This window comes from Cheilinus undulatus, linkage group 6, assembly GCF_018320785.1.
Source record: "Cheilinus undulatus linkage group 6, ASM1832078v1, whole genome shotgun sequence".
Taxonomy (NCBI): Eukaryota; Metazoa; Chordata; class Actinopteri; order Labriformes; family Labridae; genus Cheilinus; species Cheilinus undulatus.
Window position 1 is genome coordinate 5,037,927 of NC_054870.1, and position 51,591 is coordinate 5,089,517.

Genomic DNA, 51,591 nt, shown 5'->3' on the forward strand with positions numbered 1-51,591 from the left:
AAGCATATAGTGTCTTTAATAAGCTGCTGAACGTTGGCTCCACAATATAAGAAACTTAGCAAATAAGCTTAAGAAAATTAGCTTAGCACTCTAAAGATTAACCTGACAGATTTCCCTGTGGACTGCGGTGTGTTAACAGTGATTTTATCCCCTGATGTGCTCGTTAGATAATCGAGGCCGTCCTAATGTGAGATAGCATTGGTTCTGGAGTGATAGCCAATCAGAAAGCAAGCTGACCAAAGAAGGAAGCACAAGCACAGCCACAAGGATAAGGCGCAAATGTCAGATGGGGGGCAGGAAGTGAAGAACACCAGCTAGAAATGAATGGGAACGGTGGAAATGTGGTAGGATAAAGCCCTAATGCAGTGGTTCTCAACCGGTCTAGCATCAGGCCCCACCACCACCAAATCCTTAAAGGCAGATCATGACCCAATGTTTTGCAATCATATCAAAATGCTTTTAATGGAAAAATGGTGCAGCATGGATAAGAAATGGAACAAAAGATGTAATGAAACTTAAGGGCAGAGACATAACATTCAAAATGAAAGCACATCACAGGCTTTTTAAAACCGTTTTTCCAGGCACACTTTGACGACCTGCTAAAAATGGCTCTGCGACCCACCTTTGGGCCCCGATCCACCAGTAGAGAATCAATGCTCTAATGCAGTGGTTCTCAACCTTGTGGTCGGGACCCCCTTGGGGGTCGTGGGACACTGAGAGGGGGTCTCCAGATGTTTTAAAATAACAAAGAATATATTTTTAGATTATGCTGTTGCCACTTTAACCCATTTTTGGTTAATTTTTTGCCACTCTTATCTAATTTTAGCCACTTTTAACCCATTTATGTTGTTTATTTCACCACCTTTTCACCATTTTTAGCCATTATAAACCAATTTTAGCAATTTTTAACCCATCTAAATTATGTTTTTAAAAAAGGTTTTTCATCTAAAGAAGCCTAAATGAATAAATAAAGATATTTGTTTTCTTTTATAAGAGTGTTTATTTTTCAGGTCAAATATGAAATATGGTTTTCACAGCTTAACTTCACAATGGACCATGGTTTTGCTGTCCTCCATGGGTCCCTAGTTTGGCTGGGTCCCAGAAACCTCCCCCTTTTTCCCTCCTTCTGGACAGCCTTGTCTCCACATGACTGTTCTTGAATGTTCCTGGCTGTTTAACCACCCTCAGGTACAGTGGGGGTCTCCAGTCTCTGCCACCTGTATTTTGGGGGTCGCAGGCTGAAAAAGTTAAGAACCCCTGGTCTAATGGACCTGCATTCTGCTGTTATCATCAGAAAATTTCTACATCCACTGGCTATTAGCCCTACACAAACTACTTTTACCATGGGTTAGCTGATTAACCTGGTGTGGAGGTGATCAATATCACTTAACAACTTAGTTCTGCGGACCGACATGTTCAGCCTGATGAAGGGAGACATCTGAGTATTTTAGTACTGAGTTAAGAGGCTAGCTGAGCCCCCTTCACATGCAGAAAACTCCTCATTTTGTCACAAAAATGCTTGTTATTGAAACGGTGATGTACTATCAACTGAATAAACCTTGTGGGGTAAAAGACATGAACAATGTGTCATTAATGAATGAGTATCTTCTACTGAAACAGCTCTTAAATATGAGGTAGTTCTTGTCTGAATGCCATTTTATCTTTCCTCCATTTTTTGTTTTAATTGTTTTACACAATTAAAAATACAAGCTGATACCAAATGAAGAGCTGTTTGGAAGACAGAGGACCAACTCTTATTTCTGAGCTGAGCTAAATGATGAAACAGAGATGAACTTACAATCTTAGTGAGCAGGACTGGATGGACATTGGCCTTGGAAACAGCAGCAATGTGTCACGGCTTTTGAGACTTAAAAATAGCTCAATATTGATTTTTTTTCTGCAGTATTGACAGTTTTCACGATCAGAAAGTTTTCCACTGTGTCGTGACATCATCTGCAAAAAAGCTCAGGGACAAAACTGTTTAATCTTTGGTTATATGTCCTCGTGTGTGAAATCTCTCACACTTTCAAAATTGGTCTAGGTGTTTTCTTATTTTAGAGTTATTCTGGTCTACAGACCAGAGCCTGCATCAGGTTTGCAGCACACAACTAAAGCCTTCAAGCAGAATGTTAATCCAGTGAGGCTCAAAGAGTTAACAGGTGAAAAACACTTAAGAAAGCATTTTATTCAGGTTTCCAAGAGGGGAGTAAGAAATACAGAGACTTGACTTATTGCAAACTGCAACTCTACAGTATGGCTAGTAGCCATTCCATTGCAACATGCTGCATCGCAGCATTAGAAGTTATTCCTCGTAAGAATCGTTTTAAATAACTCCCATTAACTGGGCAAAGGCAAAAACACATGCATAGTTTTTATTTTGCACATGCTTATGATTGAACAGCCACAGACTGGACCGGTTCTACTGCTCTCCTGTTGGAGCCTGTTTTAACCCCAGGACTGTAAGCTTATACGACTCTTGGACTTAAGGCCACTATTCTCCTGGGACTTTAATCGTTGTCTTCCTTGTTGAAGGTTTCAGCATTTCCTCTGCTGATGAACTTGATGCACTGGCGGTAGCAGATTACAAGTCGTGTTTGCAGCAGTTTGAAAGCCATGGACATGATGGCCATGCCAACGATGATGAAGAGGGAGGTGACCATGAAGTAGTTTGGGTGATTTGGTATGATGTCTCCAAAACCGATGGTCGTGAGCGTGATGAAACAGAAGTAGAAGGGGTCGAAGCCTTTGAATTCAGTTTCCCACCGTGGAAGAATCAGGCCAAAAAATAAAATGTAGGCAAACACGATGACAAGAATCAGGACAAAGGGTACATCCAGCGACTCCATCCCGTCCCCTAACCCCGTGAAGTCCCATATGGTGAATCCTTTGCGTGGTGGTGGGAGTCGGTCCAGTTCAGGGCAGGAGAGGGTCCTGAGCAGAGGGCCCTTTCTGAGTAGATTCTCCCTGGCCAGAAGCTTCTCAAAGATCTCTTTGTTGTTCTGGAGCTGGATGGACTTCTGACGTAAGTCCGCCTGGCTGTGCAGCACCTGTCGGATGTCAAGAGGCTCCCGGACAACAACATCATGGCTGAAAACAAAGGTACCGTCTTCCAGGGTCCGGCAGCTCGAATCCCTCGCCTTCCTTTGAGCTTTCCATGGTGACCATGTACGGGTGCGGAGGTTTTTGAAGAAGGAGTGAATGTGGATGTAGGCTCTAGTCATCAGCATGGCCAGGAAGTCACCCACATCGAGGATGACCAGGAGCATGAGAGGAATGCCAACCGTGGCATACAAGACACACACCACCTTACCAAGGAGGGTAACTGGATAGATCTCCCCATAACCTGAAAAAACGGCAAAGACAATCAACATTTTAGTGACGATATCCTGATAAAGAAACCATACATTCAGTCAGATTACAGGTTATGTTCAATGATATGAAACTGTGGAACTATTGGCTCTAGTTTAAGCTTGCAGAAAGAGAATGATTAAGTACTAAATCTGGAGAATACTGACCAATGACACCCTAAATAGAGCCGAATAATTTGGGAGAAGTATCTGATTGAAATGTTTCCCAATATCTCAATTTAGATTGTATTTGCCATGTTTTTTAAAGGTCTTTGTCTCAAATATTTCTCAACAAACACTGGAAATAAATCACTCTACATGTTAGCCAGCACTTCATAAGATCAACTACTCCCTCCTGTACACCAGGCCGTTATGTCAGGATAAGAAAAGATGATTTAATATGAATTTAATATTTGTGGTTATCCCTCTTACGTCTGTGCACTCACTAGTGTGTTCTTGATATGTTTTTATTAATATCTGTGTCATTTTAGGTCTTAGAAATGTGGTTCAAACACTTTGTTGAATGGGAGAATCATATCTTTTACTTCCGCCCTCACCTGCCGTCCCACGTGATTCACAGCCGGAGTTACAAGGCCAACAAAAGAGCAAAGGGGACATGTCATCACCTCTCAGAGCATCACTGGGTAAATGCTTTGTCAATCAACTTGCGCATACTTGATTGGTTGAATCCTTCTTTTGCCGACCTATTGACACTCAGGAATCCCTAAAGGCTCTTCCTATCACAGGTTTGAATAAGAAGTAAGGTGAGAGACCAGAGCTAGAGGAGAGAATTGGACCTGTTGATCTCTGATGATGGCGAAGCGTTTGAATGTTCCAGAAGCCCTGGGATAAATACTGAGAAACAGTGATGAAGATGGCACCAAGGTTATCATAGTTTTGGATTTTTCATTAGCTTTTATTTCTATTTCATTTTCTCTTTCCATGTTCAATTTCGGTTTAGTTTTTACTAGTTTTGACTGCTGGTTTGTTTCTGGACTATCGCCTTCAATCTGAGGGCTTGTTTTCCCTCAAACGGGGCACGGTCACATTGGAAAGCAGGAGATGACACTGCAATGCTCTTATCCATAGAAGGCCTCACAGCTGCTAGCTATCTGCACAGGCGTGGCCATATCCAAGCATCAGCAAATAAACATTGCTGCAGCAGTGACAGGGTTACACTCCTTGAGTCACAAAGAGATTGAGTTTTTCTTATGAACATCAAAGAACTGAATACAAATCTAAGGTTTCTGTAGGAGACCCTGTCTCACCGGTCACGTCTGCATCTATAGCTCCCTTGTTGTGTCACTCTCCTCTCCTGTTCTTGGAAGTATGGTGAATATACCATAGCTGCAATGTTGGTATTTAACAGTAATCCCAGTGCTCTCGTTTTTATCTGATTTCAAAACTGCTGCAGTTTTTTGTTGTAAAAAAAAAAAACATCACAATATCTATATAAATAATATTAATGACATTATTATGACTATTTTGTTGGTTTATTCATCAGTTCATGTAGGGTATTTGCAGTTTGTGTATGTCTTTGTTTAATTTTATCCAAGTTCATCCAATTTTTTTTTTAAATCTTCAATCCTATCTATTATTTTTTTGTCTGTTTTTAATTTTATTATTCATTTTGTTTATCATTATTGATATTATTATCACGGTTATATTTCTCTGCATAGAACCCCCATACTAATGACATAACACTCTACCACAACAGTTTTCCTTCTGAAAACCTTTGCTATAGGCCTCCAGTAGTCTGTATTGCTGTCTTAACCAGTGGTTCTCAACCTTGGGTTTGGGACCCCATTTGCGGTCACAAGACACTCAAAAGAGATGTCTTAAAAAAAACTGACAACATTTTTCAGTGACAGAATTGCCACTTCACACCAATTTTGTCACATTTTTTAATCCTTTTCATCATTTTCCCCCAACAAATTTTAACAAATTTTTGCCATTAACACCTATTTAGTCAGTTTTAAACTCTTTCCACCACTTTTTTCCTGCATGTTTTTGCCACTTCTAAACAATTCTTGCCTCTTAAGCTTCTGTTGCCTCTGTTGACCAATTATTGCCACTATTAACCCCCTTTTTTTACCGTTTTTACACCCACTGTTTCCCATTTTAACCACTTTTCACCATTTGATATGCCAAATTTTGCAAGTTTTGCCAATTTCTGCCAATATCGGTTTATTTTTTTCTTTCTCAGTGAACCCTTTTTTCGCAGTTATGTCAATTTTTTTATCCCATTTCACTAAATTTCCACAAATTTGTGCCAATTTAAAGCCATTTGGCTGCACTTTAATTCCCTTTTACAACTATTTATGCCATTTTTCGCCACTTCAATGCATTTTTGCCATTTTTATCTAATTTATGCCATGTCTAACCCATTTCTGCTATTTTTAAAATCCAACTTCACCACCTTTTCCACCATTTTTTGCCATTATTAACCCATTTTAGCAATTTTTAAATCATTTTAATTCATTTTTCAACAAAAGGCTTTTACATTTTTAAGAAAGCTGTTTACTACACAAATGATTAAAAAAGATTTGTTTTCTTTGATAAGAGTGGTTATTTTTTCAGGTTAAATAGAAAATATGGGTACCACAGCTTAACTTTACTATGGACCATGGTTTTGCTGAACTCCATGGGCCCCCATTTTGGCTGGGCCCCAGAAAGCTCTCCCCTTTGTCCCCCTTTATGGACAGACTTGTCTGCACATGACTGTTCTTGAATGTTCCTGGCTGAGTTCAACCACCTTCAGGTACAGTGGGGGTCTCCGGTCTCTGGCCCCTTTATTTTGGGGTCGCGGGCTGAAAAGGTTGAGAGCCCCTGGTCCTAACAATGGTTTCCTTGAATTTTTTATATTAATTTTTTTTTTTTATCATTACTTGTTTCTTCATTATTATATACAAGTTTTTAATCATTATATTCTAATATTATGAATACATATCTATTAATATGTATTCATTATATTCTAATATTATGAATACATATTAATAGATATACAATTTTAATATATTTTATTTTTTTCTTTACCTCCCCCTCTTCATCTCTCACTGAATAAAAAGAAAAAAAGAAAAAAACACCACAAGCATCTGCACAAATAAAGCACAGACACCAGAAACCAGGGTTCGAGTATTTATCATGTCATGAATAACCAGTTCCTCTGTGTCCATATCCTGAATTTGATCAAAACCACCAAAAGATTCAAGACATGGATACTGAAGTCCACTCCCATCCTGGTGTTTGCTCAAAGACTAAATGAAGTTTCAGACTACCATGACAAATCAGACGACAGTGTGCCTCTACCCTCTAAATCCTCTAAGAAGCTTTTTGTGGTGACATAAAGAGCATCCTTCTCTGAGAGTGCCCTCTCTGCATGGAGTTGTGGGCTTCCTGTTGCTGCTAAGCCATTAGCCATTAGCTGGCTTCCTTTAACCACTTATCTGTATGTGTCTGAACGGAGCTGATGTCACTCTAAAGGGTTCTTACACATCAGATCTCTTCAAGAAGCAAGCTCTGGATAGTTGACTAAGAGGATGATAGCCGAGTAGTTCACGATCTAATGATGAAACTTCAATTCATAACCATACAGTTTTGACATCTTCCTGAAGTTGACTCTTGTTTTGTGTGAATGAGGAGATGAGCCGTCAGCGTGTCCCCTCTCTGCAGCATGAAGCGCAGTTCTCATCCTGACCACACCCCAGACTTAGATAGCTGAAAGGTTGAATCTAGATTGACATAAATATACAGCACCTATAAAAAGTATTCACCATTTTGGATGTTTAACATTTGCATTTATTTTATGAATCAATCATGTTCATTATATTTTGGCTTTTTGACCAAAAAAAAGGAAAAGTGAAAACACAATTCTACAAAGTAATGTTAATTGAATAAAAATTTGTAATGTAAAATACGTGACTGCATAAATATTCACCACCTTTAAAGTGACTGACCTAATTTAACACAGATCCACCCTATCGGTTTAGTTTAGCTTAGTTTATTTATCAAGGGACAGTGTGCAATGACACTGATCATTCATACTAAGTAAAAAATGAAAACATGGTTGCACCAGATTTAGCGACTCGCTAATTTCCATCTGTTGTCCCACAAAAAACTGACACAAAACATACATAAAGGTACCAATAACAAGGGTAGATACCTGACAGGACCACAACTGACGAGACACAGTACAATAAAATACACTAGTGATCATTATAGAGAACAATAGATAAGTCCTACTATGTGCAAAATGTATAAAGTTAGGAAAGTAGTCTAAAATTTTCACATATGTATTTTAAAGACTAAGCCCTAACACACTAGATAAATAAAACCATAAACAGACTCTGTTCTACGTGATTTATAAAGGGCAGAGCATTATCATAAAATGACCATGGTACAATATTATCAATATAGAAATACAGGAAGGCAATTGATATGTCATGACCATTACACATCAGCAACATTAACCCTTTACCTACTGAGCCGGCGCTGTGTTCTATATGTCTGGAGTATTATTCCCATAACTCTGTCAAAGTTTGTCTGATCAGAAAAATTCCAACGGTGTTGGAAAGCTGAGAATTGTGGGCATGCGCACATATATGGTTCATTACAGTACTTGCAACCATATGACATGGGCATTCATAGCAAAACACCAGAAGTATCGCGAGACCGCTACACGGATTCGCAACACTGTAACTCCTCAAAAGTTTGCTCAATCTAAAAAATTCAAATGCTGACAGAGAGCTGAGAATCTGTGCTTTCCGGCAATATATGATGTGTGGTATGTATATTATGGTAATGTCAAACAGCACAGTGAAAACGGCAGCTTTGGCAGAAGACAAGTGAAAAAAGGAGAGTGAAGGAAGAGAGTAAAAGGAGAGCGAGCGAGAGTGGTGTTTTGTTTTCAAAAGATAGCGTTAGATAGTGGCATTTGTGCGTGTCTGTCATGTGCAATAACAATATGTTACTTGAGAATGTTGAGAATGCATTTTTCCACCTGTATTTGCACTAATTGTCACCTATGTATACAGTTATCTTTTGCACTGTGTTATGAACACCCAGAGTCCTAGACTCAAAAAAATGACTGGTGATTGTTCTAAACATGTATAGGTTCACATTTCAAATGTCAAATCAAAACTTCATGAGCAATAACAAAATTTCTTCTCGTAAAAGCCATGAAAAACAAATCTGTTTTTATGTTTTTCTTCTTTTAAACTGCTGACAATTCCATATAATGTTTAATAATCATTAACTAGATTTTGAAAAGTCAAGTTCAAGTACTCCTGGGAAAAGGGACCAAAGCTCTCAGACTTAGGGCATTTCCTGACTATTTTACAGTCATAATAACAAAATATGTCCAAATCACCATTTTTAGACTCAGTAGGTAAAGGGTTAAGTAGTGCCTAAAATGCAACACTAAAGTAAAAGAGTAACCAAAATCCATCAGTAGCATCATGAGCTACCAAGCTTTAGAAGCTACATTATAAATCAACCAAGATGCAAAAGCAGAAATATAAAGATATGGAAAGGCAATAGATATGTCCTGACCAATACACAACAGTAGCATTAAATAATGCCTAAAATATGACAGTAAAATGAAAGAGTAACCCAAATTCTTCAGTTGCATTATGAGCTATTTAAATTTGGGAGCTACATTACAAAATGAACAAGATACATTGGTGATAGCAGTCTTGCAGTTAGTGAAATGGGGATCACCTGAGTGCAGTGAATGTGTCTCAAGTGACTTTAGTATAAAGACACCTGTGTCTGGAAGGTCCAGTCACTGGTTAATCAGCATTCCTGGCTACCATTACACCATGAAGGCAAGGCTAGCCAAGGAAAGTTTATTTGGCAATTCAAAGTGCTTCACACAGGACATTAAAATACAATGACAAATGGAAAAAGAAGACAAAAGAACACTCCAAGCAACTCAGAGAAAATGTTACTGAAAGTATAAGCCAGGGGATGGACACAAAAACATTTCCAAGGCACTGAACATCCCCCAGAGTTCAGTTAACTCCATCATCATGTGTAAATCTGCCTAGATCAGACCATCCTCACAGACTGGGTGGGCGTGCAAGAAGGAGACTAGTGAGAGAGGCCACCAAGACACCTATGACTACTCTGAAGGAGTTCCAAGCTTCAGCAGCTGAGATGGGAGAGACTCTGCAGACAACAACTGTTGGCCGGGTTCTTCACCCGTCAAACCTTTATGGGAGGGTGGCAAAGAGAAAACTCAGATAAGATCTGGACTAGAGTTCATTAAAAGGTATGTGGGGAAAAGTTCTTTGGTCTGATGAGACCAAAATGAAGCTTTTTGGCCATCAGACAAGACGCCAAACAAACACAGCATCACCACTGTGTAGCATGGTGGTGGCAGCATCATGCTGTGGGGATGCTTCTCAGCAGTCGACCCTGGATTGTTTTTCGGTAGAGGGTAAAATGAATGCAGCTAAATCCTGGAGGACAATTGTTTTCAGCCTGCTAGAGAACTACTAATTAGGAGAAGATTTGTTTTCCAGGAGAGCAATGAGCCGAAGCACTGAGCCAAAGCTACACAGAAATGGTTTAAAGACGACAAGGTGAATGTTCTGGAGTGGCTGAGTCAAAGCCCAGACCTGAATCCAGTAGAGGATCTGTGGCTGGACTTGAAAAGGGCTGTAAACACCTGATCCTGGGACAACTTGACAGAACTTTAACAGTTTTAGCAAGAAGAATGGAGTAAAATCTCAGAGTCCAGATGTTTGAGCCTGACTGAGACCTATCCACACAGACTCAGAGCTGTGACTGCAGCCAAATGTGACTCTGCTTAACACTGACTTGAAGGTGGTGAATATTCACTTATTTTACATTATATACTTTTTAATAGAAATTACTTTGACAAAATAATTTTTCACTTTGGCATTTAAGAGTTTTTAAGTTTTGTTTTAATTTGATATTTTCCCATAGCACCTACCTTTAGCACAGCCTTTCACTTCATTACTGGTACTGGTACTTCCTTACTGGTTTATTAGTGGTACTATTAATGCCTTATTGGTGACTGTGAAACAGCGTTGGAGTGGCTCTAGACCAGCGGAGTAAAGAGGCATCTGTTAAACTGTTGTCCAGTATTTTTACCATTAACTTTACTGACAGGTGAACTAATATTTGTGCTGTACTGATGTGATTGTTTTTAACTGAAAGTGAAACGACCAAACGGGTGGAAGGATTAGTAAAGGGTCTGAATTAAACCAAAGCTTACACAGACAGTGGTTCATGTGGACAGGATGGCCTGGGATGGAGTTCATCTTCTGGCCTGATTCACACGAACATTAAAACCACATTCTAGATCAGCTCCTGGATGGCTAGGTAGACTAGACACAGCACTTTCAGCTCTACAGGCCGTGTCTTTGGATTAATCCAGCAGCCATGAGCCGGTCATCATTCAGATATTCTGACCATCCAGGAACAGCTGCTGCTGGATAATGAGACTCAGCAGTGATAGAGGGAGGGGCCGTCCTAATCTTGTTTAGGTTATTGGCTGATTACTTTGCTATTCAGTATGAAATGTCAGAGGCTTTTCTTAGATACAAGTGTTGGAGGGGCTGCATGAAAAAAGGGTGGGGACCACTGCTCTACATGGTACTACTAAATCTGATTATACTTCTAAAACTGTTTACTGTTGAGCATGAAAGTCCCCATTTTACAAAGCTCACGTTGCTAAAGCTAACTTATCAACATTGGACTATGTCAGTGGTTCTCAAAGTGGGGGGTGGGACCCCTTTTGGGGTCCCAAGGGGGTCCCCAGATGCCTTCCAAAGACTAAATAATATTTTTTAATGGTTTCAAATTGTATATTTTACCCATTTTATACAAAAAATGCAACATTTTTTTCCAGGCAGTTATCAATGCTATGTAGAAAATTTTCTGCCGGCCTTGATTCTTTTTTGGAGTCTCCAGTTTGAAACATTTGGTGTTTTCCAAACAAAAACAGGAATATAAATCCTCATGTTTTGCTCTATTGTTATCAACTTTGGACCTGAACTAGGTTAGCCTTCATGCTTTGGTCATGTTAAGGTTTTCCAGCTCTTATTTCTTATTTCCCAGCTACAAACATCTACAGGCCTTTGTTTCACCGTACAAATTCGGTGTTTTTCTTGTATAACTCAATACCAGTTTAGGACAGTTTAGAAAGAAACTTCAGTGTGTTATCTTTCTAGAGACACCTTGTTTGTACTTGTACTCCAAACAATCTAAACACCACGGTCTTTGATAGCGAGTCTTTGACTCATTTCACCCAGAATGCTAAGGGTTAATCCTGGATTAGACCTCTGATCTTTTTCTCTGTTTCATTTACGAATTGTTGCACAGTTTGTTTACAATGTGCTTATTTCATGAATGTAACTGCCAGACTTTGGTTATGAAGAAAGTTGAGTTAAAAAAATCTCAAACTGGAAATACGTTGTACCGGCATATCTGAAATAGCTGGCGTCTCAGATGAAGGGTCTCTGAGGGTGGCTGACAGAGATCTGCAGGTCTGCAGCCTCACTTGATCAGACTTGATGTCTGGTTGTCTTTCTAGTCTAGATTTTAGGAACCATGCTAAAGTCACCAACTCTGTCTGTGTTGTAAACAAACACCACTGACGCTGCACACCTCCTCCGCTCACCACCTCACGGTGTGGTGGAGATTTAATTCCTCCTCTCTCCTGTCTGTGGCTCTACATTCAGACCAGAATAACTTAGAAAAAGCCTTTACGTGTGAAGAAAGCCTTAAACAGAAAAAGAAGCTAAACAGGAACTTCTGTGAAGTGTTGATGTCACATGGGGGGTCATTGGACATCAGAGTCATTTTGTTCATGCACTCCTTTCAATTTCTGAATGTATAAAAGCATTAAAGTATGCATTTGTTAGAAAAAACACTTTATGGACTATAAACATTTGAGATTTTAAATGCAATATAATAAAATAATGTAATATATGTGTAATATAGTGTGATATAATAAAATATAATATAATATTTTATAATAAAATATAATATAATGTGATATAATATAATATAATATAATGTAATATATTATAATGTAATATAATAGAATGTAATATAATATAATATAATATAATAATATAATATGATATAATATAATATAATATAATATAATGTAATAATATTATAGAATGTAATATAATATAATGTAATATAATATAATATAATATAATACAATATAATTGATATAATATAATATAATGTACTATAATATAATATAATATAATTATATAAAATAATATAATATAATGTAATGTAATATAATGTAATTAATATAATATAATATAATATAATAATATAATGTAATATAATATAATATAATATAGTAATATAATGTAATAATATTGTATAATACAATATAATATAATGTAATATAATATAATATAATACAATATAATGTGATATAATATAATATAATGTACTATAATATAATATAATATAATAATATAATATAATATAATATAATGTAATTAATATAATATAATATAATATAATACAATATAATCATGAGGTTGACTCACCCACTGTAGTGAAGACTGTGCAGCAGAAGAACATGGAGCCAAAAAAGTGCCATCTCTCTGGTCTCTGGAGCCAAATGGACTTAAAATCCTTTTGCATTTTAGTCTCCACTTCAGTTACTATGTCTTGGTTTGTGTAGGAGGCATTTTCTGTGGATTAAAAATGTGTTATTAGACATTTGATCTTTGCTCCAAGAAGTGAAACTTTATGCTTTTTGTCCACTTGTTTTCTACAGCTGATCTTCAGCTTTAAATCTGCATTTCAAGGCTGCACTGGGAGAGAAATGTAAATCTGATAATTCAGTATAAATCTGAGTCTCTACACCATGCTGGAAACACATGAAGGGCATTTATATATAGAATGAAATTTGTTTCAAAAAGATTTAAGCAAAACTTTTTCAGTATCAAACAAAAAATAGCATTTGAGAACAAAAATGTGATCCAAGCAACAAAAAAGTTCACATCCAGAGTACAATTTCAAAATTGCAAACAAATAATTAGTCTTCACATTTTGAACATCTCTCTTTTTGTTTACAGTTCAATTTTTTTCTCTCTGGCTGATGAGACTTTTTCTCTCTCTTCTCTGTTTTGCGTTTGCGCTCCGTGTTCCTCGAGTTTTTGTTTGCACAAATGTTACATGTGGGCGGGCTTTTCTGGGGCGTATCCCTATTGGCCAGCGAGTTTTTGAGCGATGGCTCTGTCACTCCAGATGCTCCAGAAGTTGTTGTTCGGCTCACGTCTGGGAAATTAAAGTAAACTAGAGGACTATCATTTTTGCATCAATTTGACTGAATCATTGATGCTTTATTTAAAGGGATACTTCAACATTTTGGCAAATGAATGTGCAGGTCACAACTTGTCCACGAGAGCGTTTTGGAGTTGTTGGATTGTGTATTTGATGAGTTTGATGAGGGAAAGCCGGAATACCGTCTGTTTACAGTGAGTTGGCACAGCACCCGAACTCAGCAGCGACCGATATAAAAACAGCTTGCACCGACAACTGAAGGTAACAAACCTATTACTAAGACTACAGGAATTATGGCAATGGACAAACTTGCCAAAATGTTGAAGTATCCCTTCAATCTAACTATTGATTAAACAGGTTTATTTGTCAGTGCAGCAGTAGATGTTGTATTGTTTCGTACACATACGTGTTTTATCGATGTTTCCGGCCACTTCAGGCGTCGTCTTCGCTCATTACGTAAATAATGCTGACATCACCAGTTTGTCCATTAGCTCAGTGGTAACAAAGATGTCTGTCACTCTGGAAACCGGGGTTCGCCTCCCTGTTGTTATTATAAATATTGATGTCCCTATGGTATCTTTTTAAAAAATAATTTTCTGGAATAAAAAACACTATGAACCCCTCTCTGTGTCCTCACTGTGCTGCTATTTTACAGCCTAAACAACAAAATTTAGTGTAATATTAGGCTGTTAGGTAATATATATTCTGTGATGACGTGTGATGTACCCTTGCACTCAGGCCTGGATATGTTGGACAGTGTGAGTGCAGACGGGGAGGGGGGGTCAAATGGCTTTAACACAGTACGAGCACAGATTGCCTAGTGTGAGCACGGTCTAGTCTGACGCTCATGTGCCCAGTACACACACCTGGTCATCAGCCTGGTAAAGGGGCTCAGACTGTCAGCTAAAGCACAAACTCTCAGGAATTCACTAGTTATTTAACAGTTTTTTATTCCAGAAAATTATTTCTAAAAAAGATACCATACGGACATCAATATTTATTTTAAAAAAGGGGGATGTGAACCCTGGTTTCCTGAGTGACAGACATCTATGTTAATGGACAAGTTGGTGATGTCAACATTATTTACGTACAAAGTGAAGACAACACCTGAAGTGGCCGGAAAAATCGATAAAACACATATGTGTATAAAACAATACAACATCTACTACTGCACTGACAAATAAACCTGTTTAATCAATGAACAACAGCTTCTGGAGCATCTGGAGTGACTGAGCCATCACTCAAAAACTCACTGGCCAATAGGGATACGTCCCAGAAAAGCCCGCCCACATGTGACATTTGTGTCAAAATGCAAGCAAAAACTTGAGGAACCCAAACAAAGGATCGCGGAGCGCAAACGCAAAACAGAGAAGCGAGAGCAAAAGTCTCATCAGTGAGAGAGAAAAAAATTGAACTGTAAACAAAAAGAGAGATGTTCAAAATGTAAAGACTAATGATTTGTTTGCAATTTTGAAATTGTACTCTGGATGTGAACTTTTTTTTGCTTGGATCACATTTTTTTGTTCTCAAATGCTATTTTTTGTTTGATACTGAAAAAGTTTTGTTTGAATCTTTTTGAAACAAATCTCATTCCATATTTATAACGGGACCGTTTGGATAATCCTACTCTATTTTGATGCTCTTTAGTGCTCTTTGGGCCCTTATTTACACCAAAAACATCACATTTGTGCACAGCTGATAGTCATCTGTGATGAAACATTCGGGCTAATGATCAGCATGGTATGAATTTTTATTACCACTGTGTTAACAGACCTACTTCCTGCAATATAAATGTGCAGAAAGGCTACAGTTTGTAAAGTATAGCAAAGTTTATGGACTTATAACTCAGTTTGATCAAGTAATGTTACATTCAGCTTTACTTTGATACCATAAAATAATGATGAGAACATATTTATGGTGGAAACAGGAGATTTAAAAATGTATTGAGCGCTCAGGTTTCCTGCTGATCTTATGCTGTTTATTTTTTTGAAGAGAAGGAATACTGTTCGCATTGGATTGTGGGTAATTCCTGTGAGCTGAGGATACATAAGTGCATCCTTGGAAATTCTCTGTCTGAAGGACTAAGTCCTCGGAAAGTTTTTGAGGATCCTCAACATCGGAATATTCCTCGACTGCAGTCGGCATAGTTACGTAGTGAATCGGCCGTAGGACGATCCTTCCTTGGCTTTGAGAAACAGCATTTATCAACATGAGTGAAGTTACCCACTCAGTTAGAGAAGTCCTGTCTGTGTGGAGGAACATTAACATTAACATGCCACTGAAAATGTTGGAGGAGGAAATCCTGGTTTTATTCATTGTCACTCTAAGTCATAAAAATTAAAATATGTAATTGATTAAAATAAAAGCTATGAGAAAAGTAAGTTAATCTAAAATAAACGTCAACCAAAACTGACTTACTATCTTAAAATAGCTAAGAACCTGCTCCTTAAATACTGTTTTTCACTGAGTATTACTTGAGTATCTTAAGTTACTTACATGCAAATGCACAACATTAAAAAAGCTTCAGTAAAACACTAGAATAACTAGCTTACTGGGGTTTAAAAAGTTCTTTTACTTAGATTTTTTTGAGGTTATTGGTTTGCATGACTTTTTAAGAGTAAGGTTCACTGATCAGGTTTGAAAGTGTGGTAAGGTCTGCACTCTTTGCCTCACACTATCTGCTGATCTCTCCTCCTCTTTGTCTTTTTTCTCTGGTTATCAGCCGATGGCAGCTGTGAGCTCTGTATGACGGCTTTGTGTCAACATGTGAGTTCATCTTCTGTATATAAGCACCTACAATCATGATGAAAAACCTACATAATGTCATTAATCAGCTTATTCCAAGTTACTGACGACTGTTTCTGAACAATGAAGCTCCTCTCCTGGCACATATTTAACAACTGACACCAAAATGTACTGTAGAGGCAGAGCCACTCTAATTTTAATGCTGCAGCTATTTGACACATAAAGGTGTAAACTACATTTTTTTTATTAAAATAGTCTTTCAATTCATGACCTGGCAATGAGGATGGGTTCTTTTAAACCCTCCAAAGCGTCCTTGTCATGGTTTTGTAGTGTGCCAGTGTTACTATGGAAACAAAAACATGGAATATCTGCAGATATCATCAACATAGATCAAAGTATGTACCAGAAAGTAAGCCTATTGAATATGGATTATCAGGAGGCAAAGGTGATTCTAGACCAGTGGTCAACTGGTGAGTCGGGACCCAACATTGGGTTGTAGGGCTATTTTTATGGTGTACCATCGCTGTCAAGAGTCTGTATGCATAACTTCAACACTTTGTATCCATGTTTGAAAACTTTGTGCGTAAATAAATGCTTCGTACCCAAAGAAATGGTTTTGTATATATGAGTCAGCAAATTACGAGTGTTTTTATGTGAGTATGAATCTAAAAGCTACGACTTCAAGAAGTCACAAATACGAATCTAAATTTCCAAGCATACAAACTCGAGTCCTCGGGTAGGAGGCGAAAAGCGTTCAAATGACATCACCAGAGTCACAGGCAGGTCGTAGGGAAACTAATCGAGCCCAGATTCCGCCAAACGCACATGCGCAATGGTGGCTGACGACAGGGACGCTGCTGCTGCTGCTAGCTCCGACTCGGCATCACAGGTAAAGTAAATAACGTGATATTTTACTGGCATTTTCAGTATTATTTTGATAACACTTCATAATAATATAGATTTTTTTAAACACATACAAGCTGCAGGGCACCCCTGGAAAAGAGACCTTGGTCTCAGTGGGTTCCCCTGCTAAAAAAAAGGATAAATAAATAAATAAAAAAGTTGTAGCATCAGCCCATGAGGTCACAAGCTAAAGTTTTCTCATATGTAAAACGAGCGGTCAAGCCCTCGGTGTGAAAGCGGGAGGTTCGTAACGTCACCCAGCCCCTGCCGCTTAACGCCAAACACTATATGCAAGAAAAACATTCAGCCTTGCCAGGAATAAAATATATTGCCACCGTATGTAAAGCATTTTCAGACAGTAATGTCGACAGTTGAGCCTCATTTTAAAGTTTTGCTTTAGCTGCATGCTGTATAAAGATGCCCATTATTTTGTGTAGTACTTAACATGTAATGCATAACATGTAAAGTGTCATCAAAATAATACTGAAAATGTCAGTAAAATATCACGTTATTTACTTTACCTGTGATGCTGAGTCGGAGCTAGCAGCAGCGTCCCCGTTGTCAGTCATCATTGCGCATGTGCGATCTGCGGAATCGGGGCTCAATTAGTCTCCCTACGACCTGCCTGTGACCCTGGTGACCTCATTTGAACGCTTTTTGCCTTGTACCTGAGGACACGAGTTCGTATGCTTAGAAATTTAGATTCGTATTCGTGACTTCTTGAAGTCGTAGCTTTTAGATTCATACTGATATAAAAACACTCATAATTTGCTGACTCATATATACAAAACCATTTCTTTGGGTACAAAGCATTTACTTACGCACAAAGTTTTCAAACACGGATACAAAGTATTGAAGTTATGCATACTGACTTTTGACAGCGATGGTATACCATATATTTTCAGTGGGTCACAAACTGGTTCCTGAAGAAAAAAAAAAAAAAAAAAAAAAGTAAAAATACCTGACATGTGGCCCTATAATTTATTTTGCTTTGTTTGCTGGACAAGAATTTTATTCAGGTTGATTTCTTGAGATCTTGACTTAACTATCCTGTTATCTTGGATGGAAACATCTTCAAGAAATTTGGTTTTTCTATAATAATGTCCTATTAATTTTTCTGAGGATTTAGAAAGGGCCAACATTTACATTATGAAATGTTTGAATGCTTGTCACCCTGTCTTTTTGGTCAGTCATGTATGTTTTTTCAATTAAGGTTCATACTGCAACATTTTTCATTTTATCAGTGAGAAAACTCACAAATATAGGTCACAGTTCACATTGCGAAGCGGTGGTGGGTCCTATGAGTGGACCAGCTGAGAACTACTGATCTAGACCATTTCTATGAGAGCTGGAGGACCCCTAGGTTTTACCTCAGCAGCCCTAAAATGACCACAACATGAGAAATAGTCCCAGTAGATGTTAGAGAATTTGACAGAAACGTTGTAAATATATTGTTCTTATATTTTAGCTAGGAAAACTCCACATTCTTAGCAATATTTCTATGAAAGTAGAGAAAAAAAATAATTCCTTCAATGATAAATGGAAGAAAACCCCAGAAATTGATGTTGCAAAAAAGAAAAAAATAGTATGACTGTTTATTGACAGACTTGTCTTGGAAGTGTCGGAGAAATTACTAGCACAGGACTGCATGGTTGTAATCCAGACACAGTGCCACAAGTCTTGCTACCATAATGCTGCTGACGCAGCAGTCTAAGGGGGGTAGCATTAAGGTCTGGGGTCTCACTGATGGGTACACTTCTGGTCTGGTAGGAGATCCTGTCTGTCATTGAATGAGTGTTTTAGCAGAAGGACTGAACACTTTTTATGAACTCTAAATGTCTGTGCGTCCTCACGGATCTGTCCTAAACCCCCCTGCCCTCACATAGTCTGGACTTTGGTGGCGTCTTACCGCTGCGGTTCTGGACCTGCTTGACGATCTCTTCCAGGAACTCGTGGTACTCATGCTTGGTGGTGGACGGAACCCTTCCTTCGATGTGCATGAACATGAGCGCACCGAGCGCTGCGTACCCGACCAGAGACAGACTCAGGACCAGGTGAGGGAAAATCCTCCAGAAACGCGCTGCGCATTTCCTAGACTCAGCTTTGGCGCTTATTCCTCTCTTCAGTGCCACTGACATCTTCTTCCTTCTCTTTGCTCTCCACTGTAGCTCCTTCAGTCCCTCTGAGGAGAGGCTGAGCGTCCGTCAGCTGTAGCTGATACTCCAGGAATGAGCTCCGGAGACAGTGAACGCACCACATCATCCACACACGCATTACTAACGCTGCCACGGGGCCTCCCGGGACTGTCTTTATTGACTGGTGGACTCCTCTCTCTGCCTGCCTGAGACTCCATCAACCTTACAAACATTTACACCACAGGAAGTCAGTCATCTGATAAGGTGAGAAGTCTCAGCCCAGTAAAAGCAGAGTTTATGATAAGTGAAGTAAAACAGTAACCAGGAAAATAAGCCATCAGGGAGAATAAAGTATCATAAAGATCAACGTCAGTCTGGGGTGGTGAAACTACAGATGCAGGGCCAGATTCAGTGATTTGGAGGTCCTGAGCAAAGAGGGCCCTTGTTTGTCCTGCAAGCAGCACTGAAGGGTCCTCGCACCCTGGTGCATTTTGGGGTGTGTCGCAACCATGGGATTGTGGGAATGATTGTGTGCAAGCAACCCATGTAGTGTGCAGCAGCAGAGCACAAAAAGCATGCCAATCCTGCTTGGACCGTCATTTATGATAGAAAATGAGATAAAACAGGACATATTAGAGGTGCTTCTGCCTTCTTGCGGCACGTGGCGCACATGTAAATTCACAGTTAAATATGTAGAGGGGCAGAGACACAGAATAACCTAAAACTGTTTAATGATGGCTCTCTGAAGCTCTTTGTGGAGCTGGAACTGACTGAAGTTCGTCAGTGGAACCATATTTCATCATACATGTGAGATTTGATGCAAATCAGAAGTCTCATATAAGTGTTATAGTGACTTCCTGTGAAATGGTGACGAATTTCTCACCAATAGAAATGGCCTAATTGTGTCACTTCCTGTTGCCGGTAGGGGTGCTACATCAAAACGATTAAATGAACCTTTGAATATGTAGATGGTCAGACCTTGATGTGAAATTTGAAGGTAAGCTGATGTTTGGTATGAGAGTTGCACATACTTCCTGTCAAGTTGGCGAAATATTGAAATGCCCGCAATTGCCAGTGAGACATGACCTTGCCAAGCAGATGTATTCGCCTGTTTCCGTGTTTCTCAGTGGTGAATCCATGTAGCTCCCATCTGAACAGTTTGGGCCCAGTTAGAAAGTGACAGGACCAATCAGCGACGAGGGGGAGTACTTTCAGGCGCAGTGGCGTCGTGACATAAGTAAGCCGCAACAAGAGGCTGGTGCAATTATGGTGGAAGAGATCAGTGTGGATGCTGCTAAAGCGCCAGTTTTATCAGAACTTGACGACATTTCTTCGTTCAAAGAAGAACAAAGAACAGCAGTGAGTTGTTTTCTTTCCAAAAATGACAAAAGCCGTGTACTGACATGTCCACAGTCCCCATGGTTCACGTTATGCAGTTCTCTATGGAGTTTACTCCTCAGTAGTGGCGCACCTCGGTAACGGCTACATCACGTGTTCTGTTGCTCTGATTGGCCCAAAAAAGATATGACAGACAGAACGTTCATCCAATCACCCTCCGGGTTTTTCTTTCCACAGCCTCTGCCCTTTCCCAAACACCATCTATGGAAGGTTTTCCAGATGGATGTGTGAAACAAATCCACCTGGCGTGTCAGGTTAAGTGACATACTTCATACTTTTTACAGCACAGTGGATTTCTGGATTAGCTGCTCTATTCTGATGCTATTTTTGCACCAACCACCGCTAACAGCTTTTCTCCTTATTCTTCATCCAAAATGCTGGTTTCCTGTTTAGTTAATTCATGTCTGGTTTCTACTTGACTTTGAAATGTCTAGTGGGGCCACAACAGTATAGCTTGAAATACCAGAGAGACTGTTTCATCTAACCACTGCATTGATTTTAAATTCATCTGGAAAATCTCCTATAAAAAGTTTTGGCAAGGGCAGGACTTTTCAAAAATTTTCAGAAAGTGATAGGACAAAAGTTCCATCTGTCACATTCATCACGGGCCAATCAGAGCTGCAAGACAAAATGAGGAAATAGACATGCGCACCTCTGGTTGAAATCTGAGCTCAACAGGCTGGTGCTGCTATACTTTATGCACAGTGGAGCTTGAAATTAGATAAAACTCATGCTGAGGCTGGTCGGGGAAGTGGAATCAGGACAATCCATCTGATTTGCAAGGTTAACGACAGCCACCACCAGTTTGTCCTGCAGGATCTTAGCTCTGGTATTCTCAAGCACCTTTGGGGGTGTCATTTATCTTGATCCAGGGACCTCCAGCCCATACTTGATGCAAAGATGTCTGCACCAACCACTTGTTTATGGCGTTCCAGGTTTCCATCCATCCATATAAGTAAAGTTTGACTTGACTTTGCTCATTCCTAGAGACAGTAAGTGCGTCTTTATGAATGTTTTATGCTAGCTACCACTAGGGTATCAATTGAGAAGTCTACTTGAAGGAAAGTTCTGGCTTTGTTTTGTAATGAAAGCCTACTGAAGTTGAGTACAGTAGACCTAGTGGAGTAAACATTCTGTTGTAGGGCTCTGATTGTCTTCAGTCATTTTAAACCACAGCTGCTCTAAATGGAAAAGCACTAATGCCCATTAATTCTCCAAATGGTCTAACATTCTATTACTGGTGAAACAGGTGCCTCCTAGTGTCTTTATTTATAGAAGCATGTCAGGGCCAATAGTGGGTCAGACTCAGAGAACAACTGGGACTGCTTTCTGTAAATACCTCAAGGCTATTAAACATGCCGACGGCTTATTTTAGGCATGCTACTACTTTTAGCTGTTTAGGTAAAGCTATAGTTCACTGGGTTTCTGTATTTACTCTAGGGGGATAATGGTAATCAGTAGTGACAAGCCTGCTTCTGAATGACAGTGGGCTTGCTTGGTAACAAATGCTGCCAGTCGTGGTTTTTGGGTTTGATTCTAAAGTGTAGTTGCTTATTTGGGATTGCATTGCTCCGTTTATGACCCTCCTGTTTCTCTGGGCAGGACACCCAAGTCTGCTCCCACTGTTGCTGATGGTTATGACTGGGTTTGAATGTGACTAGCTAATACTGATGGCCAATGCTCCATAGAAATCTCTGCCATCTGTGTGTAAATTTGGAGTGAAAGGGTGTGAATGGGTGTGACCTGCAGTCTAAAAGTGCTTTGAGTAGTCAGACAACTAGAGAAGCACTTTACAAGTTCAAGTCCATTTATCATCCATCATGATTACGAAATCAAGACCATAAATATTTGTGTGTACCCACTGTAGGTTTGTTATCTGGGGTTTATTGTGCTTCTCCCACATCGAGCTGAGAGAAAAACAGAACCGTTGTAGACCTATATAATTCACAGAAACAAGAGAGTTAAACTATGAAGAGAGTTCAGATTAAGCTCTGCTGCTCTAGATGTTCACAGTCACAGTGACCCTGTCAACAAACAGGGATGAGAGAGAGGGGAATGAAAGAGCCATGGTCTGGACCTGAACCCTGTGGACACGAGGCGTGACTGAACCACGAGACCATCTGCACCACAAATATTTACTTTTTATCTTGGAAGTACATTTTTCACTTAAACCATTCAGGGTATTTATTAACCAGAGGTGTCAAGTAACTAAGTACAAACACTTTGTTACCATACTTAAGTAGAAATTTTAGGTATCTATACTTTACTGGAGTAATTATTTTTCAGCCTAATTTTTACTTCTACTCCTTACATTTTCACTCAATTATCTGTACTTTCTACTCCTTACATTTTAAAGATAGCCTTGTTACTCCTATTTCATTTCAGCTTTTCATTCCAGCTTGACATCCTTAAAAAAACACAAATAAAAAAACCAAAAACCTTTCCAGATAAATCACGCCATCTGGATAGAGTGAATTTGATTGTGGTTGGATGAGAAGTATAAACATAATACCATTCTGACACCCTATTGGTTTGTACACAATCCATCACACCTTTGAACATGACAAATCACGTCACACTCCAGCAAGGAAATATCAGACGTATGTAGCCTAGTATGAAGATGTCCGTGGCAGAGACTCAAGAGAACTGGAGCGAAATGTTCCAACCAATCACCAGTCAGGAGGTTGGTAGTACACATACTGTTTATGGTTCTTGAATGTATTTGCTTTGTACTAAAATGCATTTATTTTCAATGGGCATAAATACGGCTGAAACAGGTGCATCCCAAATTTTTCAACATTAACATTTTAATATAACATTATAGTCATTATGGCCTTTAGAAAAATGTTTTTTTGTGGAGGTGGGGTAGTGAACTATGGAAGAATGGAATGGTATGGAATAGTAGAATTGAATTGGCCCCTGTGGTGCGGCCTAAGCTTTGTCCTCAATGGAATTTTTTCCCCTTTACATTACTTTTACTTTTATACTTTAAGTAGTTTTGAAACCAGTGCTTTTATACTTTTACTTGAGTAAAAAGTTTCAGTTGATACTTCAACTTCTACAGAAGTCTTTTTAAACCCTAGTATCTATACTTCTACCTGAGTAATGAATGTGAATACTTTTGACACCTCTGTTCTGAACACAGTATAAAATATAATGATCCATACATTTCTCTGCCTGTTGTTTTCTGTTTGTTTTTCACACTGATTATTTCTTATTTATTTTGTACACATGATAATAAATAGAGCTTTCCTCCAAACAATACAATCACCAATTGAAAATCTGATTCCAGCTAAAATTTTGATGAGTGCTTTTATTTTGAAACGTTTACCTTTCCTATTGGGCCACATAATTCCTTTTTTCGCATGTATTTCATTAAAACAAAAAAAACAAAGTGATGGAATTGAACAAAAATTTGACTCAATTTTTAAAGCTTGTTTTCCCATTTTTGTTTCTGAAACAAACAAACAAACAAAAAAAACCTAGAACAAAACAAAAAAAAAAAAATGGGAAAACTGCTCAGTTTTTTTTCCATTTCCTTCAAAAGGGAAAAAAAAACTAATAATGAATAACAAGAGTTTGTCATTATTTCTGAGGCTGGTTTCAACCAGGAAACAGAACTGCCAGAAAACACACGGACCCCGTCTTCTCTACCTTGAATTGTAAAGCTCAAACACTTTGGATATTTATGATCCGAGGTTGAAATCGCGCAGACAGAACAGCCATAACCAATGAGAGTGAACACACCGGGGAGCATCACCAACAGCATGGTTCATAATTTTACAGCTCACAAACATAAACACAACTGAACTCTCATCTCATCCAGGGTTTCATCTATATCCTTTTACCTGCTGAACTTTTTTGCCTACTTTCCACTGTGGCTGCTGGATTCAAAAATCTACCTTCCTCTCACCCTTTATCTTTTAACCAGCTGCTTTATTCTGATGATCTATGTAATGTAATGAGACATGGTATAATAATGAAAGTTTCTAGTTTTCAAGTTAAAAGTTAACTACACTCAAAAAAGAATCATGCCAAAAATCTGGACTTTAAGTAATTAAATGACATGCACATTTTCCATGTATTTTCATTATATTGGTTCAACATAAAATAAATGAAACCCCTTTTAACCTGCACTCCCATTTGCATATCTATTTTTGACTGCAGGTAGAATTGCAACCAAACGAGATAGAGCAGTAATTCTTTTTGCATATAAAACCGTATGAGTCATACTAACATGTCACACATTTAATGTGTCCTAGAGAAATGTTTCCTTCTAGAAATATCTATCCTTCTTTTGCAGAAATGTAATAAAAAGCACACACATCAAAAACAATATACTGAAATATGTTCCGGACCGCTGCCTTTCACAGCACCTCCCACTCTACGTGTACATGATGACGTTCATCTGCATGGACCTATTACGTTGTTTTCTTGCAGGTCACGAGTCACACTTATTGTTGTTTCATCATGGTCTTCTGCAAACACATGTATGCTCAAAAGGGTCTGTTACACTCAGAGATTTTATTGCACTACTGTAAATACTGTATTTTTTTATAAACATGCTGTCTTTTTGCAAATTTAGCACAGTTTCATTTTTTTGCATCAGTTTATAAAGATGAGGGTATTTCAAAAAAGAAGTAATAAACACACTCAAAATAATTTTTTGTGTTTTGAAATGATCTTGTGCAACTTTTTACCATCACAGTTTTGAGGGACACAGCTATGACATCTCTGTATTTAGGAAAATGTGTAAAAAAATGCTTTTCATTTTTCTTTTCTTTTTTTTTTTGCACTTTTGAGTACTTTTCTTTGTTACTATGGACTTATCACATACATATTATTAAACTTGGATTCTGAGGGTTGTGTTGATGTATAGCAATTCAAATACTCCAAAAAACAGCACTACAGCATGTACAAATGTTTAGATATGCTCTGTCTTCTATGGCAGGTTGTAAAGGGGCTTGAAATGAGGTTGAAATAATTTAGTGACTGGGTCATATTTCATTGAATTAGAGTTATGCAAACTTGTACATACAGTTTAAGTGTTAATTTAATTTATAAACTTAAGTTGCTCTTTCACATAGACTTATGTGTTAATTTAAATACACCCTAAAGTAGTTTTATCTTCCCTGACCTGGAAGCAAAGCAGGAACCTTCTGGTTATTAGGAACAGAACTAACCCCTGAGCCACTGTGCAGCTCACACATTTGCATCTGTCTGTAACTCTCATTTGACTGAGCTGCTGCCTATCTTGGCCAGGACAATCCTGAAAAAGATATTTTTAATCTCAGTGGGTTTTTCCATCCATACATTTTCTATAATGCTTATCCTGTTTGGGGTCGTGGGGGGGCTGGAGCCTATCCCAGCTGTCATTGGACGAGAGGCTAAACGCAAATGCAGGGCTGACAAATAGAGACAGACAGCCAGGCACTCTCACACCTACAGCCAATTTAGAGTCACCAGTAACCTAACCTTTTTTGGTGGTGGGAGGAAGCCGGAGAATGCAGAGAAAACCCACGCTTGAGGGGGGAGAACATGCAAACTCCACACAGAAAGGCCCTAACCGGGAAGCGAAACCAGGGACCTTATTGCTGTGAGGCAACAGCACTAACCCCTGCACCACCGTGCAGGTCAAATAAAAAGACAGATATAACAAAATTCGAAAAGCACTCGGAGAGCGCAGACCTTTAGCCCTATCTCCCAATAGTACAGAATCCTTTAAAAAATTCCCGGATCCAGACGGTGATCTGGATCACTCCCAAAATCTAATCAGTTTTTTCTTATGCCATTTTGGACATTTCCTGAATATTTCATCAAAATCTGTCCATGACTTTTTGAGTTATGTTGCAAACAAACAGACAAACAAACAAACAAACAAACCCTGATGATCACATAACCTCCTTGGTGGAGGCAATAAATATATTCTGCCTATTTTTGTCATATAATAGTTTAAAGAAAGACTTCTACATGAATACTGAAATGTTCCTGTCCTTTCCAAACATTAATACTGAGTTAAAAACGTATATAAGTGGTTTCATTGCATGAGCCGGGTGTGACGTTACCTGTGCTTTTGCACATGCACAGCCACCTTTCAGTGAAAGTTAGAGCAAACCCTTCTGATCACATAGAGTTCACTCAAATTCCTTTAATTGAGTTTATGCAAAGAATATTTACATTGCATTTGGTTTCTATTATTGAATAACATTTGATTTGATATTTAGTCACACTTTACTCTTAAATAAAGATACATTTATATTAGGTTTACTTTCTTTGTTTTAATTGAGTTTATATGAAGCACATTTACATGTTGTTCAGATTTAATGATTAGATAACATTTGATTGGGTTTAATTTAGTTCAGTTTACCCCCAAATAAAGCTGAATCATTATTAAGGCCTAGAATCATTTTTTAAATGTGTATCTTGGACTTACAATGAGTGCAATATTAGTTCAGAGACATCTTTAGCAGCTGGACTACTTCTCATCCGATATTAAGTCAACCTGATTCAGCACACAGTCAAATGTTTCTAATAGGCTACTTTCTTTTTTACCTGCCTCAGGTTGTTGGAAGGTTGAGAATATCAACCCAACATTTGGCTAGTGGCAGGTGCAAATGTCCCACCCTGCTGCTGGCTGGATTTGCATAGCCTAGATAAAATCACATTCAACGAGGCGATGGTGAGATTCTGTGAGATCTTGTGTTTGAGACTGGCAGCTTCGTGGTTTGGCTGAGTCATCAAGTGTGTGCATTTAGAGGAAGATGTAAAACTGCCTGAAATAGTCCTTACATCTGTGGTCTCCCACATTTTAAAACTTGCTTATGATTTGAAAAAAATCCTCTCTGTGGACAACTTTAGTGGTCACAGGGAGCTGGATTGACTCCAGTCCCAGCTGGTATGGGGAAATAGGAGGGTCCACCCTGGACTGGTCAGCAGTCAGTCACAAGTCTGACTGACAAAAACAAACAACCACTGTAAGACCGGACAGCTGGAAGTGGTTCAAAAACCAAGTTATCTTTCGAATCAAAAAGCTTTTACAGACAGATTTATTTCTGAGTTATTAGAATGAATTATTTATGTTTTTAGTAAACAGTACTCCATCATTTCAAGTATGTTTTTTAGTTGCACTCACATTTTTACAACCACCTCTTAATCTGTGTAGTTATCCCAGAATGCCCTAGAGCATTAGACACTTTTTTACCAAGAGTAAAGTAACTGACTCAGAGTCGTGCTGACTGTGAGGAGCAACCACAGTACACTGGGAATGATGATAGAGGACTTCCTGGTTCAGTTATTGTCAGATGTTGTGACTGAAGTTGGCCCTCTATGAGAGACATAAATGTTCAAGAGTTAACCAAACTTAAATATATGAGTAAAACTGAGTTAATATAACTTTAAATGGCTAAACAATTAATATTTTTCACTATTACTGAACAATTTTATGTAATCAGTAGGGGTGCACTGATCGGGTGGGGTGCGCCGATTTCCTTAATTTTGGGGGACCGTTGATCGGCCGATACTTACATATGAAACTGGTCTTATCCACCGATCTTATCTACCTCTACCTACTAAAATGTGAAAAATGAAAGGAACTGATATAATTTAGTAGTTTGGACAGCAATGCTCTAACTTTTCATTTATATTTGAGAGAACTACCTCATGTGCAGTTTAAAACAACACGGGTATTGTTCAATGATTTTTTAATAAAATAAGATTGGACCATTGAAGGTGTATGCTGTCAGTTATAGAAAAGAATCTGTATTGGCAAAAATCAGAATTGACAGGTCAGGCTTTTTAAAGATCGGTGATCGGTCAGAAAATTGCAGTCGGTGCACCCCTAGTAATCAGTTACCTGTAACTTCTTGATCTAAAAATATAAGTTATATATTTCAACTTGAGTCAACTAAAAAAAAGTATTTCCACTACTTAAAAACTTGGACATAATCAGTTTTAACAAATATTTTGAGTATGTTAAACGTTTTTAGTGTAATGAGCATGCCTGTGGCCTGTGGGAGGAGACAGAGTGTGTGAGAGCATACAAACTCAAGAGTGCCCTGTGGTTGACATGGCAGCCTACAAGAGGGGATAAAGGGGAGAGCTTTCTAGGGTCCAGCTACAGGGGACCCATGGAGGTCAGGAAAATCATGGTCCACTGAAAGTCAATTTGTGATAACTTTATTTAGATTTAGCCTGCATAATAACCACACCTATCAGAGCAACAAAAAAAGTTTTACTTATTGAACCGTTGGTACAATATACCCCCTTAAGAATGTAAACCCCCACAGAATAGCTTTTGTGTAGATAATGCTAACGATGGGCACACTGAATTAAACCATAAGAAGTAAATGAGACAAGTTTATAGAAAAAAAACTGAATAATAGTAAAAAAAGAGACAAAAATGGGTGGCAGGAGGCAAAAGGAAATGGCAAAATTGGACAAAAAGTGGCCAAACAATGGCAAAAAATGGGCATAAAAAGGCAGAATGGGATTAAAAGTGGCAAAAGGAATTTGCAAAATCCAACAAATTGGGATAAAAATGGCCGAAGAAGGAAGAAAAGAAGCTACAGTTTTCAAAAATGGGGGCAAACATGTGTTTAAGTTGCAAAAATGTGGCAAAAAGGAGTAAAAAATCAGAGAAAATGTGTGAAAAGTCGAAAAAGAAGTAGCAAAATGGGCCACAATTGGCAGGAAGTGGCAAATAAAAAGGAAAAGAAATGATTCCAATTTGAAAAAATTTAGCAAAAATGGGTTAAGTTTACAAAATGATGTGACAAAAATGAGCAAAAAGTAAAAAAATTAAAGAGGGCCCCGTGGGTTTGATCAGACCTTGAGGTGGCCATGTGCATCATGGAAAGTACAGATTGGAAGATTCCTGAGATATAAATCCAGACACCAGGGGCGGCCGCACAGTGGTGGAGGGGTTGGCTGGGAGGATACCTGGAGAGAAAGAGCAGGCCTGGAGGGTGCCCATCAGAAGGCCAGAGCAGTACAGGGACAAGGGTGATCCAGCGAGGTGCTGAACTAGCATAATGCTTCTGTACCTGTCCTTGAAAAAGGAAAATCCTTTGAGGAAAGCACGAAGGAAAGCTGAGTGCTGACCTGGAGGTCTAGTCCACACGTATACAGGTATTTTTGAAAACACAGGTTTTCCTCTGCTCTTTTTAATACCAATCCAGTCCACACACATGTAACCAAAAATGTCTTTGCCCTCTAGAAAACCCCACTGTTTCTGTAAAAAGCATGCCATGTGAGCAGTAGTCCATCTGTCACTGTGCAGGTGCAGCTGCAGCACTGTCATGCTTTTATTTTCTCACGGTTCCTCTGGGATGACCTTTTTCAATCTATTTTTCAAACTGTTTACCACAGTGAAGCCAGTGCAATATTACAGGGCAGGTGCAATACAATATTCTACCTGTAACTCTCTCTTATTCTGGGTCAATATGGACCACTCTCTGTGTACTGCCTGTTTGTCTTTGTAATGAATGTATTGATTGTGAGCAGCACTGCACTTATGTCCATGACAAATTTCCCCCCTTATCTTATCTTATCTTATCTTATCTTATCTTATCTTATCTTTTCTTATCTTATCTTTTCTTATCTTATCTTATCTTATCTTATCTTTTCTTATCTTATCTTTTCTTTTCTTTTCTTTTCTTTTCTTATCTTTTCTTATCTTATCTTATCTTATCTTATCTTATCTTATCTTATCTTTTCTTATCTTATCTTTTCTTATCTTATCTTATCTTATCTTATCTTTTCTTTTCTTATCTTTTCTTATCTTATCTTATCTTTTCTTATCTTTTCTTTTCTTTTCTTATCTTATCTTATCTTATCTTATCTTTTCTTATCTTATCTTTTCTTATCTTATCTTATCTTATCTTATCTTTTCTTATCTTATCTTATCTTATCTTATCTTATCTTTTCTTATCTTATCTTATCTTTTCTTATCTTATCTTATCTTTTATTATCTTATCTTATCTTATCTTATCTTTTCTTATCTTATCTTATCTTATCTTATCTTATCTTATCTTATCTTATCTTATCTTATCTTTTCTTTTCTTTTCTTATCTTATCTTATCTTATCTTATCTTATCTTTTCTTATCTTATTTCATTTTTACAGCTCTCTCATAAACCTGAACCAACACTGGTGTCAGGGTTTGTGTCTTTGTAGTGTAGCATGAAGAGACAGTGACCTCTGTAGTCCATTCAGGAATCTCTGTTCATCAACATAGTGGAGGAGCAACGATGTTTGTTTGTGTTAGCATGGTCAAGCGAGCAACGTTAAGACGAGTCTGGCGTCAGCTGTGGTCATGGGAGGGTCGGTGATCACTCTAATGTTAGCATTAGCACCTATAATGACAACGAAATGGAAATATTGATAATTAAAGCATCTGAAGTTGATTCACTCTGACATTTGATATGAGGAAATGATAATAATGATAATATCTGAAGCAGCTGGGGTCAGGGGAAGTCCACAGCAGCAGGCCGACCACACCAACTATCCAGAGGAGCATGAGGGATGATTGTAAGGCCGAAGCCAGCGTTATTAATATAATGGAGCTGGGAGTTGTTGGATTACTTTGCCATTAAAGTTGATGATGATAAGATCTGCTCAGCCCCGCAGTTCTCAGCTGAGTCTAATGACCATAATTGGCATCAGAGCGGCAAACAGCCGCCCAGCAGAGGCTCCTCTCCTCTCTGCTCAGCATCAGAGGAATAAACATTTTGGCTGACATTCCTGTTAACATAAACACTCATCAGAGAGTCAGGATGCTCCGGCCTCTTCATCCATCATTTTAACAGCAGCACCATACCAGCAGCTAATAGTTGGAGGAGAAACACGCTGGTGTTGTTTCTGTCTTCAGACAGCATCTCTAACACAAAGTTGACAAAGGTAAACTCTCTCTGCTCTGTTTGTGTTAAACTCAGTTATTCTTCATCACTGAAGAATAAACCACAGCAGTTTAGGAGTTCAACACTACACCCCATAAAGCCATGTAGGGTTGGTCTCCATAAATCCACATGTTGATTTAAACAGTGACAAATGAAAAGTTATCCCAGGACACTGCCTGAAGCTGGAGTGGATTCATGCACGAAGGCTGCAGCCTACAGGCCCCACATATGTAAAAGTGATAAATATTACAACAAAGGTAACCAAAAAGGAAGCAATAAAGTCAAAAAAGCAATAAAGTGAGGAAGACGGTAATGATTAAAAACAGCCAAGGAGCAAGGAAATAAAATAAGGTTGACAGAAAGTAAAGGTGAGATTAAGAGGAAATTAAACTAAAATGGGTAAGAATCTGTGAGAAGATAAAAGATTATAACTCTGTGACAGTGGTGGTCTAATGCCAGCATTCACTGTACAACTTAAATATTTATGACAAAAGACCAAAACTCAAGATTTATGTGCTCATACTACGTTCCACGCACAGCTGGAGTTCTCACACTGACAAGTACAGTCAGGATGGACCAAGCACAGATCCAGGATTCCAGTTTTTCTGCACCTACTTATAACAAAAGGTTGATCTTTTCCCTTCTTATAGACAAATAAATTCTAGACTTTAAAAAAATAAAATGTTGGAAATGTTTGAAACACTTTAGCCCATGACAGAGTCAGTCTTTAATTTTTAACAGGTGCTGGTAAAGCATGCCGTTCTCATTGCCCAATCCAAAAATACGATTATGTTCAAAAAAGTATCAAATAGTGCAATGCCTTGGACAAGGAATGAAAACATTAGGTATTTAACAAAAACTTCAGCCTGATCACCGTACTGTGAAGAAATTTGTTTTGTGCAGATAAAGGCATAATGAGGAAGGTTTCTGCCAGACAAATTCATCAGATTAAGAGAGCAGCTGCTAAAATGTCATTACAAAGCAGCAAACAGGTATCTGAGCTGCTGGTGCCTCTGGAGTCCCACCAACCTCAAGTGTAGGATCCTCCAGAGGCTTGCAGTCGTGCATAAACCTTCTATTCAGCCACCCCTAACCAATGCTCACAAGCAGAAGCGGTTGCAGTGGGCCCAGAAATACATGAAGACTCATTTTCAAAAAATCTCACTTACTGATGAGCGCAACCCTGGATGGTCCAGATGGAAGAGTAGTGGATGGTTGGTGGATGGCCACCATGTCCCAACAAAGCTGCAACATCAGTAAGGAGGGGGCGGAGTCATGTTTTGGGCCAGAATCATGGGGAGTGAGCTCGTAGGCCCCTTTAGGGTCCCCAAAGGTGTGAAAAATGACCTTGGCTAAATATATAGTTTCTGACTGACCACTTTCTTCCATGGTACAAAAAGAAGAACCGTGCTTTCCATAGCAAGCTTATCTTCATGCATGACAATGCAACATCTCATGCTACAAAGAATAGCTCTGTGTCATTGGCTGCTATGGGCATAAATGGAGAGGAAATTCAAGGTGTGGCCCTCATCCTCATTTGACTGTCATTTGCAAAAAATCAGAGAAAAATATCTTTTGCATAATAATTTGGAATGTGGTGTAAATCAATAACCAGAAGACTGTTCTTTAGCTTTTATACAGGAAAATTCTCTCTTTTTGATGATAAGCATGAATTATTGTTATTGATCGCAGAAAGAAAGAGAGGGACGGGGAGATAGAAAGAGGGAGAGAGAACGTGAAAAGAGCAGGGTGCAGCGCTGTCAGTCCACAGTTTAATTTTTGCTTTAATACGATGTAAAGTCAAAATACTGCGTCATCACCTCTAGAGGTGCCCTCAAACGGGTCGCTCTGTTGTGGTGGAAAAGCAAACCCCTGCTGTGCTGGGCTGCCATGCTGAGTCAAAGTAGAGCTGCACCCCACCATGTAAGGGAAAAGCCCCATGAGTTACTCTACTTTCAGAGCCATACATACAGAGTTTACCAGAGCAGGACCACAGTTCTGTACGAAAGAAAGAATAAAAACAACCCTAAAAGCTTTCCATGATGTAAAAGATGTTATTTCTCCTCTGCCGACCTGATTACATTAACATTTATGCTCATTGCACACAAAAAATTAGATTGGCTAAAATTCTGTGTTTCGATGATAAAATTAAGCATGACTATTTGCATGATGAAAGAGATATTTGTTCCTTTTTATTAAGCCAAAAGTAATTCTATTTGTTAAACTGACAGCATTGCACAGTTGGACTATCTGGGCCTCTGGGGGCCAATTCCACATTGCAAAAATAGAGACGGTATTCTATTCTGTTCATAAGTCCAAAACTTAAATGATCAAACTGGAGAAAATAATGATACTGTCACCCTGAGATTAACCCTTTATGCTATCATGCTTTGAAAACGGTGAAACCAGATTATGCTGAATTTGACCTGAGTAGACAGCGAACACAGAGTCCAATCAAAGAAAACAGAAGGGTTATGATGGTCCACACTGAGGATATCTGGCAGCAGAAGATTTAAAAACCACAAGTCTGATTTTAGTGCAGTTATTCTTTACTGCATATTGTTCTGGATCAGTTTAACTAAATTATGGTGCGATTTTCCACCCAATACCAAAGATTACAACCCTTTAAAAACTTAATATAAATAGACTAAAATGCTCCCATCATTTACATTTACATTCTGCACAATCAAACCAAGTTTGAATGAACACTTCAAGAAAGTTTTGTAGGAAATATAAAATTACAAAATGATTTCCATCAACCCATTTGGAGGCCGAGGGCATCGATAGCACATAAAGCTTCATGTCACACCCTAAATCCATTAACACAATCTAATTCAGAGTCTAAAGGCTAGATAATCATAATCATATAATTATATAGCCTCCACCCTAATCATAATGTTCTGTCTCTTTTACCACTCAGAGCCCTGGTTGGCCTGGGACTTCTGCCAAATGGTCTCATTTAGAACAAGCTTTGGCTGAAAACTTCATTAACCCTTAAAAGGTCCTTTAATATCCTAACCCATCTGTCCCTAATGACAAAAAATTTCAATTGATAATAATAATGATAATAATAATGATTATGAATGGTATGACAATAATAATAATAATTATAATAATAATAATAATTATTATTATTGTTGTTATTATTATTATTGTTGTTGTTGTTATAGGCCCTAAGATGGGTCAATGATTGGCAGCAACATTGATTTTGATGCTGGGTTTTTTTTGTGTCAGTGCAGTGTCAGATGAAAAATATGCTTACACTTGTGGTCCTAATGACAAAAAATGACAGCCTACAAAAAAATATTTTTTCAAAATAATATACATTAATATTTTTTCCACTTTAAACGAGTCAGTCTTTTTAAAGTATTTCAGCCTGAAATATTCATATCAAATAAGAAATTATATTTTGGGGGTTTTAACCCTTTAAAAGCCAGTATGTTTACACAACTCCTCAGATTTAATAGAACAAAATCACAGAAACTCAAATAAAACAAATGAAATACATTTCAAGAAGTATTTAATAATTATAATTATCAGGGTCTGAGATAGGTAAATGATAAGCAGCATCAGTGATTTTGATGCATTATTATTTTTTTCTGTAGCAGCAGATTAAAGTTAATAATCTTAGCCTATAATGATGTACACTTTATTGCCAAAAGTATTCACTCACCCATCCATATTATTGAAATCAGGTGTACCAATCATTTCCATGGCCACAGGTGTATAAAATCAAGCACCTAGGCATGCAGACTGTTTCTACAAACATTTGTGAAAGAATGGGTCGCTCTCAGGAGCTCAGTGAATTCCAGCGTGGTACTGTGATATGATACCACCTGTGCAACAAGTCTAGTGGTGAAATTTCCTTTTTCCTAAATATTTCACAGTCAACTGTCAGTGGTATTATAACAAAGTGGAAGCGATTGGGAACGACAGCAACTCAGCCACCAAGTGGTAGGCCACATAAAATGATGGAGCATCGTCAGCGAATGCTGAGGCGCATAGTGTGCAGAGGTCGCCAACTCTCTGCAGAGTCAATCGCTACAGAGTCTGGGTTTGGTGGTTGCCAGGAGAACGGTACTTGTCTGACTGCATTGTGCCAAGTGTAAAGTTTGGTGGAGGGGGGATTATGATATGGGGTTATTTTTCAGGAGCTGGGCTTGGCCCCTTAGTTCCAGTGAAAGGAACTCTGAATGCTTCAGCAGACCAAGAGATTTTGGACAATTCCATGCTCCCAACTTTGTGGGAACAGTTTGGGGATGGACCCTTCCTGTTCCAACATGACTGTGCACCAGTGCACAAAGCAAGGTCCATAAAGACATGGATGAGAGAGTTTGATGTGGATGAACTTGACTGGCCTGCACAGAGTCCTGACCTCAACCTGATAGATCACCTTTGGGATGAATTAGAGCGGAGACTGAGAGCCAGGCCTTCTCGTCCAACATCAGTGTGTGACTTCACAAATGCGCTTCTGAAAGAATTGTCAAAAATTCCCATAAACACACTCCTAAACCTTGTGGAAAGCCTTCCCAGAGGAGCTGAAGCTGTTATAGCTGCAAAGGGCGGACCAATGTCATATTAAACCACTTAAGTTCATATGCGAGTCAAGGCAGGTAAGCAAATACTTTTGACAATATAGTGTATGATGATTTTTGATGCTTTTCACTAGAGCTTTCCTACTACAAGTCAAAGTTATTTTCCCCACTAAATGCTTATTACCCTGTTGTGTTCAAAAGAAAATAAAAATACAAGATCGGTTTGAACCAGAAAAACATTCATTTTAGAGAGCTGAATACTATATGAATCATTTAGGAAGCAAGGCAACCAAAACAGTAATAATATTGAAATTTTGCAGCACATTTTTGCATCCTGTTTTGGAATTGTAGAACCGATTTGTGTTCTGTTGATACGATCGCCGTGAAACTGCATGAAGATGTGCATTTTTGCTAATTTTTAATTTTTCAAGCCAAAATCATTGGATTGACCTGTTTGGTATTGTGTATTGGAACAATATTCATGTATCCCAGGGAGACAAAAGTTGCCCACTTAAATCCATTATAATTGCTGATTTTGTTTGCAAATTTGCAATATCATGTATCACTGTTACACCATTATCTGTAATGCAATTTTGAATTGGAACCTTAGACTTGCAATATTTACCACTAACCACTAGATGGTGCCATTACCCTTTTTGGGGCAAGCGTGTAGGGCACATAAAAGACACACTTACAGTGGGATTTTTTTGTAGCTCTGTGAAATAAAAGGCACAGAACAGTGATACTCGACCCATACTCAAGCTACATGTGGCTCTTCAGTGACCAGTTGCTACTCTTTTAAGGCTTACTTAAAAAAAAATCCTCCCGAAATCCTTTATTACGGTGAGAACTGTCAACTGTAAAGACTCAGTGCAATAAGTCATATCAATAAATCTAAGTCCACACAAAGGAGACAGACTTTAACTGCCAAATTCAAATGAAAACTTGTATATTATTACTGTCAGATGCAAGCTGGATGGAGGAACGTGTGTGAAAGAGCGCAGAGGAATTCTGCTGATGGCGCGTCTCTTCAGTGAGTTAATTCAATGAGGTGTGCTGTCTTGTGTTCAAAGTGAAGCTTCTAATGCCCTCGTTTTAACAAATTTCTTCAGTCGATTCCTGCCAGTGCTCTCCCACACTCATATTTGATGATGATTTTTGCGATGTGCATCATCATCAACAAGTGTAACACATGGATCAAATCAAAACTTGGCCAAATGTGGGTGTTTTATTTGACCTTAGATGAACTAGTGATAAATACTGTCAAAAGGGCTGAAACAAAAAAATTAAAGCGACAAACTGGCAGGACAGAACGATTTGTGAGCTGCAGGTGTGAGGCTGGCTGGCAGATGATGGAGTAATTTGTAAAAACACTTTGTATGTTACATTACAAACACTGTTGGATGTGTTTTTGACATATTTGATATTTGATAGTGTTCTGATGTTAAGAAATAAATATCTTAAATTCAGGGGTTTTAAGATTTTTTTCATAAACAAAAAAAAAAGTACTGTAAATTGGTACTGTTATGTACCGACATTGATTCGCAGGTGCATATCAGCACAGCATTGATTCAAACGTGAAAGGTACCCATCCCTCTAAAGAACATTTGTACTAACACAGAGACTGGTTCTGATTTGACCAGCTATCCTAAGTTTTGTCTTCTTAAAGGAAAATAGTGACTACAAAACACACAAAAAGTAAAGCCACACAAAAACTGCATAACAAAATAAAATCATGTTATTTTTATTTTGAAAGAAAATCCAAGTATTTTTCCCTTATTCACAGACTGATATTCAGTCATTAATTCTTATGTAAAACACACACCATATTTACAATGACAACAGAATAGAAATGATAATTTAGTTAAGATACATTAAAATTCTGCTGGGTATATTTTCAGCCCATTTGAAAGTCATGATGACAGATAATGCAGTTGTAAGAATTTACTCTACTTCTGATTATATTGATTACTTAAGTTAACCCCTTAAAACCTGTCGTATCACATTTGATACATACTTTTATGATACCTCTATCTAATCAATATGATCAATAAAATACCAAAAAAATTCTGAATACAATCTGAAAAATGATAAAAATGCACTCAAGTGAATTATCAGTTACCAAAAACACCTAATGTATCAAATGAGATACACAAAATATATATGTTAAATGTTATGGAAGTTTGAATTTTTGGTATTTCAGTAGAAGGTGAAATAAACATTTCAGTTCCAAAAAATGAGAATTTTCTGGCTATAATTTGTGTTTTCAGGCTTTAAGGGGTTAATTTTGTTTTGAGAGGTGACATCTTACTGAGGAGCTGTACAGTGAAATAAAACTGAATACATATCAAAGAAAAATGGGAGAAGGAAGGAAATTTTGAGCTTGAGTTAGAAACATGGAAAAAGACTAAATAAGCAGCAAAGGAAAAGCACATCTGCTCTGTCATGGGGAGAGTTTGGATGGAAAAATATGTCCCGATTCTTTTAAACACCTGCACAGAACAACTTCTTAAATAAAAATACCTCATGTTGGAAGTCCAGTGGAGAACAAAAGGCAAATCATTGTCATGTATTTTGGCATTGGCCTTTTGCTTCTGAACCTCTGGAATAAATCAGAAGTATTATGGAAAAAGCATTCAAAGTGCAGATTCCTTATAATTTTGTCACTCTGTACCTGGGCCTGAGTCCTGAGACTATTGAGGGTTTTTCAAGTAAATATCTGTTTAATGTTTTAATGTTAGCTAGTAAAAAAGCTCTCACAAGAAAATGGATGTCAACAGCCGCACCCACAGTTGAGAATTGATTTGATGTGATCCATGATATTTTCGTGATGGAGACTCACTTTCAGGCTTAGACTGGATCAAGAGAAGTTTGTGTTGTTGGACACCTTGGACTAAATATACCTACACACTGAGTCCTACTTTAACTGATCAGAAACGATGGAATTTATGCCACTCTCCCTTCTATTTTTTAAGCTACTCAGGTGTACATAGTTGTCTGATGTCCAAACATTTATTTAAAAAAACATTTAATTAATTTTTTTATGCATTTATTTTTCTACATCTTTATTTGGTGTGCTATTTGTGAAAATGTGCCATGGGCTGAGGACTTGGATCTGATTATTTATTTATCTATTATTATTATTATTATTATTGTGTTGTATACATCCTTTTTGGCTCAGTTTGTTTTGTTTTCTTAAAAAAAAAAGGAACAGGAATTCTTGTGGCAAAGTTGTGATCTGGAATGTTATGGCTCTGTTCTTAATAAAAATTAGAAGAAAAAAATAAAAATAAAAACTGAATATAAAATTCGACAAAGGAAAAAAAGGAAAAAGGACAAATGAACCCTCTGAGCCCTCAGCTATATTTGAACCATTTTGTCTCTCCTGATCTTATTGTCTTAATGAGCTTAACATCCTTTTTTCAGGGCAACCTGGGCTTTAAAGACCCTGTAAAGCAAAAATGAATCTGAATTTAGGTTTGTTGTATGACAGGTCACTGTGTTATGAAACCCTAAATCAAATTTAAGTCAAATAAAACATCTCTAAGTTTATAAAATTAAGCTTTAAAATCATGAATCAGCCCACATATTTGCCCCACCCAAATTAAACTCAGCCAGGAAAAGAGGTGAAAAACTTTCTAATAGTCTAAATCCAGAATTCAGTTACATGTAGATTTCCAAGTTTTCACATGTTTACAGCAACCATATTCCAACATATCTAGTTTGTTAAAACAAGAACTTTGGATTTCACTTCACAGGGACTTAAAGTAAAGTCTACTTGTCTACTCAGTGTGGTTTACAGGAGAGATGATCAGGGGAGCAGTGTTTTTACCATCACTGTTGTTGCAGGGGCTAAAGAAAGGGTAGAGTTTCTCAGTGAAGGAGCAGCCAGTAAAGGAGTAGATCAGAGCTGCAGCATCAGCGTCGTAAAAGGAGACCAGACCCTCCTCATAATCCACAAACACCCCCACCTTCTCAAGACCAGACTTCAGAGAGAGACGGACTGATGGGCCAGCAAGAGCTTTATACTCATTCTCATTCCTCAACCACATCGTCCAGTAACCATTCTTAGGACTTAGTGTAATGTCTCCCTTCCTGTTGATCGACTCTCTGGCCACTCCTATATCCCAGTCAGTCTTCCCTTTAACCTGAACCTCGTAGTAAAATCTACCCGAAGAGAAACTCTGCTTTGCTAAAATACAGGGACATTCATCAAATCTTGCTGCTGTATCAGGGGCATTGTTCTTATCACCACAGTAAACTTGTTTTCCATCATCAGACAGGATGAGACTGGGATGTGCTGTATCAGGATCTAGTGTCACATCCACCTCATACTGCTGGACTCTCTTCAGCTCCACCTCACAGATCTGCTGCTTCATCTGTTCACTGATGGTCTCCTCCAGCTGCTTCACAGCTCTCACCACAGTCCCCTCATATGAAGGTGGATGGACTCCGACTTCAGACCAGTTCTTGGTGGGTGGAGCAGCGCTCAGAGACGTGAAGTTCTGGAGGAGTTGGAGGTGGTCTTCAGAGCGTGAGAGCTGCTCCACCTCAGCACCTCTCTTCTCCAGCGCAGAGATTTCCTGTTCCAGCCCCTTGATGAAGCCTTCAGCCTGTTTCTGCGTCTCTCTCTGCTTCTGTTTGATGGTGTTGATGAGCTCAGCCTGGCTTCTCTCTACAGATTCTTTCAGAGCGGTGAAGACTCGAACACCTTCTGCTATCTCTCTGTCTGCGTTCTTATCACTGAGCTCCACGGAGCGTTTGAGCTCTTCCATCTTCAGTCGTCTCTGCTGGATCATCTGCTGAATTTCAGTCTCCGTCTTCCCCAGCTCAGCCTTCTTTTCTTCATATTCCACTTTCAGAGAAACAACATCATGACTCTTGTGTTCTAAAACGGTGCACAGCATGCAGACACACATCTGGTCGTTCTTACAGAACAGCTCCAGCAGTTTGTCGTGAATCTCGCACATCCTTCCATCCAGGTTCTCCACAGGGTCGATCAGCTGATGTTTCTTCAGACGTGACAGGGTCAGATGAGGCTCCAGGTGAGTCTCACAGTAAGAAAGCAGACACACCATGCAGGACTTGGAGGCCTTCAGTTTGGTTCCAGTGCAGACGTCACAGGGAACTTCTCCTGGTTTGGAAGCAGGTTGCTCAGAGCTGCTGCTGGATTTCTGCTGAGCTGACTGTCTGAACTGCGCAGCCATCTCAGAGATGAAGGTGTTGATCTTCAAGTGTGGTCTGGTGGAGAAAATCTCTTTACAGTTGGGACACTGACAGGAGACATTACTATCCCAGTGTTTAGTGATGCAGTTTTGACAGAAGTTGTGTCCACATGGTGTGGTGACTGGATCAGTGAAGACATCCAGACAGATGGAGCACAGGAACTGGTCTTCAGTCAGCAGACAGCTGGCAGTGGACATCTCTACATCCTGAGGACAAAAAAGGAAAATTAAACAAGTTAAATCTCTTCGAGTAGTATAGACTTTTCTAGCATGTTACAGGGTAAATGTCTCTGTCTCTTGTTCTAAATGACCATAATTCTTGAAGACTGGAGCCAAGAAACTCTGCTACAGACTCTGTTTATAGGCACCTGCTCTACCATCCATCAGTCCATCTATTTTCTATACCGCTTATCTATTACCATTAAGGGTCACGGAGGGGCTGAAGCCTATCTCGGCTGTCATTGGGCGAGCGGCGGGGTACACTATGTACTGGTCGCCAGCCAATCACAGGGCTGGCATATACAGACAGACAACCATACGTGCTTATACTCACACCTACAGCCAAATTAGAGTCACCAACTAACCTAATGAGCATGTCGGAGTACCCGGAGAGAACCAGTGTTAAAGGGATATTTGCCGATTTCCATAATCCCTATAGTCTTAGGAGTAGGTTTGTTACCTTTAGTTGTTGGTGCATGCTGTTTTTAGATCGGCGGTGCTGAGAGAGGAGCTGCTCTGCCAACGCTATGGAGTCTTATGGTATTTCTGGCTCTCCCTCATCAAACTCATCAAATACACAATCCAACAACTCCAAAACGCTCTCATAGACGAGTTGTGACCTGCACATTCATCACTCTAGCGTAGCGTTAGCTGAGCAGCTTGCATCTCAGCTCTAAAAAACATCTTGCACAGACAACTACAGGTAATGAACCTACTCCTAAGACAATAGGGATTATGGAAATGGGCGAATTTGCTAAAATGTTGAAGTATCCCGTTAATTTTGTCAACTAAAATTATGAATAAAAATGTTCGTTGACAGTCTTTTGTTCGATGACTAAAACTAGACTAAGACTAACAAAAATAGATCTGTGATGACTAAAACTGACAAAAAGTAAGTTTAGTTTTCATCAAGATGACTAAAACTAGACTAAAATGAAATTTAATTTTTGTCAGACATTTAACATCTGTGATATTTCTTCACTGTGGGTAAATCTGTCAAAAAACAATATATCTGCTATTCTACCTCTCAGCTGTAGAAAGCAGGGACCCCAGGTTTCACAGGGTGCAGAGAACACACTACCATGATTTGGAACCAGATTTAGGCAAGAAAATAAATGTTCGGACTAAAAGTAAAGACTAAAATGTGAGGACTTTTTATGGACTAAAACTAGACTAAAACTTAAAAGGATAGAAATGACTAAAATGTGACTAAAACTTCAAGATCTTTCATCTAAAGACTAAGACTGAGATTAAAATTAAAAATAGCTGTCCAAATTAACACTGGAGAGAACCCACGCACGCACGGGGAGAACATGCACTCTCCGCACAGAAAGGCCCTGACCAGAAAGTGAACCGGGAACCTTCTTGCTGTGAGGCAACAGCACTAACCTCTGCACCACCGTGCAGCCCCCTGCTCTACCAGCTGAGCTAAACTAGTAACCAACATTGAATCACACTTAAAGCTGCTGGTAGAGAAGAAATGTAGATTTGCTACAACAATCATTCAATTCAACACAAAACACTCCTGACTGCCTCAGCTGTAAGTTTCTACAGATGTTTTCACACCTTAATCTGGACCAAGGTTTGTGTTTTGTTACACTGTAGTGCTGGGATAATGCATTACAAAGTAATCTGTTAGAGTACTCAGATTACTTTTTTGTTGTGACGAGTAACGTAATGAGTTAGTTTTGAAATTCAAGTATCCATTATTAGTTACATTTTCATAAAATCAATCTGTCACTAAAAGACAAACACAAAGTTAAGAAAACTCAATTTAACTGTGTTTGCACTTTAAGTTATTTTTTAAAGTTTATCAAACATTTCTTTTTTTCAGTGTACTCTCCTGCTAATTTTTACTTCTTGCTGTTATTAGCTGCTTGTGTAACTGTTATTTAAAAGAACCTTACTCCTGAGGTTTATAGGATAAAGTCTGAATTTTATTAACGGAGTCATTTCATGGTGTGGTGAGAGGATTTAACCATCTCTTCAATCTTCAGATCACAGAATCTCAAACTGTTTTTGTTTTCCTTATACAGTGGACACAGAGTCTAATTATCTTTATAAGCCTTTGTTATGATATTCTACAGAGCTCACTCAGCCACTGCTTCACTCTCCTCATGCTCATGATGTACCTGCCACAAACCTCCTCCTCCTCCTCCTCCTCCTCATGTAGCTGCATCAGGGCCGTTTCTTGCTATATGCGGACTATGCAAATGCATAGGGCCTCCCAAGGTACTAGGGGGCCCCACAGCTGAATGTTCAGCTTCATCCAAGGAGAATTAAAATGTCTTTTTCCCTTATGTGCTTAAAAATAAATGTAGGATAAAAGAATAAAATAAGCTGCAATGATAAGCTGTGTTGTGTTGTGCTATGTTATCGTCCATATCGTCCAATTGCTTTCTCAGATATTTGCCACTAAACATTACTTTAGGATTAATTATGATTAATTTATTGAGTGTGTATTTTATATGCTATACATGACTGTTAGATTTGTCCTCAGAAAGAATTATAAGTTAAGACCATAAATAATGCAATGACAGGTTATCGTGACTGTAGCCTGCTTTGCTCGTGAAGTGTAATAGACTGTTCATGGATCATTTAATGGATTAGGAATCTCTCCATTGTAGTTTGTCAATAGGGGCCCCAAAACAGCATCGTGCATGAGGCCCCCACAAAGCTGGAATTGGCCCTGAGCTGCATGCAGCATCAGACTGTCTGTTGCACAGACTGCAGAGTCTTTACAACTGCTGTGCATTTGACCGACACTTTTTTGTTCTAATCTGATGTTTATTTTCATATCCAACTGATTGTTTCGGCGCTTAGGTTTCATTTTGCCCGGACACTTTAATTTCACTTTTTAAGCTGGAGCAGAGAGGGGAGGGAGGGTGTGAGCGGACCTTTAGGACACATGACTGGGCCAGTAAACGGTCATTATAAAGAAAACAACCAGTGGGCCACTGCCCCTGCTCTACGGGCCGGTGCTTAGCAAAAGATAAAAAATAAATAAATGATACCGGCCCATGGAACATTACGAGACGGAGATGTTTTAAAGCTAAATGCAAAGCCAGAACTACACTCCAGGCGTGGCTGCTGCACTGTGTCACTCCGCCCAGTGGTTTACTCAAGAAATAGTTCCGAGTATTTACTTCATGCGTCGTAATGTTACATAATTATACGTTATTATTTCGTAGCGTAGTGAATGTGCAGGTCACAACTTGTCCATGAGAGCGTTTTGGAGTTGTTGGATTGTGTATTTGATGAGTTTGATGAGGGAAAGCCGGAATACCGTCTGCTTACATTGAGTTGACACAGCAGGTCCGAATTCGGCAGCGGCGATCTAAAAACAGCTTGCACCGACAACTGAAGGTAATGAGCCTATTACTAAGACTATAGGAATTATGGCAATGGAGGAATTTGCCAAAATGTTGAAGTATTCCTCTAAGGCAGACAGAGGAACAAAAATGTCCTCCTCTCCAACACCACCTGATGTTTGATATCTCCTCATATCTGTCTGTATCCCTGCTTGTGTTTTTACCTCTTTTTTTTTAGCCTGGTAGAGAGGGAGACAGGCAGCAGGCAGCCCGACATGTCCGTATGAGTGCAAATGCGCTACTTAAATATCCGCAGCAATGTCACGCTGCGAAATGATGTTGCAGACGTGGAAGCTTGCTTTGACTCGCTACAGGTTCTAAATTTAAATATTTTCTGTAAATAATTTGCATGAAAAACTTGCATATAGAGTGTAAGGACCTTAAGTTTATAAACTGGAGTTAATATTTTGTAGGCTCTTAAATTTATTCACCCTAAAACCCCCTGAGTCTCCCCCATGGCAGAATGGTTTGATCCACACTGGCACATGCCTGTCAATCACTGTATTCACAACCTCTCCATTCATAAAAAGATTCATGATTTATTTTTTGAGAAGAAATGCTGATCTATAACTAAGTTCCTGATTTCAGTTTGAGAAGAGAGAAGAAAGAAGTCTTTTTTATAACTTTTTTATTATTTACAGGTTTTTAGTTCTTTCTAGCTCTATGTTTTTATTTCCAAATTGTTCCAGAGAGACCGCTGCAGCTGAGCAGAGTTTTGCACACTTCTGGGTTTAAAGCCTTTCCAGTCACTGTTTTCAACAGCTACATTGATTTGAATCCCCACATTTAGAGATGAGAAGATGTGCCATGATTTAGTCAAGCATTTTTAACATTTAAAATGTATGAAAAAAATCTAATATTTGTAATTTGAAAGTGTCTATCAGTTACAAAGTTTGATGCATCAGACGGCTGTCACAGCACTCTTTAATGTCTTTCTTTCTGGCCAAAAAGCTTTGCGCTGTTTAGGGGGTACTTGGCTAAAAAAATACTTCACAGGGGTACACAACTGAAAAAAGTTTGAGAACCACTGATTTAATGTAGACATGAGTGGGCTCAAGTTAAACATTTTATTTTATTTTATATTTACATAATTTTGTAATTGATTTATTCTTTGAAGCATTAACATAAATTTTTGCAATTGCAATTGATTTTAGTGAGGTTAGTACACAGTCATAGCCATAAATGCAATGGTACTTATAAATGGCATAATAATTTCTTTCGGTGTTTTGGTTTCCGGTTTTCGGCCCTAGTTTCCTCATTTTCGGTTTTCGGTTTCGGCCAAGAATTTTCATTTTGGTGCATCCCTAGTTCATACAGGTTAAAAATAAATATCATGTGTGAATTATTCGTGTGAAAAATTGCTTTTTAAGGGTCACTTTACTAACACAAAAGCCATTAAAATGTTCCTTAAAGAGGGAAAGTCCAACCCTGACAATATGCACTGATAACTATAGTAAAGATGGATTTGATTTAAAAGAATGAAAAAACCCACACATTTATAAAATTCCTTTTTCAACCTTAACAACCCTTCTAATAACTTTATGGAAAGTAGTAAAAACGTTTTTTTTTTTTCCTCCATAACTTGGATTTCGAGATGTGCTGCCTTTTTTTGAAACTTTTGAATAAACTTTGGGGAAAATCACAGTGTTTTTGAAGGCTAATCGCTATTTAAAGGTGTAAATATGCACATATGAATGCAACACTATGTACTTCCATCTAATTTTACAATGATCACTTTCAGATGTATTGACCATGAGTAATACACAGCAGTGTGAATGGTGTAACAGCCAGCCCTGGTCTCCCCTACTGTCCACTTATTTCTCCAGACTATCTATGCTAGGCTAGTTAGAGTACTAAAGCCCATCTGTGTGCTGTTTCCTTCATGGTGACTAAATATAGCCACTGGTTTCATGTTAAAAACTTGTGTGTTAGTTTCAGGAAGTAGAAGCTAAAGATTAGCCTAGCTGTGCATTCAGTCTGATTCTTACTAGCCTGGGTTCAGTCTCTCTTCTCCAGCTCTGTTTAGGGGTCAGATTTAAACCTTTAGTCTGAATAGTTTGTTTTCTGTTTGTTGGTCGGTGAACTCACCAGTGCCCTGAGTTTGTCTTCAGAGAGAAACAGAGTCTCCTGTCCCGCAGCTCAGCTGTGACTCTGACTTACTTTCACTTTCATTTCAGCAGAAAAGAAATCTCAGAGCTGCTCCTCCTCTCACTGTTGATCAATGAGGAAATACACTGACCTCACCCTGAACTAGAGGAGTTTACTTTTGTTGAATTTAGTCTGAAACGACTAAAAGAACATACAATTACAAATAAGATAGTAAAAACAACATTGATTTTACTGTAGACTCCTCTTATAGTCTGTTATCAAGCCCACAAACACTCTCACAGTTAAACTCATTAGGTTACCTGTAGTTTATTTATTTATTGCTTAGGCCTCTTACTTTTGGGGGAAAAAATCATTTGATTTTTATTCAGTTTTAAGGTTCTTGAGAGGTTTGATGCTCTATAAAACACGTTTGTAATAGAAATCACCATAAAGCTCAAGAACTGAACACAAAAAGTAATGTGATTTTGATGTTTTTATGTAAATATTTTCTATTCAAGATATTTTTTCAAAGTAAAGTAGGCATAGGTGACTTAATGTCCCTTTGGGCCAGTGGGCTGATGGTATTTTTCGAGGCTCTCCTCCCATGAAAAAAACTGAACTAGACAACTGATGTGTAATGACTTATAACACAAATAAAACCGCTGATTCCTTATTGAATAACCTCTATTTTCAGCCATCAGTCCTCTAGCCTTCATTTTTTGAAAAATAAAAGTACTTCACAGTATTCATCCAAACAACTGCTTTATTTTAATCTGGAATAACTCAGAGGTTGAAGAGGAGCAGAAATTCAAGAAGGTTCAGCATCTTTAGATGTTAAGTTAGTACCTAAAGTACCCAGTATCTAAATGAATTAACTAAATCTTTGTTAACAGAATTTGTAAAACACTCTTGATGAGTTATAATGCATTATAAATCATTCCTTTATAACTGCTTTAATCCCTTATGCCTTATGAATACATTATAAATGTTATCACGTATTTTAAGAGGTTGATTTATAGAAAGTGTTACCAAACTTGTTTTAGTGAGGCACAAAATCATTTAACCTTCTCTGTGGAACAATGAGAGTTGTCAGAAAATCAGTAAAGGGTTCAAGGAAGAAAATTCATTTAAGTGACAGAGAACCAAGAAATAAGAAACCCTCTAATTATGATCTAAAATGTTCACAGATAGACTGTGATTGGTTCAAACCAAAAGGATGCATTAGTACAGGACAACTGCATGTATTTAAAAGTATAACAATACAGGTCTTAAAAACTTCTTTTTTTTTTTCAGATCACAAGCAAATTAAGTATTATTTTTTTCCTCTTAATACCCTGAAATGAAGTGTTCATGTTCTTTGTCCACAGAGCTTTCCCAGCAGCTTTAGACCAGTAAACTCAAAGCCAATCTTCTGACCGGTCTTCATCATGTTAAATTTGACCCTAACTGGTTGTTTTAATACTCTGACTAAATATTTAGTTCCAAATCAATGCCTGTGTTGTTTTTAAAATTTCTAAGAGTTGGATTATAAATGTTGCATTACCCTCTTTTGTCCACATGGGGGCCCTAGAGGTCTAAAAATCCCACTCATTCCCTGACAGTCTCCCTAACAGCCCACCAATCTGTGTCTGTGTCCGCTGACCTTCATCTTAACGGCCCTCTGCTCACAGATCCTGCCTTCAAATGTAAATCTGACATCTATTCCAGCGTGGACGGGCCTTTTGATTATTCGCTGAGAGAGTCTGAAATCAGAACATGATTGGATGAAAATCAATCAAGAAAATCTGCTCATTCAGAACCAGGAATCAGAGAATTACGGTTCAGGCCCCAAACTAAATAATACACACTTGACACTTGAATCGAGTGAACAGTTTAAGTCTTGTTGTTTAGGTGTGCACCTTATCGACTCATTTTTAATTTCTTCTCTCAGTACTGTAATGAAAATAGATTTGATCTCTGAAGGAACCTCCAGTTTGCAGGTTTAATTACATAAAAGGGACAATTCTGGTTTTATCTTTTCAAAAAACAATTAATTTGGATGATGAGGAAAATAAAATCAACATGAACATTTTCATTTTGTTTTCTTTTTTGTCTTTTTCTAATGGAGTTATAAGAGAGAATGTTTGGAGACAGTATTTAGTGAGATATAATACAGTAAGTAAAGATGTTTTATTGACTGGATGAAGTTGGATTAGTGCTCTGGTGATTTAAATTTCAGAGTTTTGAATACCCTTCTTATCCTTATGTTGCCAGCTGAAGATGGAATAGCAACGTTAACATGAAAACAGAATCTTTATGATGACTCTTCTTATTTTTTTTACCATCAAAATGTTACAGCTAAATGCTAAATGCTAGAGAACAAAAATAAATAAAGTGTAGCTGCATTAAAAGGAAAATATGAGGTCTCAATGGATTTACTGCTACTGTCAGTGTCAATAATATTAATTATAATAATAGAATAATAATAGTAATAGCTTTAATGACAGAAACCTGGCAGAAACTCAGCAGCATCATAAGATGCCATGTAAACTAAGACATCATAGACATCAATAGAACGCAGCCATCCCATAACAGCTGGTGCAGAGGTCCCAATAAAAACCACAGGAACCCAGAAACACAGGTTTAAAAAAAGAGAACAAAAAATAAAGATTATGTGAAATAATAACAGACAGAGTATGGGGTTTTAAATCAGGAGCCATAAAAACAATAAAAGGAGGATAAGACAGTAAAATGTGATAAGAGAAAAATAATAAAGCCAGTAAAACAGTAAGATATAAATGAGGGAAAATCAAAATGAAATAAATCTCCTAGATATAAGGCGGAAAAATAAATAAATATGACAGCAAAAGATAAAAAAGAAACACAAGCACTGAAGATAGAATAGCAATAGATATTAAAAAGATCATGAGAGAGATAAAAATGTGCTTAATGTTTTTTAAAGGTCTAAAATTTGTTCAACAATAAAACTACATAAAAATGAAATGAGAGTACGTCCCGTATTTATTTATTTTATTTCATTTCATTTAACCTTTAGGTAGCCAGGTTAGCTCCATGGAGATCAAAAATCTTTTTTTCAAGGGAGACCTGACCAAGAACAGCAACAACACACAGTTTCATCAACACATGCACTCAGACTCACACAGTACACAATAAATGAGAACAACAATAATGACTCTTCAGTTAAAACTAGGGATGCACCATATTATCAGTCTGATATCGGTATCAGCAGATATTTACATCTGATGTTTTGCCTGTGTATTTCAGCATACATGGACTGTAAATTTTGTCCATTTATACAAATAAATTAGTGGAGTTTTAGGCTGAACCAACAGACCTATGTCAGTTTAGGTCTTTTTCTTTATTTATCCTCATTCTCTAAACTTTAAAGTGTTTTTTAAGGACTAAATTTTGTCCTTGGTCGTCCTCAAACCTTAGGGCCAATCCCATTTCTACCCTCAGTCCTTCCCTCCGTCTACCGCTTCCCCTTCTAACAGAGTGGTAAGGGGTAGGGTTAAAACTTTCCCTTAAGAAATGAGACACACTTTACTGATAAACAGCTGCGTCACAAGAGGTGACAACAAAGCTTTGCTTAGAATGGCTTTATAAATGAAGGCATACCAATGTCCAAGACGATGGGTACTCAAAGAAGTCATGTTGACTTCAGAGTATAAAGAACAATGGTGAGTGAGGAATCCACAGTTAGAGATAAACCTGAGAGCTCCATGATACACAGAAAAAAACTCTGAGCAGAAGCATTCATGTAGAAGACATCACCATGATCAAGGACGAGTAAAAAAGTAGTTTTTAGGAGTGATTTAAAAGATGGCACTGATTCTGCACACCTTATTTCCTCAGGAAGATCATCCAAAGTTGAGGAGCCTTGATGGAAAAAACTCTGTCACCTTTAGTTTTAAGCCAGTTAAAAGATCTGAAATACAGCTTGGATACAGACCCTTTAGTGCATCAAAAGTAAAGGAAGGTCTTATAATGAACTCTAAAAGTTACAGGACTCCACTGTAAAGAGGCAAAGACTGGTGATGTTCAAACCAGTAAGAAGCCTGACTGCTGAACGATTTGGAGGCGTTAGAGGGATTTATGGGTGTTACAGGATAGGACAGGATTATAGTAGTCAAGAAAAGATGAGAGTGTGGATTAATGTTTCCATATCTAACAGGGGAGGATTGGTTTTATTTTAGAAGTGGTACATACATAGGTGAAATAAAGGTGACTGTATGGCTTTATGTGTTTTGTAAAAGTTGCCTTTGACTGCTAGGCCTGCGTGCCTAAAGGGGCAAATATATCTGCGTGTCATCAACATAGCAATGACAGGAGACTATGATTTGATGAATCTGATTGGCCAGCAGCTAATTCTAGATATATAATAAAATTTGGCCCACATTTGAGGATGGAGCTTGTGCTTCACTGTATTGTGCTTCACAGT

General features: G+C 38.2%; 2 protein-coding genes across 2 annotated transcripts; both read right to left on the minus strand.

The window, feature by feature from the left end:
- Nucleotides 1–1,246: 1,246 nt before the first annotated feature.
- On the minus strand, nucleotides 1,247–19,545 carry kcnk18 (potassium channel, subfamily K, member 18). Its single transcript, XM_041790062.1, has 3 exons — nucleotides 19,195–19,545; nucleotides 12,896–13,042; nucleotides 1,247–3,343 (listed from the first exon to the last, which is right to left on the minus strand). The coding sequence occupies exons 1-3, from the start codon at nucleotides 19,421–19,423 to the stop codon at nucleotides 2,508–2,510; spliced, it is 1,212 nt and encodes a 403-aa protein (XP_041645996.1). The 5' UTR covers nucleotides 19,424–19,545; the 3' UTR covers nucleotides 1,247–2,507.
- An 18,454-nt stretch (nucleotides 19,546–37,999) lies between these two features.
- On the minus strand, nucleotides 38,000–47,228 carry LOC121510616 (E3 ubiquitin-protein ligase TRIM21-like). Its single transcript, XM_041788746.1, has 2 exons — nucleotides 47,151–47,228; nucleotides 38,000–41,679 (listed from the first exon to the last, which is right to left on the minus strand). The coding sequence occupies exon 2, from the start codon at nucleotides 41,668–41,670 to the stop codon at nucleotides 40,030–40,032; it is 1,641 nt and encodes a 546-aa protein (XP_041644680.1). The 5' UTR covers nucleotides 41,671–41,679; nucleotides 47,151–47,228; the 3' UTR covers nucleotides 38,000–40,029.
- Nucleotides 47,229–51,591: the final 4,363 nt, after the last annotated feature.

What these genes read in the sequence shown, in the direction of transcription:
- kcnk18 (XM_041790062.1), bottom strand. Translation starts at nt 19,423, where the DNA reads ATGTCAGTGGCACTGAAGAGAGGAATAAGCGCCAAAGCTGAGTCTAGG. An exon ending in GCAGGTCCAGAACCGCAGCG is followed by an intron (nt 13,043 to 19,194) that starts GTAAGACGCCAC and finishes TTTAATCCACAG; the next exon opens with AAAATGCCTCCTACACAAAC. An exon ending in CACAGTCTTCACTACAGTGG is followed by an intron (nt 3,344 to 12,895) that starts GTGAGTCAACCT and finishes CCGTTTTTTCAG; the next exon opens with GTTATGGGGAGATCTATCCA.
- LOC121510616 (XM_041788746.1), bottom strand. Translation starts at nt 41,670, where the DNA reads ATGTCCACTGCCAGCTGTCTGCTGACTGAAGACCAGTTCCTGTGCTCC.